The sequence below is a fragment of the Ochotona princeps genome, chromosome 30 (assembly GCF_030435755.1).
Source record: "Ochotona princeps isolate mOchPri1 chromosome 30, mOchPri1.hap1, whole genome shotgun sequence".
NCBI classification, from domain to species: domain Eukaryota; kingdom Metazoa; phylum Chordata; class Mammalia; order Lagomorpha; family Ochotonidae; genus Ochotona; species Ochotona princeps.
Genome location: NC_080861.1, coordinates 17,583,268 through 17,655,356, shown reverse-complemented (window position 1 = coordinate 17,655,356; position 72,089 = coordinate 17,583,268).

The following is a 72,089-nucleotide window of genomic DNA, read 5'->3' as shown; positions in this document are numbered from 1 at the left end:
CAACCTCTATTGTTCTCTAGTTTATTTCTGATTTTCTTCTGACCAGGTATCAGCACATGGTCTGTTACACGGTTCTCTTAGTCCTGTATCATCTGTCACCTCCTCTCATTTTGCAGCATGAGCTCCGATGAGGGAGATGAAGTTTGTCTCCTTGTCCTTCCATTGCTATACGCTGCAAACAACTAGGAAATTCTCAGGCTTGAAGGAGATATTCCAGGATCAGTTTCTGAAAGGATTCGTTCACTTCCGTCAATGGATGGGAGGAGCAAGGAGTCTGTCTTGGATTTCCCCAAGCTGCATACATCCAAGGCTTAGAGCTCCCTGTAAAATGAAGCAAAAATGTGGAAGGAGCATCCGGATTAAAGGGCTTGTGTATCTCCCACTTTTCAGAAAGACTATCTACTGTTGATGCTTTTATTTTTTATGTTGTTTTCCAATTTTGCTGACAAGCAGGTATGATTCAAACCCATATTTAATTTTCATAATGAGTCATATATTATGAAAGCATTGCCACAATATATGTAATGTAGCCCAACATTCACTACACATAATTACCAGCCTTGCGTATCAGATTGAGAACACTTAAACCCTTCTGTGAATCACATTCAACATCAGTTTTTTAATTCCATGTCAACAAATACCTCACAAAAGCTATGGATTTACCAGACATATATATATTAAGATTTAAGTATTTATTGAAAAGTCAGATATACAGAGAAGAAAAGAGATGCAGAGAAAAATCTTCCGTCTGATGATTCACTCTCCAAGTGACCACAATGGCTGGAGCTGAGCCGATCCTAAACCAGGATCCAGGAGCTTCTTCCTGGTCTCCCATGCAGGTGCAGAGTCCCAAGGCTTTGGGCCATCCTCAACTGCCTTCCCAGGACACAAGCAGGGAGTTAGATGGAACGCAGGGCCCCTGGGACACGAACTGGAGCCCATATAGGATCCTAGTATGCTGGGGTCCGTGCAGTGGGTGTGAATAATGCGAAGGTGTGAAGAGAACAGCTCCCCTGCTTGGCAGGGCCCGGGGAAGCTTCCAGCTTTTTGGCAGGGCCTGGCAGATTTCTCTCTGACCACCTTGACACAGTTTCAGCCCTTTTCACATGGACACTCAACCACCCCACTAAGAATTTTTTAATCTATTGAGGCATTGTTTGCCCCTGTGAGATGACTTTTGCAACCAACATGAACTTGAGAGTTAATGTTACTGATAATGCCTTGGTGAGTGGGCCTTTAACTGCACACAGGAGTACAATCAAGCCCATGCTGTTTCCAGACACCTTATTGTGTACCTACCCATTGCCATAAAATCTGGCCCGGACATTTAGCATGCTTTCTGGGAAATGGCTTGATAAGAATTTTACAAACTAATGGAAATGATGGGAGTATGGGTTAAAACTGCCACGACAAAAAATATAGCTACTGGGACCCTAAAAGCTATCCTGTTCCTGGGACCCTAAAGGCTATCCTGCTAAGGCAAAAAAATTATAGTTACTGTGACCTTAAGGGTTAGCCTGTCCTTGCAACTCTTTAGAGCATAGAAAATGTAGTTGCTTTAGCTGCTTTCATAATTTCTAATTAGAGGAAATATAGGCTGATTTCACTAACATCATAAAGATATACTTTTGATTATTGTTTGATCACTCACGAGGTTGTAGAACCTGCAGTTGTAGAGGAACTTAATGTTTGAAACCTTTTGTCTCAGATCTTTGTTTTTTTCTCTTTTGATGTATTTCTCCCATTAAGTGATGGATAAGTTGTAGAATAAGAATTGTAGCAAGAGTGTATTACTGAATAATATGTGTTGCCTACTGAGAAATTCTTGGATACAATGTTGGAATGGATAATGCCCTGTCTTAAGGTGAAACGATTTGTAGAATTATCTTTGGAAACACTCACTTGTCCACTGTAGAATTGAAACTAAATGGAGTAAACTTGGCTCATTGCTAATTACAATTCTTTCCGCCGTTATAACTCTTGCTTTACTTGTTCAGTTAACAAACTGTGTGAGCTTGCTGACCTAATGTCCTTTAGTGCCAATGGCCCGTAATCACCATAGACCAAGACTCCAGACTTACTAACCCATACATAATTCAAGGTAGGGGTCTGGTTGTCACAGGTGGTGCCAAGGTTAGAGCCCAGACCTGAGGAGAGCGGATGAAGACTGGCAAACCAAGATAAGCAAGGAATGTGGAATCCTTCCTCAATCATTTCTCAAGAAGTTGTAAATTGTGCCCCCCTGAAGCTATGTTAAAATGCCCCAAAAGAAAACTGTGTACTGCTTCTGTATAAATAAAGTGGACAGCTTTCTCGCGGGGTCCACAATGATCAAGGAATCCTAGTGGTCCGTCTCTCCTTTCTTTCTCTCTTCGCGCCTCATCCACACACCCTTCTCGAGCTCCGGACTCAGCTGGAGCTGGTCTCCAGCACTAGTACCTGGAAGACAAAGACTTTAGCTGCTAGGCTACTGCACCAGGGTCCAATCATATATATATATTATGTATGTATATATGTACATATAGTGTGTGTAGGAATATTAACACATATAATTACTCAATCGAACTTTCTAAACCAGATAATAATCCACGACAACTTTGGATCCCAGTATACCTTAATAGCTGATCTGCACAATTACAACAAACTCGGATTTCATATCCATTCATTGAGAATCATATTATCCGATTACCTATATCACACAGAGTACTCCAAATGTGAATTTCCTAATGCAGATATAAATGAAAGTCATCCTGGAGAGTAAGGTGATGTTAGATTTCTCTTTCAGGCCTGAAATAATACATGGGAGCACAGATGTGGAGCCAGACGTTGAGATTCTTTGCTCACCTTGTGCATGAAATGAGCAAATGAATCATCTTTTGCATCTAGGTGATCTCCTTGGTAGAAGATCTTGTAATGCCATCCTGTCTGAATCATTGTATAGTTCAGGTTTTCAATCACTCATAGATATAGACATGAAATAAAACAAGCTCTACAAATTTAGCTTTTAATTTAAGAAACGTTGAAGTTTGAAGGATCAGAACCTATCTATGAAGGAGAGGATGGAAACAAGACAGTAGCAGCTCATTTCTCCAACCATCTAGACTTCCACAACACTAGATCCACTTTGGGGGGTTGGGAGTAGCTAGTACTCTCAGGCATCGTCCAATCTGACAGCTATCATCATGCCAACTGCAAATTATGAACTAGAAAGCACTGGATGAGATAGATTCTGGGAAATGAAAAAAAAAAGGCTTTTCATAAAGATACTGCTCCATATCTGTGCCTGGAAAGAAATTATTAATGCTGACTAAGGCAATCCTGTTCATGTTTTGTCTTTTCAAAACGTGAGTGATAGAACTGGCAAAATGGACACAATAAGAATGATCTTTCTGGATATTTGTTTTTGCTCTCTGTATGAATCCATACAGCAACACAGAAATCTCTGAGCCACCGCATTACATAAGCAGCTCAAGATATTTTATGTAAAGAACACAGTGCAACAAGGGCAGCAGAATGCAGTCTCTTTCTTATACAGAGACCATTTGTAAATTGTCAAATCAGCAAAACTTGAACGCAAAATACCACATTTCCAAAAGCACAGGTAGTAGAGAAAAATGATTAATCATGTCCCTTTACTTTATTTTTTGTAGGAGTGGCTTGATTTTTCCAATTTAATCTTAAGTTGCAGGAAAATTTGACAACTACATGAGAACACTTGTTTTCAAAGTCCAGTGAATGTTCTATCCACTTTGCAAAATACTCTTCTATTGTAAACCCCACAATATTCATCTAGCAAAATGAGTTTGGAGACATCAAATCACAGTTAAGTAGCTAAAATCAAGACAATATTTTTTTAAAGATTTATCCATTTTATTACAAAGTCAGATATACAGAGAGGAGGAGAGACAGATAGGAAGATCTTCCGTCCGATGGTTCACTCCCCAAGTGAGCCGCAACGGGCCGGTGCGCGCCGATCCGAAGCCGGGAACCTAGAACCTCTTCCGGGTCTCCCACGTGGGTGCAGTGTCCCAAAGCATTGGGCCATCCTCGACTGCTTTCCCAGGCCACAAGCAGGGAGCTGGATGGGAAGTGGAGCTGCCGGGATTAGAACCAGCACCCATATGGGATCCCAGGGCTTTCAAGGCGAGGACTTTAGCCGCTAGGCCACGCCGCCGGGCCCAAGACAATATTTAAGAAAAAACAAATTGGCATATACATGAGGTTGCTTGAAGCATCAGAAAAAATAATTTTCTTTCCAGGGGCTTCTTATATTTGTGAGTCAATTATCCATTTTTGAAAGATTAATGAAGAAAGAGTCTTCTGTGGAAGAGGCTGTGAGTCTGTATTTAAAAGGAAAATTCAAATAGCCTTTCTTTTGCTTATGTTGCCTAATACACCCCAGACTGGTTAGAGGCATTGTTGTGGAGCCCCAAATTAAGTCCACTTGATTACCACACAGTAAGTCCATCACTGATATTGGGGTGACAAAAGAAACTAAGCATTTATTGCAAAGCTCAGAACAAGGAACCAGGCAGCTATTGCTTAATTCCTGGGCTTCCTGGGGATTAAGGGATGAAGGTTCTTACAGATGCGATTGAAGCTGAGAGGTCCATGATCCGCTCATGTACACGTTCCTGGTTGGTCAATGAAGATCTTGACATTCTTTGACTGCTTAGGGGAGCTGTGCTGTTCAGGGAATTGATGAAGGACAGGTAGGCTCCATTTGGTTTGTAGGTTCCAAGAAGATGGCAATTGCTTTATGCCCAGACCTTGAATTTGCCCACACAAATCACCCTAGGACAACACTAGCTATCTATTGAAAAAAACAAAGGACTCCATGAATCTTGACAATCTTGTGGAGCCATCAGGATCACTCCCTTCAATAATGAATTATTTTCAACAAAGGGCAGGTGAGCACACCTTGTGCTGATGGGGTCAGACAGAAGGCTAGGTCCTGCTCATACATTACAGTGGTTCAGATTCACTTAGTCTTATTTCATGGCTCTCCCTTTCTATAGAGTGGAATCTCTGTCCTTGGACAAATAGCCCAGTGTTCCCACAGGTGTCCCATCTTGCTTCCCCAGAGCCTCTGTCACAAGGATTTACTGACAATCTCTGCTTTCTGCAACAGGGTCTTTCTTCTTGGCTTATTTTGCAGACCTTTTCCAAAGTAATTTTATGTGCTGGTTCCTTCTGCCTGAAAGATTTTAGAATCCATGTCATTCACCACCCTGAAATGGCTAGCATAGCCACCATCCATGCTTTTGCCTGATGGACTGCTACATACCTTTCAACGCTGAGTCCAGTTACTGCTCTCTGTGGAGAAACTTGCTGTACCTCTAGTTCTAACCTGTGTAGATTCTCTGATCTTTGGCAAGACCATGTGCTTATTTGTAATACAATGCTTATTCACCATCACTGAAATTTTTTTTCTTCCAAAAAAAATCATTGTTTGAGTTTTCTGTAATTTTTAGCTGTACAGTGAGTATTTGCTTGGCATATAGTAAGTACTCAATATAGTACTGTCAATACTGAGAGTGTGTTTGAAAGTGCAAAGAAAAGAGTTTGTATGTGAAAGCCATATTGTTTGTTTGGAATTGTTTCTTCCTGCAACAGACAGAGGAATATTTTCATTACGGTCCCTCCTTCAATGATTTTCATAATCAAGCACTAGGGTATAATTTTGTGGAAGCACCAATGAGTCCACTGAATTACTTAATTGTAATATAATAGTTTATCCTACAGGAGGCACCTTGCTTTTCGCTGATGCCATAATGACAGTCTATTATGAGTCCATTAGGGTATTCCTCGTGGAACCGACACAGGAAATAAATGCTGTAATTTGCAGATTAATGCTTGGTTATGAAACAAAACACTTACTCTTGCTTCCAAATGATCCTATGCTATTTGGTATCTGTCATGGAGAATGGGACAATAGGGGAAGGCCGACTATTACAGGCAAAGTCTGTAAGTGCAGTGGCAAGCAAATCTGAATACTCATTCTTCTGGGAGCCCAGTTCACCCTGATTCTCTCTACTGCCTTGTGCCATGTTCTTTTCTGGGTTATGTTTCTAAAGGGTTTCTGTGACTTCATACATGAGATGGACAATCCCAGAAGTAGCATGTGGAACTCATATTTCAATGAATGTTTACATTTGGTCACAGAAAATTAGTACTGTTTCATATCTGAGCCAACCTGGCCCTCATAAAATTAAACCACAAATAGGAAAGATGATTATTTGTTTACCACTAAAATTGAAGCTAGTTTGCATTGAATTTTATAATACTTACAGCTATCCCTAAGAAAATCTTTGACATGTAGTCATGTTAAAAGCAAAACAACGGTGTAGGGCTAAGGCAAAGAGGGTAAAGCCTTAGATGCTCCTATGACATCATACGTGGGTGCCTGTGAGTTTTAGCTGCTCCATACATGACTTTGGACTGACTAGCTATGGCCAATGCAGCCATTTGGGGAGTGAGCCAAAGGAAGAAAGATTCTATCTCTTTCTCTCCTCTGCCTTTCAAATAAATCAACAACATATCCCTGAATATAGGTTCTGAGTATTTGACTAATAATGAACCTCAATCCTTTAAGAGTTTCAAATGTATCTTGAGAATTAAGTTTCATGACATTCAGTTTTGTGAAAAGATGGTGAAGAATACTCACATATTTTACAACACCCTCCAGTGCCATTGGCTCTAGAAAATTTTCTCGCAAATATGGGGAACAGCTGCTCCTCAGCAGGAGTAGGGTACATTCATCTCTATGGTTCAATGCTGGGTAAAGGTTGATAAACCGATGTAGAATGCATAAAACAAAATAGAAAACAATCCATCAAGACTGCTATGTAATTAGGAAAATATTCCAGTAAGGGAAAGAGAAAATGAAGATAGAAATTATCTTTACCTCAAATGATCCAAATCTTCCAGTAAGTAAACATTTTTTAATTGAAATTAAGGCTGCATAAAATGTACAAGTAGGACAAATGAGTGTAAGATTTAAAGGTTTGGTTTTTTTTTAATTTTTAGCCCATAGTGGAAATTCTGTTTTTAATCCTTTTGGTAACTTTCTTTTTTTTAAGATTTATTTATTTTCATTGGAAAGGCAGATTTATAGACAGAAGGAGAGACACAGAGAAAGATCTATTCATTGTTTCACTCCCCAAGTGGCTGCAACTGCCAGAGCTGAGCTGATCCAAAGCCAGAAGCCAGGATGCTCTTCCAGGTCTCCCTCACAGGGACAGAATCCCAAGGATTTGGGCCATTCCCTACCGCTTTTCCAGGCCACAAGCAGGGACCTGAATGGCAAGCGGAACAGCTGGGACACAGAATGGTGTCCATATGGTATCTCTGTGTGTGCAAGGTGAGGATTTAACCACTGAGCCATCGTACCAGGCCCTGGTTTTCTACATATATGTATCATTGTATGCTTTTTAAAAACACTTATTATTTGTTGATTGACTGATTGATTGATTGATTTGATTTGAAAGGTAGAGCTACAGAGAGTGGAAGATGCAGCAAGAAAATCCACTAACGACTGGTTCACTCCCCAAATGACTCCAGTGACCAGGGTCTGGTCTCAGCTGACTCTAGGAACTAGAAACTCCATCCGGATCGCCAGGAAACCAAGTACTGCTTGGAAAGCACCAAGGAGCTAGATCAGCAGCAGGGCAGATGGGAATTGAAGCTGAATCCAAGGTAAGGTTGCAGCTTACCTTGCTGCGTAACAACCCCAACCCTCCTTCTCAACTTAAAGTTATCAAATGTGTTTGCATATTTCCTGTGATGAAAATTTTGATGTTTATGGTCTTGATTATTTCTCCTCAACCATCTCACAGATTCGTCACAATCTGTTGGTCACATTGTTTAATCCAATAACTTCTATGAGAGTGACATCATTAGCCCCTTGACAAGTGGTTTGTCATTTAATATTCCTTAACCCCTTCATTTCTCATGCTCCAGCTCACTCTACGTTGCTTCCTTTAAATGTTTCCACCTGTTTAGAGTGATTTTAAGAATTTTAAGTCAATAAATCATGTTTCTGTCACTATGATTACATGACCATTATTCTCTGTAACCCACTGGTTTCCTAGGAAAGAAGCAATTCTTTCATGGCAATATTATTCACTACAATACATTTCCCAAATGTTACGGTGAAGAGTATTTTTTTCCTTCTCTTCTTTGCTCACTCAAAAGTGTCACCGCTTGCTTTTTGAGCCTTAACCCTCTCACATGGCATTTTTTTTTTTTTGGTTTCTAATTGCAGATATTTCTGCTGAGAGGTGAAGAATGTATATTCTTTATCTTTTTCCTAGCACCCTCTTTTCCTCTTAAACCTATAATTTGTTGAAGGGCAGAGCAGCAGAAAACCTGACACATAGTTTCAGATTCTCATCATCTGGGTGTCTTGAGTCATCGCTTTGCTAACTTTTCTCTCTTTTACAAATACAACTACACAGCTATGGAGACAGTTCTCCACTGAGAATGGGGCTGAACTCTAGCAGCAATTGCTCCCTTTGTCCTAAAGCAACGATCCCTGCTGTGGAACAAAAGGTTGCCATGCACAAGATGTGGTTATTATTCAGTTCTATCATTCCTTGGCCTTTTACTTTCTCCCTGACATCCTCCAACTGGCCGCTTCTGCATATCTTAATCTTATACCTCAATATAAGAAGTGCGTGCTTTCAGTAATCTTTGAGGCCTCATGGAGCTTCCTTCAGAATCTAATTAGAATAGCACTCAGCTGCCTAATAATTGCACTTAATGAAGTAACTTTTTTAACATCGTACCCTCTAGCCTTAGAAAATCTTACAAAGCAATTGCCCTTATCTTCAGTTTTCAGACGAAGAAACAAAAGTGAATTGAGATTTCCTCAAGGTCCTGAAGCATTACCAGAAATGGAATCTAATATCTGGATCCACATCTGATGTACTTTGTATCTTAACATGGTCTCTCTACTTAATAATGTGCTTTGGAAATTGAGGCTGTGAGAGGGATACACTTCAGCCATGCCCTCCTCTCCCTGAAATGTGTTGATTGTCAAGTAGATGGTGCAAAAGCAGGTATTTATAGGAACAAGCTGCGGATCGGTCCGTTAAGTCTCCGCTTGACACAATGGCATTCCCTATTAGAGTGTGGGTTGAAGTCCTAGTAGCCCCGCTTCTGCTAAGGTGCTTGCAAAGGCACTGGAAACTGATCCACACCCTGGGGACCCCTGCTTCCTATGTAGGAGACCAGGAAGCAGTGGCTGTTTTCTGGCTTTAGCAAGGCCAAGACCTGGCTTTCGCAGTCTAGAGAATGAACTAGCAGATGGAAAATCTGTGACTCTCTGCCTTTCAAATAAATGCATAACTGAATATTTAAAAGATAAATGTTATCAAACAAGGTGTAACATGAGAATTTGGGAGAATGGAAATGTATAATAAGCTATCTGGTTCCTTGCTATGGGACAGATTTGCTAGATCAAAGTTTCATATGACATTTGTTTAAAACCCTGATTGGGATATCTTTAATGCAGCACTTTCCAAACTGTGTTCCAACAATAGCATAAACATGTATTAACTCAATGCACATTGCATTTCAATGAAAATGTTTAAAAAGAAAATGATATCAAAAGAAAAAACCAAACAAAATTATATTAATCGAAGAGGAGTCTCTATTTGAATGGCTTTGGGAAATGTGAAAACAAAATGAATGCCACAGGTTTGTTATTTCCAATTCTTGAATGTACACATACCTGACAGGGCATAAGTAGAATAAAATAAAATGCTCCCCAAACGATGTCATTCTGGAATAGGTCTTCTTTACAGCACGATGCTAGAAGAGTTCACCCTAAAACCCACTTGGGTACCATGCATCATAACCCACACAGAACCAAGATGAATTCAATGCAAGAGTAAAATGTTTCATGAAATACTCAGGATTACAAAACTAGAATGTTCTCTGGTCCCACACATTAAAATACCAGAAAGTGCGATATCCTATATCCCATTGTTAATCTCAATGAGTTTAGTGTTGATTGGAAACCTTGCCCCATGACAATTTCTGTTTACAGATATTGGCTATGTCTGGGTTATATAAAATTTCCCATATATGTAACAGTAATTTTGTTTTATGTTGCTATGATTATTACTCAGTATTGACTCCCTGGTAAATGGAATAAAGATTTCCTAATCTTTTTCAGCATACAAAATTGTCTGACTTTAGTATAAACAACTTTGAACTTAAAAAGGAAACAAGCAGTTGCAGTGGAGATTGGAGTTTTGCACAGAAGGCAAACTATTTATCTTCCAGGTACATTAAACACTGTATTGATGAGCCAGGTCACAGTGGGGATAATGTCTACTGACACAGCATCATCATTTGCCAAGTCAATGACTTTTGTGTATAATTTATGGAAAGGTTTTGTGGTATTAATTTTTAGGGTCATTTGCTCTTTTAAACACACTCCCCTGAAGATGGTTAAGCAGGCCTTTGGTAGTTTAAAATCTCTGCAAAGAGATGCCAAATTGGTTTATCAAGCCGAGAACAGTTATTTTGTTGCAGTCTTAATAAGCTTTCCATTCTTCTTGAAGGACATCAGAATTGAAGGAAAAAGCAAGAGATACACTGCTTTTAGAAGAAAATAAATAGGGAAAGAAAAGAAAGGAAGAAGAGAAGAGGAGGGGAAAGAGGAGAGGAGAGGAGAGGAGAGGAGAGGAGAGGAGAGGAGAGGAGAGGAGAGGAGAGGAGAGGAGAGGAGAGGAGAGGAGAGGAGAGGAGAGGAGAGGAGAGATCTTTCACAGTAAAGCCTTCCAACAACTATATTGATGGCAGGTCAGCTAAAGAGATGTTCACAGACGACACATGAGAATGCTTCCAACATAAAGAATTTAGAAAGTTAAAATTCTTTGCCTGTGAATGATTAAGTATTCAAATTTCACGGCTTGTCAAGTCAAGGAGGACAGCGCTCCTCCAGTTTTGAAATGCTCATATGAGAACAGCATATTCGGCAAGTGCATATGACACATCGTGTGTCACTTAGATGGAGGATTAGCTTGCTATGACAACCATGCCAGTCCCAGAAAGTTAAAATCTTGTACATGTAAGATGCTGTGGGCTTTTGTTTTGTTTTTTCATTAAATTTTTCTTCTTTATTTGAGAGGCAGTGAGGTAGAGGTATGTGAGGGGAGGAGGTGGAGTTGGGACAGAGTAATGGGCAGCAAAGACACAGGTAGAAACAGAGTTTCTATTTGATCATCCACTCTCCAGATACCTGTTACAGCCGGAACCGACTTTAGCTGGAGCTAGAAATCAGAACAACAATCCCAATCCCCTGAGCAGAGGACAGAAAACTAATTCTTTGATCTATTGCATGCTGCCTTCCAGAGCACACAATACCAGTAAGCTGGAAACACGGGCCAAGGTGGAAGACAAATGCGGGCCCTCTAATGTACAATGCTAGTATGGCAATTCATACTCTAATCACCAGCTACAGCATACGCCCCATGTTGTCTTTCTATTTTCATGGACAGAATGACAGAATGACAGAAAAGAGAGGCAGAAATAGATCTTCTATCCGCTTTTCACTGCCCAAATGCCCACAACAGCCAGGGCTAGGCCAGCTCTAAGCAGCAAGGGGGTATCTAGATCTCCCCTGTTGGCCGCTGGAGCAGCACAGCTAGTTGAACCATCATCTGTTCCCAGACACATTAACAGGAAGCTGAGTCCCTCAAGCCAGCCAATAGTATGGGATGTGGGTTTCTGAAGCCCTGGCTTAGCCCACCGAGCTCTGATACCTCCCTTACTTCTGAGTTTTGAAGAAAAATTATTCATTTATTTCTTGACAGGTAGAGTGCAAGGGAAGGAGAAAGACAAAGAGATGAAGTATCCCACCCCAGCTGTGGGCGACAGCCTGGGTTGCACTGTATCTTGACAAGTGTTACAATGCTGGGGGAAAAGCAGTGAACAATTGGTGGACATCCTGGACCTGGTTACCGCGAAATCTGTTAACTATGCCGGTGTGTCAGCATAGTCGCCTATTCTATTCTTTCATTTTTTTTTAAAGATGTGTCGGGGCAGATCCCAGCGTGCCAACAAACAGGGTCTATAAGTCTTAATAAAATCGGGGTCCATTCTATAATCACACACAGTTGTGAGATCTCAACCATTCTTTACGCTGTTACCCACTGGCCATGTCTTGTAAATCTGTAGTGTGATATTACAGCTCTGGTAGCCAAGCTACTTACGGTTCAAAAAAATTCCCTGAAGATTCTGCTTTGCCACTGGATAGCGAGCGCATCCCCCTGGGACCTTCTCCACTCCCTGCTTAACCCTTGACAACCACCACAGATCTCTCTATAATGCTCACACCTGATAGTGTTGTCTAATGGAATACTACAGTTAGTAACCATGGCATCATTTGAAAGGATCTTGATCAGCCATACCTTTCTGAAGAACATTTTCATCCAATACACAACTCCAGTTTGGCAACTAACTTAATTTAAAATATCAATTAAAAAAACAATTGTATGCATTTGAGATCTATGATTTCATGATGGAACATATGTATGCACTGTATAATTATTACCACAATCCAATTAATACATCCATGACTACCCATAGCTACCATTTATGAGTCTCCCTTTGTATATGTGTATGTGACAGGAGGTTTTATGTGCATTATGGTACCAGTTCTTTTCTATCAGCAGTTAAGAAATAGTGCTTCACTTCCTCTCAGTATCCTTGGTGTTGGATTAGGAAGACGGTATCCTCAACTCAGGCAGCAGACAGGGTTGTGTTTATTTACTGTCAGCTGTGAGTGGAAGCCTGGGATGTACTCTCAGCCTCTACCGACACTAGGAATTGATGGGGGTTTTCTCTTTTAAGACAGCAGCAAGTGGAAACAAGATTCATTCCCTACTTTGGGTGGAGGACTTCTGCTGCCACCACAGGGTCTTCATTATTGCTGTATGGGCAGATGGTGAAGATCTTGGAACCTGTACTCGACTGTCTCTGCTCTCTCGGGAACTTGTTTCATTACCGCTCTGTGGAGATGAAACCCAAGCCCCTGGGATGGTCTGCATTGACACTTGTGGGGAAAATGAAAAGCCTCTGCACCCCCATTCTTCCTCCGTGTCTCCCCATCTGGCAGGGGTGAATGTGGAAGTCTGATCCTTCACTTGGCAGGAGTGTGATGATTGTTTCCTACAGTGCTTGACTAAAGTAGAACAGTCATTGTGTAAAAGTTTCTGAGTTTAATCATTTGTTTTTTTTCCTTGTGAGGCTATTCCTCTCCTACTTCCTATACTGGAGATAGTCAAATGCATGTTGAGATGTGGTGGTCCTCAGTGGCCGGCCACTGTGTTAGATCACATAAAACCAAGGCAATTCAGGGAACATATTATCATGCCGATCCCAGTCCTTAGACTCCACATTCTTATGTTTGTTGTATGTGGAAGGTTTGGGCATTTATCTGCACAAAAGTAGGAGGAAGAGAAGAAGGACTCCATCTTCTGGAATAGAACTTGCTCAAGTTCAAGACACTCACATCTCAGCATAGACTTTCTCAACCCAGGGACTGAGGTAGGAGCTTGAAATCTGTTTTTATCAGGGAGACCACCATTCTTTACAAAAATCCCCTACAACTTCAGACAATGTTGGGCACTGAAGCAGTTACCTAGTGAAACAGAAAACTGCATTAGTGTATATTGGAGTGCGGGTCTGCTTTATTAAAAAAGCTGATGGTTGATTCTGTTACTTCTTCATCTGGGAACTTGTATAGGTATCAGCTTCAATGTGAAGAAATGACCTGCTGGCTATTATCTCTCAAGATGTGCTCCTAAGATTTCTGAAGTATTTAGTTTTTAAAAGCTCAGTCATTTGCCTTGAGTTTGCAAAGTTTTTCAAACCCTTTAAAAATCAGCTATGGTAATTTTCAAATCCCCATTTCCTCTGTCCAAAATAATTTTATGACTCAGCATGGCACTCTTATGTGTTTGTTACTTAATAGCTCTGCTAATGTAATTTGCCATAAAGCAGGCACAACCGGAAGTGAAGCAATAGAAGGTTTGTTATAATGAGCTTATTTTATCACTAGTTTCTCCTAATGGGATTATAGTCTGTGAATGATCACGTTACCATAGAAACCGCTTTAAAAGCCACACTGGGCTGTAACCGCAATAACAACACCTGTGCACCATCGTTTTGTTGGATATTTTATGACAGTTTTTGGCACAACAAAAGAACACCCAAAAAATAACCTGTTCTTTCAATTCTGATTTCTCATCACAATTGTTCTTTGTATGAGTAGTTCCATGAAGTAAACCTAAGGAAAACTGTTGGGCTAAGTTGGCTGAGTCTGTATTGAAGAGCACCACATCACTGGTTCATCAGCAGGAGAAAGGCTTAACTTATGAAACATTTAAGTTTCTTAGTTTAATAAAACAGCATAGTTTTCCTCAGTACACCTGGGAATGTCATGACTTTTGAAAAATCACCCATTGTCACCGATTTCTGATTAACATTCATGTGAGAATGGTATAATAGTGGGAAAGTATTTTGCTATCATAAAAACAATTTCTGTCTAATGTGCCTTAGATTTTAATTCACGCACACACACACTCTGACTTCAGTATTTGCCCTCTGAATATACTTTAGACATTTCAAAGGTTACCCTCAAATCTCTCATGTTCAAGATTAGGACAGTGATGAAATAGAAGGGATGTTTCTAGAAGAAGCAATGTCCCCTCTGGTTCACAAGCTTTATCATTTGAATTTTCCCATTTGTTAAGTCAGTCTAGTTTGGGTTGTCATTATGGGAAACTCCCATCTTTCATTTGCTCAACCAATAAGGACGTATTAAATGCTTGCTGCATTGGAATGGCAGCGGACCCCTTCTCCGGGATTTGGCTGTTACAGGCTCCATGTTTTTAAATGGAGGAGACGAAAGAGAATAGGAGAATTAAGAACCAGTTTTTTTTATGGTTATCTGAAAACCATAGTTACAATGACTGGGGCTGAACCAGAACAAAGCCAGTATCCAGGACCTTCTGAGTCTACCATTTGTGTGGGAAGGGTACAGGCACGTGGGCCTTCTTCCACCACCTTGTCTCAAGTGCATTGACAAGGAACTGGATCAGAAGTGGAGCAGTCAGTTCCCAAACTGGTGTCCATGTAAGATGTCAATGTCACAGCAGAAGTTTTACTCATTATGCCAAAGTACTGACCTTTAGGACCAGCTTTCAAATGTGTCTTCCTAGTAGTCACACCTGTTACTAAAACTGCATTAAGCAGTGTAGGTCACACATCCGTTCCTAACTCGAGGAAGGAGGAAGAATGCATGATGATGCCATCATACAGATGAAAGAAAGAGTCCAGGCAGTGGTAAACAGATCCCAAGCTTATCAAGCACAACAGAATATTTACATGACAAGATGTTAAGTGAATAAATCGGGATAATTTGAAGTAATAGTTTGAATGTCAACTACATTTGAGGCACTGTTAACATTTGTCACAAATTATCTAAGTTAAATTATCATGATCATCATGACTTCTTTGAAGTTTCCCAATGCACACTACGTTGATCAAAATATAGTGTTTTTCTGTTCTTCAAAGACATCTAAATTTGACACTGGTTTAGGCAACATACAAGTCTATTTCTTTCATATTTGATAATGCAGGTGAATGGTTCAGGGCTGGGATAATGACTCTGTAACTTTTAGGAAGCCAAGGTTGCTCTGTTTTCATAAATATAGTGATTCTAATTCATGGTCCAGCATGGTAGGAAGAAACATATACATAGAGAGGAACGATTTATCCTTTTCTTTGAAGGAGGCAGTAAAAAGTTATCTTAGGTTTATCCACTCTCATCCTATTGCTGAAAATTAGCCCAAGACCATCACTAAATGCAACCTTCCGTTGGTCAACCTGCCTGCAATTCACAATCTTATTACTATAGAAAAAAAGAGTATATATATAGAAGTATATATATCTATATAGTGTATACATGTATTTAGAGAGTATATATATGTAGAGTATATATAATATATAGAGATGAAGAGTATATATGCATATTCTTTATACGAATTACAAAAAATATGTACATATACGAATTATCCTGCATTCTAGGGAAACAGAAAGACCTGGAGGTGGGACACATCTCATGTTTGCCAGCGACTCTCCCCTTTATCCTTGTTGTGTAACCTTCTCTGTTTCTTGCTGGTGACTCTCCCCTTTATCCTTGTTGCATTCTGACCAATGCTGGGTTCAGATGAACAAAAAGTTTCCCACCGTGAGAACTGCGCAGCTAGCTGTTGACCAAAGTTAACCCTGAGAAGTTTTCACAGACATATTGTAACAACTCACAAAGAAGTTGCAAGGCGTGAACTATTTCTTTTCAGCGCACATATCTCTGAACAAGATGGTGTTGACTTTAAGCTAAATGTGCCACCATTGTTGAGGTGGCCGCTTATGAATTCTCAAGTACACATAACTTCACCTTGTAGAATGACTTGCCTTGACTTTACTGAAACAAAAATAGCTTTCGAGCTTGGTGTCTCTTAAATTCCTTCCAGATTTTCCTTTGCATGCTTTTAATGCCACAGCTGAAGCAGCTGCATTAAAATCATGAATTTGTAGCCTTTTGTCAGGAAATGTTTAACCACTAAATTCTTTAGCATTTGTTAAAATGTGATCTTTTATCCCTGAATCCTGCCCTAGTAGAAATTAAGCACCTTGAGGGCAGGAACTTTTAATTTTTAATTTGTGTGTTTTCTATTTCTCTTTCCTTCTCACTACTAACGTCTTCTGTTCTGTACTTCATCATACTGTTTTTTTAGGTTTCTTTTTGTTTTGAGCACTGAGTTAATAAGAAGTTGGGGGTTTCCCTGAAAGAGAACCTCTGCGTAAATTTAAGTTGATGATTATAATGGTAAGTTTGTGGGCTCAATTGAATTTTTGATTTTATTATTTTTTAGTTTTTTTTTTTAATTTTGAATTTTATGGTACAATTCCATAAGGTCTGGGATTTCCCTACCCCATTTCCAAATTCCCAACAGCACCCCCCCACCCAGCTCAATTGAATCTTAACAAAGCTGATTATTTGTTAAGTCTCTTTATGATAGTTGCTTACAATCTTGGCGGGCCTATTAGGTGTTGCATACTACAGGATATATTTAGTATGTAGATAACTGGCACCTTACTTAGAGTATCCCTGCTGTGTCTTTCTGCGTATACTACATTGTAATGGAGTTCTGTGCCAATGCTTCTAAAACCTCTTTGTCATTTTCCTAGAAAAATTCTGAAGGCATCTTTAGGGTAAAATATAAATAACTGAACTCTGCATTTTATACACATTTGCACCTTTGTGTGTGTGTGTGTGTCTAACTCCAAAGACTTATACTTTTGAACGTGCAGAATAATACAGGATTTTTTTTTATTACTTTCTGTCATGGTTGCTCTCAGAAGCTATTTAAAAGTTTCCTTGTTGGATATTGTACTCAGGTTTTGAAAAGATTCCCAGCAATGGAAGCCAAAAATAAATCAGACTATTAAATTCCTCAGAGACTTCGGTAGAGAAATGAGACACAGCAAGGAGCAACATGGGAGTTTGCAATACTTGACATTCTAAGACCATTAAGTTTGCATTGGAGAATTGAAAATTAACCAATCAACCTGAAGGTAAACTTTGAAGAATGGAGGAAGCCACCATTTCTCTTCCGTTTTAATAGAATTCTGTAACAAGACGTTAGGATTTAAAATGCTTTAATTTAGATGGTCTTGTTAGTCACTGGAGACATCAAATACCAAATGCTAATTAGATCATGAGGAATAATAACTAGCTGAGTGGAAATGTCAAAATATTAAAAGCTATTTAGTAACCCAGAAATGAGAATTTTGTCACCCAAAGGTATATATGCATATATATAGCACATAATATATCTTACACTGTATATAAATGTGATATATTATCTATAGAATGTATGTATCTCATATATATATATATATATATTATATACTAGTTTATCCCTAGAAGAAAAGTAGAACTAAGAATGGTTTCCAATGAAAAACTATTTATATCTATAGTGGGGAAAATGTTATATATTCATATAATCATGAATATCTAATCCTGCAAATGATTTGGGCACTGACAGGTATCTCAGTATAGGTTGTCACTATTAATGTATATTTGCTTATGTATCATTTTCAGTATAAAACTCACCAAATTAAGACAGACAGGTAAGTAATTTCACTGAAAGCAGTGTTTTGGAAATACTGCTTGTTAAATCCAAACGACTATCATAATACAAACTAACTACAAACAGGTGTTTCAACAGCACTTCTTCATGCTAGCAGTCAGGAATAACTAGATGTCATAATAATAAAACTTATAAGAATAGATGCATTTAAGTTATTCTTTAGGTTATCCTGTGCTCTAAAGGCATAAAATTCTCATCTTTTTTTTAGCGAAAAGTTTTTTTTAACAAGTTTGTAGATTTCCATGCTAGTTAGCAAAACTTGGCATATAGCTAATTTCTTTGCCCGTCTCAATAATAATTCGTGTTGGAATGTGTGCTATGAGTGTTTGTGGTAACATTATTTAAGCAATGCGGCTTATTACAAGTGAAACCTAAAATAAGATAATTACACTTCTATAAGATCCTTCTGTAAACTTCATTTGTTGAAAAAATACCATTTTACTACTATATCGAGTATAATGACAATGTATGTTAAGAAAACATGCTAAAACATACTAAGGATTCATTAATAGCTCTTATTTTAATTTTATTGATATGGTTTTGGTCAAATACTGCAGTAATATTTATAAACTATAAAAAGATGAATCTAGTGCCTACAGTGATGGCTCAATAGCTAAATCCTCACCTTGCGAGCATGGAAATCCCATATGGGTGTCAGTTCATGTCCATGCTGCTCCATTCTGGTCCCTCCTTATGGCCTAGGAAAAGGGACCACAAGCAGGTGCCTTAGTCAAATCTCAAAACAATGTTTCTGGGTTGTGTCTTGAAAGTATCCACATAGTCTGGTTTATGACAGTTGGAATGTTTGTGTCAATACACACACATACAAGCGCTTTACCTAGGTGGAAAAAGTCACGCCTATCCGATCCTATCCATTTTGCCAAAATGTAGGACAGCTAAGCCTGTGCGAGTGCAGTAGGGTTTGGTAATACAAACAACTTAATTGAAATGGCTGGTCCCAAGAAGCGCATCTAGGAAAGATGATGCCTCCTTGAGGAGTTCGAGATGGCATAAAATGTATCGGTATTAAATCCTTGACATATACAACTCCTTTTCCTCTGGTTTACAGCTGTCCCACGAGATGCAATACCCATTTGCTTTGATCATTCCTTGTGTTAGAGAAATGACAGAGTATTATCAGGATAAGAGAATTATTGCATTTTAATTTGACATGGAAGTTTCTTCCGAGAATAAAAGTAGAAATTGGATCAAAAGAACAGACTGAGAACACATGCGTACTTGCCTCCCACGTAAAATCTTGAGAAATGAGATAAAAAAATATTCCTGAAAGGTTTACATCTGTTGTTAAGACTGGTCAACAGAAAATGCATTCTTTCTGCTTGGCTTGTTATGATTCATTTTGTTTACTTGAAAGTCACAGTGAAAGGGACAGGGGGAGAAACAGATCTTCCATCATCTAGTTTACTTCTGCCAAATGACGACAACAGCCAGGACTGGGTTAGGCCAAAGTCAAGAGCCAAGAACTCCAGCCAAGGCTCTTGCTAAGCTGAAGAGGCCCAAGCTCATAAGCCATCTTTTTTTTTTTTTTAGATTTATTTATTTTTATTTCAAAGACAGATTACACAGAGAAGACAGAGAAGGAGATCCGGAGATCAAGATCTTCCATCTACCGGCTCACTCCCTAAGTGGCCGAAATGGCCCAGAGCAGAGCAGATCTGAAGCTAGGAGCCTTTTCCAACTGACATGTATATGGCGAGCCTGGCTTGCAAGGTAAGGAGTTAGCCGCTAGGCCATCGTTTGCTGCCTTCTGGATTGCTGATATGGATCAGAACCATAGCAACCAAGACCTGAACTAGCACTGCCATGTGGAATGTTGAAGCTGCAGGCAGAGGCTTAACCTGCTCAATCTAAATAACAGAGTGATGGGAGCCTGGGAAGGATGGGAAGAGACGGAGAGACGTGGGCGGGCATTCTGAAAAATTCCAAAAGGACTAAAAAACACTGTTATACTTCTGTAGAAACACAATTAAAGGCTCTAATCTGAATTGGTGTGCAAGGGACTTCTATGCAAGATATGTTTGATTGAAGACCTCTCCAAGCTCAAAGTTGAGTGACTTCAGAGAGCATCCTCTGAAGGCCTCTGAGTCCTGTCCACGAACAACATCCTTCAACAGACAGAATTCCTAAATACCCCTATTTCCTACCGCCAAAGAAGGAAGGGTTTGTCTGACCAGTGAGAGGTTGGTATGGTATCTTCCACCTCCCAAACGGAGTGTCAATCCAGGCCTCAGCTACTCTGTTCCTGATGCAGCTTTCTGCTAACTTAATTGACATGCAGCAACTAATCTTCCAAACCTTTGGGAGGCCAAATGGAGTCTGTAGAACGTGGCTTCGGACTGACCCAGATACAGTAGACTTTAGAAGAGGGAACAGGTGGATAGAATATTCTATGTCTCTGTCTCTTTCTCTCCCTCCATCTTTGTCACACTGTATCTTTCAAATAAATAAATAAGACATTGGAGAAGTAGAGTAGGGCACTTCCTGCCTCCCACTCACTCTTAAACGCAACACATCACTTGTAATCAAAGTTGACATCCAAAGAATGAATAAGGAATTCTAACATGTAAATATGAACATACAGGTGGTAACTATCAAACTCAGAATGATATCAACACGAAAAAGCAGGGCGTGTAAGACAGGGAATTAACACCACAAGCGACAGCTAAGACAGAAAACAGAATCATTAAAAGTGAGCTTACCATGTCCTGCAGCACAGTAATACAGTTCAGGAATATCACATATATAAGCAATATTAGTTACTTATAATATAAAAATAGAACCTTTAAAATAAAAAAAAAAAGATGGTTTTAATGGTCAATTTTTTTTTTAAAAAATCTGGAAGACAGATTAATTAACCAACTCTGAGCCCAGCGATCATTCCTGAATTAAGCATACAAGGAATATTTAGATGGAAAACATGCCAGAGAAAGTACGGACTGTACAAACACAGAAGTTGTATCAGAAATTTCTGACACCTGAGGATGGTAAATTTCCAAGGGTTTATGAAGAAAGAATGCCTACCGAAGAATATAAGGAATACAAGTTTCTCTGTTATTAAGAGTGTAATACTCTTAAAAGTGATCCTGGAGTATGGCTACTTGGAAACACTCGAGAAAGAATTAAACTGCAGCATGATTCAAGAAAAACAGACTGCAATATTTTCAAAGTGCTGAGTAAAATTTTTAAAGTGGAAATAAAGCAGTGATTTTTTTAAAAAGCTACAAATCAAGTGTGAAGTTAAGGGGAAAACAGCCTTATAAATTCCATATCTCATACGCACGATCACCCAGTTTTTTGCTTGAAAAAAATCTTAAATGGTTTATGAATACATAACATTTATATTCATCATATAATAGTTTTATGGTTAAAGAGCTAATATTTGTAAATATAGAGAAAATATAAACCTGAAACTGCATGTGCTGTGCTTGGGACACCTGAATCCCATTTTAGAGTGTAGGTGACAGTACTGGCTGATCCACTTCTGATCCAGCTTCCTACTCATGTGCTTTGGAATACAGCTTGCACGTTGGCCCACATGCATGGGTCCCTGTCACCCACCTGGAAGACTGAATGAAACCTAGGCTCCTGGCTTTAACCTGGCTCAGACTTGACTATTCTAGCCATTTGAAAAGGATATTGGCCGATAGAAAATATCTCTCTTTGCAAAAGCACAATGGGTTTCATCCAAAGTATCTATGTTAGAAACTAAAATGGAGAGAAAGTAGTAACTACTAATCTAGAATAGTCTCAGAACAGTTCACATAAAACAGTCTAGAAGTTGTTATTCAATAGAATAATGAAAATTAAAGAAGTTAAACTCTTTTCAACAGTTGCCAGGAAGCTGACACACCATCCCCATTTGGACCCCAATAAACTTGCAGCAGTGTTTTTGTGATTATTGCATGCAGGGGCATAGAGCTCCAGGAAAATACAAACCAGTACTCTAGTGCTCCACTGCCTGTCCCTCCACTTCCCCAGCCACTTTGACATGTGGGATTGGCACTGTTTATGACCATAGGATGTGACACTGACTAAACTCTCATCATTCTTACATAACTCTTGCTAACAGCAGCATCCCTCTTGGTGCAACACAGATGAGGAAATCTCCAGTAGTACATGGAAAAAATGAAATGAAATGGCAAGAATGAAAAATATCAACATTGTTGCTCAACATAAACGACGTCAAACTGAGAATATTTAGTGTGCTGTCAGGCATTCAGTTCATCCCTAAAGCCCCAAGAGCTCCAGAAATTCAGCCATGTCAATGCACTCTACTGTCCCCCTATGAGTGAAAAAAACCAGATGCCCTTTAGAGATTTCTTAGATTAGGGAGCATAAAACTGAATTGAAATTGACATGCGTCATGGTTTTCCATCGAAACAACAAACATTGCCCTTATTTGGCGAGATGCATAAACAGAGATATTGCTAAGTGGAGAAGGACCGTCTTGTGAAAATTTCCTGCCTCTCAAAACACTCTCATAAGATGATTTTATCACTCTTGGGCCTTTCAGAAAGTCAACAAGCAGAATGCTTTAAGCATCCAAAACACACACAACAAAAACAACGACTTTGACGTGACATTGGCTGCTGACTGCTCCACTTTGGCCGTTGTAGTCATTGCTCTGATTCCCTTTGCTTTCAGGGTCCTGTAAAGCCATGTTTCGGATCCTGTCATAGATTTTAGAAGAAATGTTTCAACCTCATGCCCCTTTCCATTTCGTTTTGTTGAAAATGGAAATTGAAACCTCGCTTCTTGGCAGAATTCGATCTGCCTTCACCAGTTTTTACTCCCCAAATTCACTTCAGTATAACGCAGTGAAACACATAGGCTGATCCTGTGGTGTTTCCTAGTGTGTCTGCTCTTAATAATCATTTGTAAAAGTAGTGTACTACAAAGATATATCTGCTATCAAAAATTGATGTGCACGGCCTATCATGGCAGTATTCTGATTGAACATCATGTGTCCTTCCTTCAAAGCAACTATCCATCCACAAGCTACCGCCCTCTTGGCAGCTTTGCCCCTGTGGACTTGGTGAAGCACACGTGATTTCACCGTTCTTTATTATAAGCCTCATGTTTGTTCCTCCTTCAGTTTTAATAGGATTCACATTGTCTCGTCAGAACTCTTTCCAAAATGCTAGTTTATCTTTTTTAGCTTGCTAATGCCTCCAGCTACATCTGATTAGCATGAGTTTATTTTGGTACAAGAAATAACTGAAATCCATGCATAATTTTTTCAAACAATATGTGTAAAGATACCTTAAGCTTGTATTAATACAGGCAAGCATAGTCATCGAAACTGTATTTTCCGAAAGAATCATGGACTTCATGTTTCTCTTTGACTAAAAATCTCACAAGGGCAGAAGGAGTCTTATTTCAATTACCTTGTCTTGAATTGATCAACCTGAATTTTAAATTATGAAATCATATAGTGTTAACAAGTTCTTCTGAATTTAACCTATATATTGCAACCAATCCCAAAGTTCAAGCAAGGTAACTCTTTGCATATCAGGTTTTTATCTTGAAAGTGATAATTCACTAATATAATACTGAATAGCAAATCTGCAAAACTGACAGTATCCAACTGTAAGCTTCATTTATAAAGTAACCAAGCAATGTGGGTACAGCATAATAGGTAAATGCAAAAGTGAAACCCAAAAGAGAACTTATAAACAGATTCACATGAGTCTAACTAACTAACGGTTAACAAAGGAGCAAAGCTGATTCAATGGGGAAAATAGACTTTTCAACAAATGGTCTGAATAAGCAATAAAACATAGGATCTAGATACAGATCTAACAACTTGCAAAGGAAATTCAAACTGTACCATTGATGAGATATAAAATTCAAAACTGGAAAACGGAAGTAAATGCTTGCTGTAGTGGTTAGGATATCACTTGGGATGCCAGCCTACCACATGGAAGTGCTTGCTCTTAGTCCTAGCTATGTTCCTTATTCTGATAGTATTACCACTACATACCCTGAGCTATAGTAGATAATGGTAGGTACATGGGTCTCTGCAAACCACTTGAGAGACTCTAGTTCATGTTTTCTTCAACTTGTCCTGGCCCAGCTCAGATACTGCAGGCATTTGGAGAATGACCCAGTGAATTGGAGTTCTCCCGGTACGATTCTCTCTCTTCTTTCTCTCTTTCTTTGTGTGCGTGTCTCTTTCTCTTTCTTAATAAAAAATTAATTATTAAAAATTTTTAAAATATTCTAAAACTGAGCCCCGCGGCGTAGCCTAGCAGCCAAAGTCCTCGCCTTGAACGCGCCAGGATCCCATATGGGCGCCAGTTCTAATCCCGGTAGCTCCACTTCCCATCCAGCTCCCTGCTTGTGGCCTGGGAAAGCAGTTGAGGACAGCCCAGAGCACTGGGACCCTGCACCCACATGGGAGACCTGGAAGAAGTTCCTGGTTCCCAGCTTCGGGTCGGCTCAGCACCGGCCATTGCTGTCACTTGGGGAGTGAATCACTGGACGGAAGATCTTCCTGTCTCTCCTCTTCTCTGTACATCTGACTTTGTAATAAAACAAATACATAAATCTTTAAAATATATATATTCAAAAACTTCCAGAAGCTAACATCTAAAAGAAATTGCCAACTCTATCTGAGTAAAATTTCTTGGATAAAATATAGATACATAGTCTACAAAAGAAAGAAAAGTGATAAATTGAACTTCATCAAAATAACAAAAAATTATTGCACAAATGACATTTAAGAAAATGAAAAAAGATACAGATAAAAAGAAAATACTTATAAGACAAATATTTCCATCCCAAATATGCAAAGGAGTCCTAGAATTCAACAATACGAAAGCAAGCATCACAATTAACGGATGTGCAAAATGTCAAGAGACGACTCCTCAAGGGAGATATTTAGAAATATACAGGGGAATATGCATGTGTGATGCTGGTCAATGCCATATGCCATTCATGAGTTGCAAGCTAAAAGAACCAGGAGAAATCATTGCCCACCCACTAGAATGGTTAAAATGTGAAACAATGACAAATTGCTGATAAAAATGTACAGTAGCAGAAGTGGTAAGTACTCTTGGAACAGCAATATTTGTTGGATTAGCCTCTGCTGCCCTCCCAGGCCCATTCACAGGAAGTTTCATCAGAATCGGAGCAGCAGAGACAAATACTGGTGGTTGAAATCTGAAATGCTGGCATCATAATCACGGACTTAACTCGCTGTGCCACAATAGTGCTCAGCTATGTAATGTTATTAATAGAGGAAACGCTACCAGATGGCGATAGAAGGTTTACGAGAACTCTATTTTCTGCTCAATTTCTAACCCAACCTGGAACTGCTTTGAAGGATTCTCCATTAGCTACTCATTTTTGTTAGAACATCTGAGCTTCCATCCAGAATAATCCATTCCATTGACATTACAACAACTTCAAGCTCACTGGAGGGGCAGGGGTCAATGTGAGTTCAGGAGAATCCAGACAAAGTAAATGATACTTACTAATCATCATCTTTTTTCCACTGTAGGAACGTATGTTAGAAAGTTCTGAGATATTCTGAAAGTTTGCTGCTTGGGATTTGATGTCTTAGTAAGGTCCTGTGAATTGAATTGTTTTTAACAATAGAATGTCTAAGTGTACTCACTGTTTCTTAAGTAATCCTATGATGCTTTCATATTTTTTCTTTTAAACTCTTCATACTAAATGTGGTCTAAAATATATACTAAAATATGTACATTTAAGTTGTATGTTTCTGTATAGAACAATTACATGCTTTGAATATCTAGTATGTTCTAAGCTGAATAATTATATGCATAGGATATACATCCACGTATTATATTAGCATATATCCTTGGGATTATATATATATAGAGAGAGAGTTCATATATACACACAAAGAGAAAGACAAAATTGAAATCACTTTTTAACAAGGTTCTAATCATTTAACTTTTCAGATTAAGACTTCAAGGTGATTATAAACAAATCAGGAATTTTTCTAAAGAACATTCGAAGGATATTGGAAATGTTTGGTCAACTGATTTCACAAGTAGAGGTAACCATAATCCACTCCTTTCCAGTTGCTCCTTGAGATGAAAACAAATTAACTAAGCAGTTCTATGAGACTTCACGTTCCCATATTTCTTTTTCACAAATATTTACAAAGCAATTCACCTCTAAATATGTAGGGAGGAAACAGGGAACTTAATAACTTATGTGGCTCAGAGGTACTTTTGTTCCCCAATGACAGGTCAGTTCTTTCTCCATTTCTAGTGTCATGAAACAGGCATTACAAAACTTTTGAAAGTGCTTAATATTGAACATCTCAGTGCAGGTGCTTTATGGAAATGAAGGCTGATGTAAACATCGCCCCACTTTTCCCATTATTCTGCAACACATCACAGGATGATATAAGCAGCATCGTATCAGACTGTTAGAAGAGAGCATATTTCATCAGCATGCAAAAGAACCTGTTCTATTCAACTTACGGCTGTGCTTAACACATGCTCATTGTTAGAGATGGTGCTGTTGGCAATTGCATAGGATTCTTTCCGTAATGACCAACAAAAACTTTATGGCTGAAGAGTAGGTTAAAATTATGCTCACGACCTTAGGATCCTGTGCCCTGTGTTGGAGACTGGGAAGAAGTTCCTGTCACCTGACTTTGGACCAGCTCCGCTCCAGCCATAACAACTATCTGGAGAGTGAACCAGGGGATGAAAGAACTTTCTCTCTATCTCTCCTCTCTGTAAATCAGTCTTCCAAATTAAAAAATCTCTCTCTCTCTCTCTCATATATATATACATGTTTTTGCAGAACTTAAAAAAAAACAGAAAAGAAGAAAGCAATAAAATTGGTGGAGGAAGCCAGGAAGGAAGGAAATTACAATTATCTTCTGAAAATTGTTCTAATGAAATAAATACATGAAATCTGTTTTCCTTACATTAATTTAAAAATTTTTAAAGGTCAATTATAATTAGTAATTGACTAAATTTAAATAAAGATGTCTGCTTTTTATATGTCACCATAAAGAAATGCAGGTGCAATTAATAGAGCTATTTCAGAGATTTAAGAAACAATTTCAAAATATAAGTTTTTGAAAGACAAATTTTCCAAGTTAAGAAAAAAAAAGGCTGTGGACCCTGGTGCGGTAGCCTAGCTGCTAAAATCCCCTCTTTGAGCATGTCAGGATCCCATATGGTCACTGGTTCTAATCCTAAGCTCCCTGTTTGTGGCCTGGGAAAGCAGTCAAGAAAAGCCCAAAGCCTTGGGACCCTGCACCCATGTGGGCGGCCAGGAAGAGGCTTCTGGCTCCTGGCTTCGGATCAGGTCAGCTCTAGCCATTGTGGCTGCTGGGGGAGTGAACCAGTGGATGGAAGATCTTCCTCTCCATCTCTCCTCCTCTTTGCATATTTCACTTTCCAATAAAAATTTAAAAAAAATTAAGGCTCTGGAGTAGAAGGCAATGTAGCAGAATATTAACAGTAACAAACGTGACAGAGGTAAAAGAACATCACTGTCCTCCACAAATTGTACAGTCAAATGTGTGGTACTGTTAAGCACTGGCATGGTTACTTGTGTTCTGCCTCACTTTGTATATTATGCCTCTTGTTTCCTTTTTTATTTTTTTTTTTAAGATTTATTCATTTTTATTGGAAAGGCAGATATACAGAGAGGAGGAGAGACAGAAAGAAAGATTTTCCGTCTGATAATTCACTCCTTAAGTGACCACAACGGCCGGTGCTAGCCAATCCAAAGCCAGGAGCCAGGAGCTCTTCCAGATCTCCCACGTGGTGCAGGGTCCTAAGGATTTGGGCCGTCCTCGACTGCTCTCCCAGGCCACAAGCAAGGAGCTGGATGGAAAGAGGGGCCACCGGGATTAAAACCGGCACCCATATAGGATATCAGTGCATGCAAGGCGAGGACTTTAACCACTACGCTATCATGCTGGGCCCATATGCCTTTTATTTCAATTATTTTTTTCATTTTTATTTTCTGTGTTTTTCAGTCTGTCAAAAATATGCCTCTCGCTCAAGTGTCTTGAAATGTTTTTTGAGCAGTTCAGACGAGGAATAAATAAATTCCTAAAAATAGCCAAGTAAATAGATTAAAATTGAATTGATTATAATGGAAGATTTTATATGCCTGAGGTCTCTTTTGAATCATTTGAGAGGGTTTACATTTATGAAAATCTGAGAGACTCCGGGCAGCTTTCAAAGCACCAATAACCAAGAGATTAATGTTCCATTCATCCAGAGCCGTGTGAGTTTCTTCTCCAACATCGTATGTTAAGGCATGGAATCTATGATTGCTATCTTTTTTTTTTTAAAGATTTATTTTATTTTTATTACAAAGTCAGATATACTGAGAGGAGGAGAGATAGGGAGGAAGTGGAGCTGCCGGGATTAGAACCAACGGCCATATGGGATCAAGGCGAGGACCTTAGCCACTAGGCCACGCCACCGAGCCCCTATGATTGCTATCTTGATAATCATTTAGGTGTTTAAAATAATTCACCAAGGAGTAAGCCATATTTTGGGTTTCTACCTCAGGGTCCATGCTGCAGGATAGTTTCCTTTCCTAAAACATCGTGTTTAAAGAGCCCACTGGTCCAGTGTCTTTGTAAATCTGCCGCCTCACACAAACTCCCTGTGGGTCTCCATCTAGGCTTCCTAGCTGAGCTTGGAAAACTGCTCCTTAGTAAAGGATATTTGAAAAACTGATTTTTATTAGGGCTATGAGACCTGATGCAAATTTTCCTGTGGATGAGAGAAAAAAATTTTCAAAGGACTTGATGACTTAGCATTACCGAGTTATCCTGCTCTTTAAATAATTTGCCTTGACTTTTTGGAGTTAATACGCTTAGATTTTTCTGTAAGCAAACCAGCTTCCAGATTCTGAGACAACTCTTGTCATCAAAAGACCTTTTTTAAGAAAAGTTACCTACTTTGAGAAAAGAACTGTCCATCCATCCTCCTCCAAAGGCAAGAAGTCACACATGGGCGAAAATGCTCTGATCCTGGGTACCAGGGAAATCGGGTTTAGTACGTCTTACCTTTTCATTACTTGGATAATTAGATGAAATACAGATGATTGTATCCTTTCATAATTTCATACGCTCCAGATATGAGCACACATATACAGGTTCTGCATGTGTAAATTTTGTACGTACTATCTCATTTAATAACCTCCTAAAATACCTGTGTGTAATCTCATTTAATTCTCACCTTACGATGAGGTGCCGTTATGCTCATTTTCGGATAAAACAATGTGGTCCCCAAATGAGTGAATAGCTATACTAGGAAAATCCATTTATCTTGCTAAATTTTCTTTTGTGTGCTGCCACCTCCGTGTCTACAGAGACCACGTTATCTTTCCCCAACTTCTATAGCCACGTGCATTTCAACTCTTTCTCTGGAAAACTCAATAGCTCTCTGCTGCATTCACAATTGCTATCTTTCACTAAGTGCAGATTTCATCCCACCAAACCTGTAACAAAGTCAGTAGCTTCCGACCGTAAATGATAAAGTCTTTGTCCTACATCTTGTCATTTGCAATCACTCCTCCTGGGCACTGTTCTGCTACCAAGTCAGCATTCCTCTGTACGTCCAGAACCTGCCATAGACATCCTGCCCACATGTTCTCTAACTTTATAACTCTTCCTAAAAAAAAAAAGATGACCAGAAATGCATCAGTGTAGAACATATACTCATTAACTGATATGTCTGAGTTGGAAGACCAGGTAGGCTCAGTCTGGTATACCAGTTAGTGCTTAAAAGATAAAAGCCAGCAGCTGATGGAATTGAACTCCCTTCTGCAGGCTCACAGGAAGTAAGCACTTCCATACTATTCGAGCTGCCAGTAGTTCAGGTCCTTGTGGTTGCAGCATCCTTGGCCCCTCTAGCTGGAATGTGCTAGTATCATGTTGCAGTCCCTCTGCATGCCAAATCTGTGTCTCCCTCCCCTCCCCTACATTTTGCTGAATTCAGCCAGGAAAAACCATTGGAGAACTTGGGAGAACTCCACTATTGAGAACTTGGGAGAATGGGTAATTCAAGACAATGCAGGATAATAAGATACGTAAGGTTTACATTGCGTACCAAGACTCCTTTAATAGAGCATATCCAAGGGTTCCAAGGCGCAGTCATCCAAACATGTAAGGGTAGGGGTTACCCTTCCGCCCATAATGTTCATGAAGTTATAGGGATGGGGTTGGCTGCTTTTTTTAATGATTTGTATTTGAAAGAGATTTTATAGAGAGAGAGAGAAGAGACGATGAAAGACATCTTCTAGTGGCTCACTCCCTGAATGTCTGCAAAGGCCAGAGCTGCATTGACCCAAAGCCAGGAGCCAGGAGCTTCTTCTGGTCCCTTGTGTTTATGTGTGGGTCAAAGGATTGAGCCATCCTCCACTGCTTTATCATAAGCAGAAAGTTGGATTGAAAGTGGAGCATCCAGGACACAAACTGGCGCACATACGGGATATCTGTCACAGGTGAAGAATGAACCTGCTATGTCACCACGCTGGGCCCACCCATTCTCTTTTTCTGTGAACTAGAAAACTTCCCTTCCTAAAATAATCTCAAAAGATAAATGCTTCTTTTCCAAATCTCAATGATAATATCTGTTATGCAAGCAAAAGAGTACATTCAACTTTTCCAGTTATTTCTTAAGTTAAAAAAAAAGTTTATGTATATTTTGGACCATGGTTAAGAACCAAACTTATATGTCAAAGCTCATCTGACTGTAAAACCTCAATATCATATGATCTTTCTACATTTCCTTTGTTTCCTGGTAATTTATGTGTTGTAAAATATGTATTATATAACATGCTATATGTAATATATAATTTGTTGCTATGGCAGTTTATTACATAAGTATCGTTTTTCTCATTTGATGGATATGGAAGTAGAAACTCAGAGAGATTAAGTAACTTTTTAAAGTCAAATAGTAAATACAAGAAAATTTCAAGTATGAACATACATCTGAGGTTGTTGCCTTTCAGGGTCTGTTTTCACACACATTTCTTGCACAGAATGCAAATCTTACAATTTCTGACTAAATAGTAACCATGTATTTGTACAAAAATAATGTAGTAATATTAAAAAATAAAAATATATATATTGGGCCTGGTGCAGTGGTCTAGCAGCTGAAGTCCTTGCCTTGCACCTACTGGGATCCCATATGTGTGCCGGTTCTAATCACGACAGCCCCACTTCCCATCCAGCTCCCTGCTTGTGACTGGGAAAGCAGTCAAGGATGGTCCAAAGCCTTGCACCAGTGTGGGAGACCTGGAAGAGGCTCCTGACTCCTGGCTTCAGAACACCTCAGCTCTGGTCATTGCGGCCACTTGGGGAGTGAATCAGCGAATGGAAGATGTTCCTCTCTGTCTCTCCTCCTCTCTGTATATCTGACTTTGCAATAGAATAAATAAATCTTTAAAAATAAATAAATAAATAAAAGAAGATATCATCAAACCCATTTTATTCAATGAATAAGACATTGAACAAAAGTCAATGACAATCTTAATTTGTAAGATTATTTAAAGAAAAAGATTAGGGTGTCAAATAGAGCATGGAGTACAGATACGTGGACCTTTTCTGCACAGTAGGATTCAAGTTATAAACCTTTAGTGTTATCAAAGAATAATCCCAAAGTCATAAAAAACGATTAGAATGAGCAATGGATGTGAAAGTTTAAGAATGAAATGGATAAAAGAGGGATGAGAGAGCTGCCTATGGATCAAAAATATACATGTTCATTTAGGACCCAAGAGAGGCTTTGGGCTTACAACATGGGAGGCATGCTGACAAGGCAGAAACAAACAAGAAGATGATTTAATCTGAAGGGAATATATAAACCAGTATTTGACCTCTTCTCTACTACCACTGGCCTGGGAGGCATAGCTTTGACTACCAAATGCAAAACCAAATGGTCGCCTCCACAGTATCTTCTGAACAGAGCTAACATTGCAATGCGCCAGTTTGTGGGTGAATCCAGATTCTGTGAATTCACCCGAGCTCTGGAACTTCTGCACCCCTGTTGACAGAAAACCTGACAAGAACCTCACTTGGCAAGGAGGAATATGATCTAGAAAATCCTAAACACTATGTCAGTAAACAGTATACAAGGTGGGTTTATGGCTTAAAGAAATCAGTGCAACAGTTAGCATATCTCAAGAGGATACATCCTCCTGGGTAAGGTTGTATTGAAGAAACACGGTATTATCGCACAATAACTACAAATATTGCTTGTGTGTGAAAGTGCCCTGACACTCTCTCGGGCTAGGCCTGTGTTGTACTCATCCCAAAGCCCAAGGTAATGAGAAGTCTCTAGGCCACACTTCTAACCTAGTGGCCACATACTTCACGCCAAGCCTACAAGCAGGTTCCTATCTCAACTCAAGGCTATTGTACCAGAGCTTCCTTGCTTTGCTTATTACCAATAATTAGCATGTACATAACACACAGCCCATGTAAACAGCATTTTGTGGCCCTAAGGGCATAAAAAAGCTATATTTAAAAGTCTGGGAAGTCACATTGATTAACCAGAAAAATATCTTTTATTATATTCAGACAAGCCTGTCATCACTCAGTTAAAACACTTTCCTTGCCTACTGCCAAGAGTGATCATTTCCGAAAGTTTCTGAAAAGCAATTCTTCCCTTTACAAAAGTATTCCCTCTTAGGATTTTTCTTTCATTTTTACCCATGTTGAAGGACTTTCAATTATAAGACTAGAAAACTAAATTGAATGGAATAATATAAAGAGAAGAAACAAAGGATGCTGACAGTTGGTCGCATTACTCATTTGTAAGAGGGATTCATTAAACACGTTCGCTCCTCCTGGCTACAAAACCAAGGGCTCTCTCTATTGTCGCAGCCTTTTGTGGACATCAGCTCCTTCTCAGAGCCATCCATCATGCCAACTGGCAAAGGCCATGCATCACAATCCACTCATTTCATCTTGAAAGTGTTTTCCTTTTCAAACTTAGAAAATCGCAACATGATGAGCGGTGGCAGAAAAGTCTAGATAATTTTTCTTAATCACATTAAGGATTTGGGTCCCAATTATATTAAAAACTAACCATCAGCATCTTTTTCCCAGGAAACTTTTTCCTTGTGAAAATCACTTTTTAATTCAGTTTAGAGATTATATATGAACAAGATGTAACTAGTGTGAAGTATTACTAATAAAGTATCTTGGAAGGCCAAGAAGAAATCATTCATTATTTCTACAGCATTATTGATTGTGTTTTGATCATGTAAAAATTAGCCATCTATACTGGTTAGTATGATTGTCTCCACTGAGCAAATATTAGAAGAATGTGTGTTTTTAAATGAATGATCTAAATAATATCTGTTGAACTATTCTGTAAGTCTATTATCCTACTGTATAGATGAACAAACTAGACCCCAAATATGAGTGATTTGTCCAGGTCCAGATAATCCTGTGTTTAAAAACAACCTCTTATTCCCGTTAAATCATCCAGGGCTTTGTTATGTTGTGTTTTGTTTTGTTTTTCACGATTTAGCACACTAAAGAACACTTCATTTCCAGATCACCTTAGCAGCAATGTTCACTCATCCTCCAGGATAGCTTGTTGCCTTTTAGCTTATCTCCCTAGTGGATATTTGCCGAGGTACGCCTTATCTGAACCCCTGAAGCAACGAAAAAGTCCCAAGGGAGTGAATCATCAAAAGTCACATATTTTGATGGTCTGATATGAATAGGTTTTCAAAACATCTTCGTAGATGTTGGTTCACAATTTCTAACATATCTTAGACCAAACCAGACTATGGCCACATAATAATAAAGAAGAAAATAGGAATTAATTATGTTTATTTCATGTATTGTATGCTTGATGTCTACTATCTTTCTTATTTTTAAGTAACCCTTGAAGAGCCTTCATTTCTTAATAACCCTCTTTCACAGACTACACAATACCCTCAGCAGTTCAAGACAAATTTCCTTATTTCTATCTAATTTAAATGGCTCAAATGTTTATTGAGTATCCATTATATACTAGGATTATAGGATGTTGGCCTTAGAACAGACTAATAAATAAACACAATTCAGGGCCCGGTGCGGTGCAAGAGCCTAGTGGCTAAATCCTTGCCTTGCAGGTCCAGGATCCCACATGGGTGCCTGTTTGTGTCCCAGCTGCTCCACTTGCCATCCAACTCCCTGCTTGTGACCTGGGAAAGCAGTCAGGATGGCCCAAAGCCTTGGGACCCTGCACCCACTTGGGAGACCTGGAAGAGGCTCCTGGCTCCTGGCTCCTGGCTTTGGATTGGCTCAGCTTTAACCATTGCAGCCACTTGGGGAGTGAACTAAGATATGGAAGATCTTTCTCTCTGTCTCTCTTTCTCTGCCTTTACAAGAAAAATAAATAAATCTTCAACAATAAATAAACACAACTCAAAAAATTTCCCTCAATGAGGTTACAATCTAGTAAGAAAAAAGCAATGTGAATAATAAAAATGACCTGAAAAGGCTGTCCCTATGTATGGACATACAAGAAATTCAAAGTAGAAACTAACACAAAAATGAATCAAGAATTGAAATTACGGGTGATTTGTTAACCTTCCTCTGTGTTTGCCCCAAAGCAGAAACTGGCTCCAGAATTTGGAAACAGGTAGTATATTAGTGAGACTCTGAGAAGGCAAACTGATGAGGTGGAAGAATAAACCAGGAAAGCCCCAAACTTGGTTTACTAGCACTACCAAAGCTGCCACTCTGGGCAAATGGCAGTTTGGAAATTGACGGGTCCCCTGAAGTGCCTATGGGAATGTTCTTATAAAGCATCAGAGTGTACTCATTTACTCCCCAGTTCCTAACTCCCACTGATGGAGAATTGCCCCAGCATTAGTACACCATTTTTATTCATCTGCACACATATTTAAGAGCAAAAGAAGCAGCTTTCCAGGACACCACAAATGTCCCTGCCTCACGAAATACAAGGAAATGTGACATGGGACACTGCTGCTTGGGGGGAGATCTGAGTCTGCAGGCATTATTCACAATGGTATTTCAAATCATGGGTAATGAAAAATTCAGTCATTATATACATTCCAGGGACTAAGTCTCTCCCCTTGGAGGACTTTTCTCGTTTGAGACTCTGTCTTGCTGACTTTTGCTTGTTTTTGTTCTGAGATGAAGCAGTCTGGGCGGTGACTAGGACTGCATCCCAGGATGCTCCCTCTTGAGGTCAATTCAGTTCTAAGCTGGTGACAGCATCCGCTTGGTCTCCTGTCCTGTGAGGTGTCAGGTCTCCCAGCACTCCTGGGCGTCCCAGTGCTGGCTCCTCAGTGGGACAGGTGCTACTGCTTTCAGACGTCTATCTCTGCTTCTTCACTCCGAGTGCCCACACCTATAGTCTGATCTGCCTGTGTTATCCTAATGGTTGATTGTAGTATGAATTCTCTTGATGGACTGACTTGAGGATTCCTTTATACTTTTCAATTGGATAGAAAGAAAATCTTTTTCTCCCGTTCTTTTTTTTTAAGATTTATTTATATTTATTGGAAAGATAGATATACAGAGGAGGAGAGACAGAGAGGAAGATCTTCCATCCGATGGTTCAGTCCCCAAGCGGCTGCAATGGCTGGTGCTGCGCCAATCTGAAGCCAGGAGCTCTTTCAGGTCTCCCACATGGGTGCAGGATCCCAAGGCTTTGGGCCATCCTTGACTGCTTTTCCAGGCCACAAGCAGGGAGCTGGATGGGAAGCAGGACCTTCAGGATTAGAACCAGAACCCATATGGGATCCCAGCGTATGCAAGGTGAAGACTTTAACCACTACACTATTGCGCCAGGTCCAATTTTCCCCGGTTTTTAAGAGGAAATAAAACATGGATAAGTTTGGGGAAAGGGTACCAGCCACTGAAAAGTTTATTATAGATTCCAAAAATAGGGTTTCTAGAAAAATAATGCTATCAGAAAGCCAGGCAAAAAAGCATATGTGAGGGCATTATTATATGCTGCCATACTATGTTTGGAAAATTGTCTTAAATATGTGACTGTGAAAGAAAAGGCTCTGGATATAATGGAAGCAAAAAAATCATGAAATAGCATGCAAGGGATTTGATGTTTAATGTTGAGAAGGGAAAGAACAAAATAAACTTTTCTGCTGCAATGCACTAGACGGTCCTGATGGAAATAATTTTCTGAAGAACAGAGACCATTAAGAAATTATTCAATTAATCCATGTTATGGAGGAGTAAGAAGCAGTAAACCAAGGTTAAGTAGATGTTGAGAAACCATTTCCAGGAGCTGATAATGCATTGGTTATTAGAGCCAAAATACGAATTGGAACAAATGGAAAAAAACAACTTCTCTACTAAGATGTAAGAACCAGGGTGGACATGGGAGTAGATGTATTTCCCAAGTAAGACATAAGCCAGTCCCAAAAGACAAATATCACACATTGTCTCCGATGCGTAATAGTTAGCACAGAATATGAAAAAATAGATAAGAATAGTATCTTATCATTATGATTTGGTTGCTATTTTTAGCTCTCGTCTATACTAATATGAAAAAACAGTCTTTCCATTTTTTACTTAGTTGTTGAATGCTATGATTAGTGTATGAAGCCTGTCATTATAGAATGGACTAAAATTATGTTTTCAAAAAGTTAAGGGAAAAGAAAAAGAAAGGAAGGAGGGGAGTGGAATGGAGGGAAGTATAATCTTCCTAGAATAGCACATATGAAATGCTGTAATTTGCTCTCATCATGTTAATAAAAACTAAATATCTTAATGAAGACATTACAAAGATGAAATATTACCTTTTCAAAGAAATGAATGCAGCTAGAGTTCATAATGATTGGTAAAATAATGGTACCAAAAAGACAAATATTACACATTCTCTCTGAATTATTATATAACTAACACACAAAGCTAAAAATATCAAGCATATGACCAAAACTCATGTTTTGAGATTTGATTACTTGTTATAGCACTTTTCTATACTCTCAAGGAACAATGAACTTTCTAGTTGCTAGAATTAGAAAAAAAATCTTACTTATCTTACTTTCCTGTGTGGTACATACATTTTTTGCATATTCTTGCTATACCATCTGATCTTTTGATAAACGTGTATACTTAGCAATGTCCGAATCTGTGTGAACATTATCCATCTGAGCAAACATTTACCATTTATTAATGCTGAAGGCATTCAAACTTTCATGATAACCATTTTTTAGGAAGATGTGTAGTACATTTTTCCTTAGACACATTCCCAGTGATTTCATGAGTTCACCTTGGAAAAGTCTTTATGAGCACATTGGAGTTATAATCATGGAGACTCTCATCTACATTAAGAAAAACTCTTCCTAGAAATCAAAGCAGTTATAATGAATTTCCTTACTACCATTTGTGAGGTGTGTTTTGGTTGTTCAAGGTCACACTCTATAAACTTATCTTGGCTATTAGTAAAATACCTTTTCTGAACGTCAAAAGCTGATCTTCAAGTATGAAAGCTTTCTTGGGTAGAGGTAGTGGTTAGACCATTTTTTCAGCTATTCAATGAACAATATCATTCAGAATGAGGGATTGGTTTTCTTAAGGTCTGTTAAAGTTTTACCAATGAACTCAAAAAGTCATTTTCTGAGGCTAATGTTGAAAATGTTGGAAAAGAAAACAATGGCAAAAATTGAATTCAAAACAAAACTTCTTAGCATTCAACTCAACCTCTAAAAGTAAAATTAATACCTGTGGGAAACATATCAAAAACAAACAAAAAACACAAAAGGAAGAAGATAGTGTCTTTTTAGCGCAAGTACAAGGAACAGATGAATTTGGAGATACCTAAAAAACCACCATCCGACTGAACAGAACATACTGCATGTGAGAAGGTCAGAAGAACATGAGTTGGAGGCGTTAACGGAATCCTCCTGGCTGACTTGGCACACCACGAGAGTCAAGGCAGGCTCCACAGAACAAGCCTTACCAGAACCTGTCAATTCAGTAACTCCTTCCCCTCAACTGTTTCCTGTTGCGGACAATTCGACTCAAAAGACAACACACCCTCCTTTCCTGTCTCACATGGAAGAAGAATTTTCATGCAGACAACTTTAGCATGCAAAGGAAGATTCATTTAAGAGCACGAAACAGAAGACTACTGTCATAGTGACAGGAGGGGACTCCAAGGGAAGAAAGTCCCATGGAAACAGTGGAAATGGTGTGTTCTATGCACCCTCTCAGAGAGGGGGCTCACAAGAGTCACCCGCAGGGCAGACAATGTCACCTTGTCCAGAACTAAAGATCTCAGAGGCTGCGACTGGGAACTTCCTCCTCCCACTCTGACGTGAAGCTGAACACTCAGGCACATTCTCTTTGACAGTAACCCCGAGATGGAATGAGTGTGGGTTATGTCTCCTTGCTTTTGTTATGATCACAACTCTAAGCAATGGGAAACGGGCATGTTGATTCTGTCTCTCTTTCTTCCCTCAATGGAAGAACTTGCTCTAGGAAGGGTAAGAACGGGGGAGAAGCAAGATTTTACTTTTTACAAAAATAACTTTATCAGAACCAGAGACCCTAACTGCCTCTTAGCCCATCTGACTCCTCACACTATAATAGTACGGTAAGTGGATGGTGGCCTTAACACCTAATGAAGTGTGACCAATAAGCATTTTAAGAAGCAAAACCAATATGTGAACGATTCAAAGCAACAACTGTAATGTAGACTTTGGTGAAAGAACAATGGGAGAAATTGAGCCAGTCTCTCTCTAAGGAAGCCAGTGCTCAGAATCTGCCATCAGTTGGGAAGCAAATAGAAGTTACCATCAAAAGATAGTAGGCCTTGGCAGAGACACAGCTGATCAATGCGCCACCTGCTTGTCCAATCAATGCTACCCAGCAGCGCTAAATCGACTACACAAGATGGGGTTTCTTCCCTGCAGATACCGCCTTACTGCTCAGTGGAAATGTATTTTACAAATATTATGATCTAAAGCCAGAAACTCCATCTCCACAATTTCTACACCCATCTGAAGAGTCTCTTAGGATCAAGCAAAGGCTCTCTGTTCCTTTTGACAAACTCAGTATGGGGAAAATTGAAAGTTTACCCACACCCCAGGAAAATCAAATGCTGGCTTAGTTACTGTTTCCTTACAGGATGAAGTGGCTACTTAAGGAACGATAATGACGGTTAATTGCTTAATTGGTATCTCAATAGCTCTGTTTAGAAAGAATTGGGGGTGAGGGAGTGGGGAAGGATGTTAAGTTAGAAAATCAGTGGGATATCATTACATCAACCCTAGACAAAATTCACACTTGTGCTTGAATAATGTTTATATTCATATTCACTCGAGTGGATTTTTCATTGGCATCTGCGAATCCATTTGCTCGTTATGCCACTCACCACAATGGAGTCCCTGTGGATTAAGTATGCAAATTTCCATCTATTCTTAACTCCCGAATTTCTAAATGGAAAGATATTTCTGTCATATTTTTGTATCATCTAGGCTAAAGAAGGGCATGAGTAGGGAGTTGATCACCATTAAGTTTCTAGTTTGGGATTGAAGGATTCCTTTCCCTATATTTGTGTAATAAGAAAGGTCGCTAGGCTCAGTACTATGAAGGAAAATTTCCACCTAACGCATGTGGCACCTCACACACATTAGAGACCGCTCCTATCCTTGATCAGATATTCTGTGTCTCAGGAATGCAGTGCCTGACCCTAAAGAAGATACTTAGCCATGAACTGCTGAATTAGCATCTGTGCCCCATTTGTCATCTTTTACATCCTTTGCGCTAGTAGATCTTCTGGAATTGTCTGCATGAAAATTCTTCCGTCTAAGATAAGAAATGAGGTTGCTGCCATGTTTTGCTTCAAAAACCCTACAACACTTTTAACTGTCCTCAGTTTGTGATCAGAGGAAAGCCTCTACAACGTACCAACAAGAAAAATCAATGGGGGCTCCTCGCTATATTAAGACAGTGGTTTACATAAACAGAGTATTGTGGTTTACTTGCATTTTGGGTCCTGGGTGTTAGCTTTGCCGACCACCCGAGAAAGAAAATACCAGCCAAGTACAAACAGGCCTTTACCAAGCAAAGGGAGGTCCGTTCCTGGGCCTTTCCCCATGCAGCAAAGGAACGGACAGAAGAGATGGCTACAAGTGGGAAAGATAAGCTGAATAGTGGAGACAAAAGTTTTTTTTATTATTATTATTTTTAATTCATTAATTACATTGTATTGTGTGACAGAGTTTCATAGGTACTTGGATTCTCCCCACCCCTCCCCAAACCCTCCCACCATGGTGGATTCCTCCACCTTGTTGCATAACCACAGTTCAAGTTCAGTTGAGATTCCCCCATTGCAAGCCTTCTGACTTGGGTGCTGGCATTGGCCCTGCTTGGGCCCTGATAGGGCAAGAACTGTTGGCCTTTGTCCAACACTGGCCCATACGTGGCCTTGGCTGCCTTCTAGGCGTGCCAGATCTCTGGCTGAGTTCATTGTGATGTCCATTTTCTAAAACCCACACTAACCATCACTGGGGGTTTGAGAAGAAAAAAGACAACAATTAGCCAATGTATCATCTCATCAATGTGGCTTAGTGTTTGGGACCATATCAATATGTTTTCTTAATATTTTCTGGACAATTAAGGCTGATTCTGGCTGTTAGGTCCAATGCAAAGCAAAAATTTAACGGTTGCCATGGTGACCAGAGGGGTGCAGAGCTTGCTTCCAGCCCAGTGAGTCACTCTGACTCCGAACTGCAACCCAGAAGGCATGGCAGAATCCTGGGACGCCCCTGAGGCAACAGACCAATATTGCCCACCAACTAAGGACCAAAGTACCCCAGCTTCAGCTTCCATGTCAAGAGGGGTTTAAAACTCCCATGCATGTTTCTTCCTAGCCTTTTCTTCTGTGCTTTTGGAACTCCCGCTCCATGGCTGTCTTTCCTACTGCAAGGGAGAAAGACCCATGAACTAGGGTTTCTTTGAATAAATATCATCTATATTTTTTCTATGCTCGGTTGATTAGTTCCTACAAAGGTGATCGATGAATTTAGCAGAACTTATATAATGTTACCGGTTAAGGGAGGCATATAAATCTTTTTAGGAATGCTTTATTCTTCCAAAATATTGAGATATGAAGGACAGTTTTTAAATAAAGACATGTAAATAGCACCACACCATCGTATGTATAAGAAATACAGAAAGAAATATAACACACATGTTTGTAAGTACAAAACAACTTAAATGGAATACAGGTCCTGTTCTTACAGGAACCGTTTATTTGTATTTATTTTTTTTAATGTATTTATCCAAAAGGCAGAATGACAAAACAAAGAATGAAAGAGAAAGAGAATGTCTGTTGTCCAATGGTTCGTTTCCCAAATACCTGAAAACTTGGGAATGAATCCAGCCAAAGCCAAGAGCCAGAAACCATTCCCTGTCCTGGACGTAAGAGGAAGGGACCCAAGGCCTTGGGTTGTCACAGAATCCCATCTCTTCCAACAAAATGTGTGCAAGAAACCGTTATGCGAAATGAAATAGATACCAAAAGACAAATTTTGCATTTTGTTTCCTATGTGAAAGCTGTATAGATGTTGTATTACCTATTCTATAGAGACAAAAATGTCCTTTGCTGAATTATACCACCTCCACGGCATTTATCCCTTTTTGATCACTTTATAATCATTGACATCAATCCCACATTATATACATAATGTGTGTATTCTATAATATCTCCATGTGAAGACAAAATTTTTTAAAAATAAAATATTAAAATACTTTTTAAAAAATGCTCCTATGAGCACAGAAAAATAAACAGTTGCCACATCACATCCTATAAATACATATAAATGAATGTTAAGAACCATTTTTAAAGGAATAAAAGTATCTTTACAGAAAATAAGCAAATGAATCAGGCAGAAGAATTCAGATATCAAACTTATTTAACTGAAAGATAAAAATCATATCAGTCACACATCATATCATTTCAAATTTAAGTCCCCTTTGCTACTCATATTATCTCCACCTAAAGCCTTTGAAAATTTCAGTGACTTGGGCCCGGCATAATGGCCTAGTGGCTAAAGTCCTCGCCTTGGATGCACCGGGATCCCCTATGGGCACCGGTTCTAATCCCGGCAACCCCACTTCCCATCCAGCTCCCTGCTTGTGGCCTGGGAAAACAGTCGAGGACGGCCCAAAGCTTTGGGACCCTGCACCTGTGTGGGAGACCTGGAATAAATTTCTGGTTCCTGGCTTTGGATTGGCGCAGCACCAGCCATTGCGGCCCCTTGGGGAGTGAATCAGTGAATGGAAGATTTTCCTCTCTGTCTCTTCACCTCTCTGTATATCTGACTTTGCAATAAAAACAAGTAAATCTTTAAAAAAGAAAGAAAGAAAGAAAGAAAATACCAGTGACTATTTCAAAAGCCTCGGGAGTATGATTTTGAGGGATGCATATCCAGGAATCACATGGCTGAAAATGAAAAATGATTTTGATACGTGCCTAGCACAATTATTCCCTAAATATCTAACCACAGTTCCAAAGAGAGGAGAAGGATTTGGAGATCTCTCACCATGGATTTGCTTGATTTTGTGTACCGTGGTAAGACCCCCTTACAATCTACAGGACCAGCAAAGGCTTAAATCTTGCTTTTGTGACACATTGAGGTCCTCATTTACTGACAGTGTTATAGAAGATAAGGAATGTTAGTACAAAGAAGAGAAGAAGGCTTGAGTTGCCGAAGTGCCACCTAAGGCTGCCTCCAACCACCAGCATTTTCCTTGGAGTTCTAAAGCAAACAGCGCGCTCTGTCTGCAGCTGTACAACATGTGTGAAATACCAGAGTAAACCAATCCCTATTGGGTTTTTTTCTCTTTTAGGAAAGGCCCAGGAGCAGTGCATTCTACGGAGGAAGGGAATCATAATTGGTTCACCATGTGTTTGTTTACTAAAATATCTTCTATGAAGAGCTATTCGCCCTATGGAGCCAGCTCCTAAGATAACCTGCTGATCCACTCCTGTGGATAAAACTGTCTCATTTGATTTTCTCCAAGAGCTATAGCTTTAAAAAGAGCTCCACGGTTTATGACTAATTTGCAATTGTTTGATTTGATGTCTGCTGAGCTCTGCAGTTCCCCCCCACCCCATCAACCTTTCTTCCTTTTTACATCTGTCCAATTGAAGCTGATCAAGAAGCTGTACATAATTACTGCTTGTTATATTTATTTAAGCTGAATTTTCATTAGTGGTGAGATCACATATCTGGAATTTCACACATTTGTCACTGTCACAAATGAACTTTCAGAGAAGCTGTTTTTTTAAAAAAAAACCTTTTATTTGAATTATAATTAATGGTTAACGGATTCAATGTGGTTTGTAGTTACAACTTTTTCAAAAATTTATTTCTATTGGAAAGGCTAATTTACAGAGAGAAGGACGTACAGAAAGATCTGTCTAGTGGTTCACTCCCCAAGTGACCACAATGGCCAGAACTGAGCTAATCCAAAGCCAAAAGTTTCTTCCGGGTCTCCCACTTGGGTGCAGTGTCCCAAGGCTTTGGGCTGTCCTCCACTGCTTTCCCAGGCCACAAGCAGGGAGCTGGAAGGGAAGTAGAGCAGCTGGGATGTGAACAAGCACCCATGTGGAATCGCAGAGCACACAAGGTGAGGATTTAGCCACTGAGCCATCACATTGGGCCCTGCAAATACAATTCCAAGAACATAATATTTACTTCTTTCCTCTGTCTCCTTCCCTCCCCATTTCTAACTCAAAGCTGATTTTTAAAATATTTATTTTGAAAGTCAAAGAGAGAGAGCGAAATAGACAGGAATATCCCATCCACTACTTAAATTCTCATAGTGTTAGCAACAGACAGGGCAGGGCCACGTTGAATGCAAGCGCAGGAAACTCATCTTAGGTCTTTTCCATGGGTGGCAGGGACCCAAGTACCAGCCATCACCTTTGGTGTCCCAGGGGTGCATTATCAAGCAGGTGACACAGATATTATCCAAGATGGTGTCTAGATAAGCTTTGTGATCACAGATCAAGAAGTTTTGGGCCAGTCTCCATCACCCACATGCCGTGATGGGTTGGGAGCAGAGACCTTAGGCTGAAACAAGAGTACCAGTTGCCAAAATCTCAGAGCTTCCACAGGATGGGATGCTGTTAATGCTGGGCTTAGGCAGAGAATAGGAGTTCAGCTGAAGATTCCAATAAGCAACGTGATGTGCTATGTTAGACGGAACATACAGTCTTTGGTGCCAAGTCCCAAGAAGCATGGGACACTGGAGAAACCACAAGAGCCCAGGGCATGCGCTGTGTGAAGCTAGGAGCTCTGGCAACTGTAGGTGGGAATGGCAAGATTTCAGGGTGAGAACCTGTGGACTCATGTCTTCCTTGCTAGGATGCAGGCATGTCCTTGGAGACGCCAGGGAGAAGATAGGCAAAGCCCTCTGTCTCCAAGCACAAAGTGATCGCCTTCTCAAGACGGCCCCATCACCTCAGACCTTATTGTAAGAGGTGGAAGACGGGCCATGAGAGTTCCTTCTCTGGAGCAAAGAAGCTGTAAGTTTCCTGAGGAGCGTTCCTTCCTGAGAGGTCAATCTGTAGTGGCTGGGATCCCTGTGGGAGGTGGTCTGGATAAGAGATTTGTGCAGATGGGGTTCCAAGGATGCTTATACTCTAGAAATTTACTACCCTTCTGAACTAGAATTCCCTCAAAAATGATTTATATAATTATATGATTATTAAACAATTAGCAAAGGGAAGAAAAAAACCTGTCTAAAGTCTCATCGATTTTGCAAATTGTCTTATAGATTCCGTACTTTTCTATTTGCTGGTTCCATCTGTTGCTGTTCTTCCCGTGTTACCAATGTCTGCACCAATGTACTGGATTGTATCAGCATTTAAGACATGTAGGCATTTTAGATACGTTCAAACTTTGTTAGTTTTGCCTCTAATAGCATTTCAAGGGCATATTCTTGTTTTTTTTTTTTTTTCCTATTAGGTCAAACGTTCACCTAAGATAAATGCTAAAATTTTCAGCCTTGCTAGTATCTGTCTTCAATAAATTGAGTATTAGTTATTCATATGAACATTTAAAACTGGATTATGGGATATATTCAGTGAAGCAGAACTGACTACTGCCAACATTGCATTTAATGAGAATATATAGCTGTATACTTGAAATCTGGAAATGACTTCTTGCTGAGTTTTCATAATTACGCTGCCTCATTCAAAGTTTCTCTTCTTGGATGAACAACTCTGAAACAACACCCATATCACCTGTAACAGTGAGTCTGTAGAAAACACGCATTGTTCAAGGAATAAAGAGTTGTTTCGATAACAAACAAACATAAATGAGAGTCGTGGGTTCTTGTTTATGCTTTGTTCCCTTTTTTCACTGATGACGGCTCTAGAATACTTTCTAGCCTTTAATTGTGGAGGATCCATTGTTGACCATATGACTGAGGCGAAAGAGAGGAAGTTTCCTGATCAAGGTTGTTTCCAACAATCAATATTCATTTTCTAGAATCTTCATGATGTGATCTTAGTATGACGAGGAGATCATTATAGCTGAGCTTGACAGTCATTGTCACTTTGAAGGATTGATTTGTTGATTTGAGAAGCAGAGTGATAGACTGAGACAGGGCGTCAGGGACAGAAAGATCTTCCATCTGCTGGTTAACTCTTCGAACAACCACAAAATGCACAGTGGGCCCAAGCCAAACTCTAGAGCCCTGAATTCATCTAGATTTCCCACATAAGTCGTAGGGACATACGGTCTTGATCTTTTATCCTCTGTCTCTCCTGGAACAGCAGGGAGCTGCATCAGAAGCAGTATAGACAGGATTCCAGTAAGCACTGCAGTATGGGAAATGAGATGTGGACATCGCATTAAGGGACTGCTTAACACACTGTGCTGCGGCAGCAGCCCCGTCTATTGTTTCTGATGAAAATAACTAAAATTGATCAGTGTTTACTATGTAGAAGGCGTTGGCTTGGTGTTTGGAATGCAAATGCAAAATAGATGCAGTGCTGTTTGCTTTTTTTTAATCAAAAAATCAGCAATGTAGTGAAGGAAACTCTCTCTCACACACACACAAATAGCAGGACAAAATTACTGCAACCCCAATAATAGGGCTCTGTAAGAGTCCTCAAATACTCATTATATGCCAGATGTCCTGTTAAGCCTTCACAGTAAAATCATCGTCATGCTAGTTGCTTCTTGCTGCTCTGTACTATGTGCGACTGAACTCTGAGACCTAGGAGTAAGCAGCTGCTGACACTGTAACTTAGAATATTGGATCAAACAGAATGCTTAAGCGAACTGCTCCAGCCTTCATGGAGCAAACAACGTGATGGGGATTCCATCATGGGCTATGACGTAAAGCCTCTGAGATATGGCGTTCTGCTTCTGCGCCAGGTGAACCACAATGGCCATAATTAACCCAAAATCATTTTCTACGGAAGCCCTATCGGAAACTTACAATGAATATTTTTCAGAGTGAACATTGTAGCACAATGGGCTAAACGTCCACTTTGAAAGCCCGCATTTCATATTGACCTTCCTACGATTAATTTCCTCCACCTGTTCCATTCCATCTTCCAATTAAAGCACTGGTATGCAGCAGAGGATGCCCATGCACTTGAGATCCAAGACTAAGAAGGAATTTCTGCTTTCTGGTTTCAACCTGGCACAGCTCCCGCTGTTGAGGGAATTACGAGGGGAAACAGTCCACGAAAGGCCTCTCTCTGCTTCTTTTTCTATTGCATTCCTTTGCAAATAAATAAATACATTTTACTTCAAAAGCCACTCATTTTCAATTTTTAGTTTAATGTAGGGATATAGAAAGATAGAAGGGTACTGTTCCCACCTGTACATCAATAACAACAAAAACTGAATAAATTATAAATACATGACTTTCAAAAGAATGACCAGGGAATTAGGTCAACCAAATCCCAGGAAAGAGTGACTGTCTACAACAGAGCATTATGCGAAACACAGGCATAACTTTATCTACATTCCAAAAAACCAGACACAGGTAAGAAGAATTTAACTAAGAATTTTGAAAATTATTAGTACCCGAATAAGCAAAGATCAAGGAAATCTTTGGTGACTACCAAAATCATAGCATCTGCGCCTTGATGAAGTCTTCATGAATCCCAGGGACATCAGGCACTCAGAGAAAATACTGCGAAAGATCTTAGAAATTCTCCTATTCTGTGCTACCTGGGATGTGGTCACCTTCACGCAAATGCTTTTCCCCCATTTTTTCTCCTAGGAAAGGAAGTCTCTCATCTGTACCATGTCATTTAGAATACTGCTGGAACTTGACTGGTGCCAGGGGAGAAATATACAATCATATCTCCGTAAGATCAGAAGCAAGAATTGGATCCAGAATCACACGTGAAGCAGAATCAAAAATACAAAGAAGGTCACTCTTCTGCCCAAGGGACATGGTGTCCACCATCACAACAAGAGAAAACACCCTCCCATCATTGTCCCCTCCTGCTCAGCTCACAAAACCTTGACGCACAACACCACAATACCCATGGGACAAGGTGGGCCGAGACGGAAGCTGGGCACGGAGGTGGCAAATGTCAAACCATTTCAACACTCAACGAAATGATTAACATGAAGATTGGAAACTGAGGGCGGATGATACGCAAGCATTGCAACAACCTGATCCAAATTAGCTCCACTCCTAACTAAATTGACTTAAAACAGCACACAAAGAACCTTCCAGAAAGAAATACCATGCTTATTTGCAGACTTGAAATTGCTTTTTTTTTTCTGTCTCTGATCTCTTTTAGAAAGTTTAATTTCCACTAATCAATAAAATGTACAAGGCATGCAAAAAAAAAATGAAAGCAGTGAAAGCCAAGTCTCAGATGTGGATTAGAGTTAGATAGGAAACAAAGTGGAACTATTCCACAAGGAATTGAAACTTGCGATGATGAATATGCTTAGTGTTCTAATAAAAGGTTGACAAACTGTGACCCTCAGGACAAATTTGGCTGTCAGTGTGTTTTTTTTTTGTATGCTCCATGAGCTAAGAACAGATTTTAGATCTTCAACTGTCTGGCAGAGAAACGGAAAAGAAGAACAAGGTTTCAAAGCATGTGAAATCTACATGAAAGTACAAGTTCAATGATCTACCCACAATATGCCACACAGACATGCTTTTTCTTTCTGTGTTTCAGACGGCAGGTTTGTGTTACAACAGGAGCGTAGAATAATTTAACAGACAGCATCTATACAGGAGAGCCTGCAACATTTTCTATCACGTCATTCACAAAAAGATGTGCCAAACCCCGATCATGTAGTAGATGTGGAACATACAAGATCAGATGGATAATTCCAGCAGAAATGCATGGATGATAAGAACTAATCAGAGGCCAGTGTGATGACTCAAGGGGGTGAAGAAGCTTCTTTCAATACCAGTGTCTCTTATGGGCACCAGTTCAAATTCTGGCAGTTCTACTTGCAATCCAGTTTCCAGGTAGTGAGCCCGAGAAGGAAACAGAAGATGACCCAAATGCTTGAGCCTCTGCCACCTATGGCACAGAACTGAATAGGGTTCCAGGCTCGGGTCTTAGGCTTGGCACAACCGCAGCCATTACGGCTATTTGGGGAATGATGAACACACATACCCACAAATTTTCTTCTCTTGTTCTCTCTCTCATCTCAAATAAATAAACGAATCTTCTTTAAAAGGAAAGAAATAATCAAATGGACGCATTAACAATGAAAAGAGTAACACAGATGTTGAATGCCTTCAATTAACTTATCATTCATACCTAAGGAAAAAATCTGAGTTCGAGATCATTATTGGATGTTACCGAAAGGGGCCTGGTGCTGTAGCCTAGTGACTAAACATCTTGCCTTGTGTGTGCCATGCCAGTTCATGTCCTGATTGCTCCACTTCCCATCCAGCTCCCTGCTTATGGCCTGGGAAAGCAGTTAAGGATGGCCCAAAGCCTTGGAACCCTGCATCTGCATGGGAGACCTGGAAGAAGGGCTGGTTTTTCAGTCAGGGCTAAGAAACAGAAATTGTGGGGAAATCTTTCAGCTCTTTTATCCACCTCCCTGCCTATTAACCCTTTTGTCATGAAGTCTTTATATTAAAAAGTAAGCAGAACATGCTATTTGAGGATAGGTTATTGTTAATTAAAACATATTGCAAATCCTATGAGAAACCACTGAAAACATAGAAAGACATATAATCTAGATAAAGCAGGACTAATAAAACTGACTCATTAATGTTCAATGAATCCAGAAGGTATGGGAAGGCAGACAGGACCAAGAATAAATGTTCAAGCAGAAAATAGCTAGTGAGATGGTACACTTTATTCCAAACATATCGACAATTGTATTGCATTTCAATAATTTGACATTTCAGTTCTATCACAAACACAGTCATATTAGATTTCTAAGAAGAACTAACGATATATAATTTATAAGAAATAAATTTAACAGTAATACACAGAATGTTTAACAGCAAGTAGTTGGAAAAGTTATTCAATGCAACATTAACTGAAAAGATCTATAGGAACCATAAAATCAGATTAAAAAAAGTAAACTTATTATTTAAAACCAGAGTTATGTGACAGAAGACAAAAATAAACCTTAGTTTTATGCCAAAGAATATTTCTTTAAAAAATGCAAAAGTAAAAGCAGACTTAAGAAAGAGAAACAGCAGTAAAAATGGGACCATAATAACAAAGGACAGTAAGACAGAAATTCTAGAACGTGACCTGTGATTCAGGAAGAAAATAGAGCAAACAAATGCATTGAAGCTCAGAGGCCTATGAGGCTGTGCAAAAGATCCAAGGGCTATGTCTTTAAAAATACTGCTGGATTTGCTAATTTACATGACTGAGGTGATCAAGTTTTACAAGGATGGACAGAACAGATGTGACTCCAGCATTCGCCAACGTCAAGCTGACACTCCCTTCCAGGAATACGTGGGATGTAGACTCTCCCTGACCTTGCCTCACTGCACAAAAGATCAAAACCACCCTACTCCTGCTACATGTCACAGGCGTGTGCAACCCAAGGAGCTGCTGGCTTCTCCCAGTGCCCCACACCTAAAATGTCTAGAAACCCAGTGCTGTATCCCCAGGGTGACTGTTTCCCTCACATGCTCACCCCGCCATGGAGAAGTGGTCCTAGGTCATCTCTCCCCAGGGGCAGTCCATCAGATTCTCTCCTGACTAATAAAATCCTTCACCTTAACTCAAGACCTCTTTCTTTCACTGTCAATCAGCTCTGAGCCTAATACAAGGTATAATTCATAATGCATGAATGTTCCTAAACATCACAGCAGGGGCCTGAAAATAGATCATTTTTATTTAATTATACATCAATAAACATTGCTGCATTTTTTTTTCCTATTTGGCAAAAGACGAAAACTTACAGACTTCAGAATCTGAATAAATGCTAGATGTGAAAAAACCAAACACCAAATGTGGATGATGCCACAACATGGTCAAAGCTCTCAAAATAAATTACAGGGTAAAAATCTTGAAACCAGGAAGAAAGAAATGGCTGTTTAAGACAAACACAATTTTAGGACAGTGTGTTTTCTATCAGAAACCATGCAGCCCTGAACAAAGTAAGACAACATTTTGCAAGTGCTGAGAAAAAGAAATAACTGTCCATCAGAAGTTGTATGTCTGTAAGAGTATATTTCAAGAGTTAAGGACTAATTAAGAGAATCTCCAATGTGTGCGTGTGTGTGGAGGGGGCACACACACAACCACATTCATACCTACACACATACACACACACACAGAGCAAACGAGAGGGAGAAAGAAACAAAGAGACAGAGAGAATTTCATCCCAGCAGACAGATCCTTAAAGAATGACTAAAGTTCTCTGAAAAGAAAACAAATAATAAAAGAAGAAAACTAAAGGTTGCTGCCGTGTTGGCCCAGCAACTTCATCCTCAGCCTGTGGTGCCAGTATCTTTTGTGAGAACAGGTTCAAGTCCTGGCTGCTATACTTCTGCTAATGGCCCTGGAAGAGCAACAGAGACCCAAGGTCTTACGCCCTTGCACCCACACTGGAGACTTGGAGTAGCTCCTGGCTCCTGGATTCAGACTGGCCCAACTTTGGCCATTGTGACCATTGGGGAGTGAGCTAAAATCTCTCTTTCTCTGTGTCTCCCTCTTTCTCTAACTCTGATTTTCAAGCAAATAAATCTTTTTTTAAAGACAAAGTTAAATAGACAAAACTAGGCACAAAAGTAAAAAAGACTGACAAAATTAATATATTTAAATACAATACATCTTCATCCTCCTCAGACTTCTAAATTATCTGACAAATAATACACACAAGGGTATTTCATTAAGTTTGTTAAAAGTTTTTGTTTTGTGGCTTTTTGAGGAAATGTGTAGTAACTGTGTAATAGAGACTATCTTGTCCAGATGTAAAGATACAATGGAGCATGAATCCTACTTCCCAAGCAAACATGGACTCCTAATGAAACTGTTGGATATATGTTGACAGTAGGATGCTGGACTGTCTGCCATTGTCCATATGCACAGTGTCAGGATGCAATTAAATAGCAGAATGATGGATTTACAACTGCTTATGAAGGACCATACTACTATAATATGGGGGGAAATCAGTTGGGAGGAGGGAATTTGGGGAGGAAGTAAAGGAAATCCCAGAGCCTATGAATTATATCATCAAATTAAAATAGAATGGGCAAAAAAAAAGCCTCTTAAAATTGAATTAAAGGATGATTTCATTTTGGCACAATTTTGAGATCCCTATATGGCTTTTTGCTTCATAATGCACATTTTCCATGAGCTTTATTGAAGATCTCGTTGTGTAGTCTTGTTGCAAGCGAAAGAATGAAAAAAAGATAAACAGTGAAACAATTAGTCGAATGAAAACAGGTATAGTGTTTTTAATATCACTGTTTCAGACTACAAAACAGACACGGAGCAAACAACCCCATGGAGCAGGGAAATGGACAGTGCCAAGGGGACGGCCTGGCGAGCCTTGGTGGTTATGAAAGCGTTCTGCATATTTTTTCATTTCAGTGGTAGTAGGTGGGTATGAGCATTGTGGTCTAACCCAACTGTGAGCTGTTGCTCTGGAAGAAATAAAGGAGGAGCACCTGGAATCTATCATTTCTTATAACTATCTTGTGTGAGCGTCTCAAACAGCATCATTTTAAAATAACGGGCAACAGATGCTTCATGGATGTAAAATAGGAACATGAAAAGATCAGAGAAAAAGGAAGGCAAGACAGTGAAAAGGATGGTGAAGAAAATAAATATGGCTGCGTGTGTACAGGCACAGGGATCCCACACATTGCTGAATATGATGCATAATGGTATTGTTATTTTTGGAAAGTCTTTCTGTCATTTCTTTTATATTCAAATATGTGCCTATTGTGGGATGTAACAATCTCACGCTTAGGTACCTTTTTTTCAAAAATGAAAATTTATGCTCTCAAAATTTGTACACAAATGCTATAGAATGATTCACAATTCTAAAAACATAAAGACGACTCAGTTAAGCCCAGTGATTGAGATGTCTGCCTGTCGCATCAGAAGTAGAGTCAACCATGTCGCTTCTGATTCCACTTGCTTCTAATGAGGACCCTGACAGTCAGCAGCGATGATAAACTCGGTTGACTGGATGCCTGCCACCCATGTGGGAGAACTGCATCATTAAGCTCTCGGCCGCTGGTTGTAGACCAGGCCCAATCCTGACCATTCAACAATAGGATTCAAAGTTAATTCTGCCTTTTTGTAAGTCTTGAAATGTTTTATTTGCATCGTTTATCTATTTGAAAGGCAGAGGGAGAGACAAAGAGACAGAGAGACAGCAAGCTCTCCTTTGCTGATTCGTTTCCTAAAAGGCTGAGTTGGAATGGTGAAATTTGCCCAGATTATTACAAGTATGTTTGCTTCATTGAGCTTTATTGTTGTCTAACATTCCAGTGGATAGGTATTGCACAATTTATCTGTGACATCATTGATGGATATCTGGGTAGTTGCCAATTCTTATCCACTCTTTTTCAGGTGTGTCTCCTGATGAATAGAGAAATTCCCGTTTTTCTCAATGCACCACCGGCTCTTCATGTTGGGTAAGCGTTTTCATTCACTGTAATGCTGTCATTACACACATCAAATGAGGTAATAGAAGCTGTTGATTTCTAGGTTCTGTGGAAGAATACAAGCTGAATTTGGAGAAAGAGATCATTATCATATTTTCAGTTCTTCCCTTCCCATGAAAGGCATCTCAAGGAGTTTTACATCTTTTACATATTTCTCTTGCAATGAAGCTCATTTTTACTCTAGTCCAGAAACCCATAAATTTCTTTGCAAACCTAGAAGCTAGGTAAACAGAAGCTATTATTATCAAAAACTTCAAATTAAAGCAGATTTTTATGCTGTGACCTTGCTTTTCTTCAGGAGTCATGTTTGAGGCCCTCATAAAGAAGTAGCCTAAAACAGTTAAAAGCCTGTAAGTGTACCAATAAAATCATAACTGTAAGCTAAACATTTTTAAAAATTACAGTGTTATTGATGCTTCTTAGATTCTGTTACTTAATATTGCACTGAAAGTAGCAGTAATAACGGGAGAAAGGCATTGACAGGTGAGAACTCAAAGCTCTTATCCATGAATTGTACTTAACATAAAATAACCCTATATTCTACAGAGTGAATAGTATACTTCCGTAAGAGCTAATTGAGCAAATCAACAGTGAATCGCCTATGATCAAATAGTATTGATTCCCAATTTTTCATATGGCAGAATCAATCTCTTCTGCTGTATCTGGGATAACAGGAAGAAATACTAATTTCGTCAGCAAAAACGTTCAATGTAGAAAAGACACCAGCAGAAAATAACCATTCTCCACACTTGAATGAATCCTGGGGAATCAAATCATTTCTCAGGTACTCAGTTTCTGAGTTAGAATTAGCCAAGCAGTAATATCTCATGGGAAAAAGGCATTTCCTGATTTTGAATTTCTTGACCTTGAGTTTCCTAAACAGCATTTTATAACTTGCTCCAAATAAAGGACAAATACATTTTCAAGTTTTCACATGTAGGTTTTTTTGAAACTTGACACATTTTCTTTAACATGCTCCACGCTGCAAGACACGGTGGAGTGAGGAAGCCTGTGGTGCACCTGTGCTTGATCAATCCACAAAGATGCTACTGTGCGCAAAATTCCAGCAGCTAAGAGGCACCCCATCTCATGGCGATGGCCTCTCCCTGGTTACCACTCTCCTGTTCTCTGCTGAAAGGAGGGTCGGGCTACTTTGTTCTCCAGATGAGGTTCTTGACAATCCAGAGGATCATTCTCCTGTTTATCTGGGACCAAACCAGAAGGGATGCTTTGGAGGTTGGGTAGGGAGGGTAGAGAGAAGGCCTTCCATCTATTTGGAGCGTAAAGCACTAAGTCCATGCAGAGGCAGCTGCTGGTAATGGCCAGTTGAAATAGTACCGATGAGAGCAAGACTTTCTAAACATCCATGCACCCTTCCCAGAGAAGAAATGGTACCAACAAAGGTTAAAGTGGAGCTCTCGACAAAGGGATGGTAGCCTGAAAAATTGCAAAGATGATGGCATGCTAAGAAAGGAAACCAAAAATTTTCTTGAGTCACGGAAGTATATGAAGTTTTGACAAAATCAATAAGAATAAGAGTGATATAAAAAAATGACTGGAATTAGATTTTTTGCCCATTGTAGCAAGCAAAGGTCAACCTCGCTTTATTTGATCTGGGATGGCTATGACTCAAGGCAGACATAGTGTCAATGACCTTCCCTGTGCACGTATTAGGCTCTCTTTCATCTTAATAGAGGTTTACTGGTTTTGCCACATTACCTTTCTTATTGTACTGGATTTTTCTCGCCAGCACAGTGCTCTTCTTATTCTTTTGTATAGGTATTTGGTGTAAATGCTTAGCTATGGATGTGTCTTTGGAAATAGAAATATGCTTTAAATATGTCTATGTTTAAAGTCTACATGTATTGGGTCCAATGTGGTAGCCTAGCAGCTAAAATTGGATCCTTTAAGCGCCAGGATCCAATATGCGCTCCAGTTCATGTCTCTACGACCCTGCTTCCCATCTAGGGCCCTGCTTGTGGCCTGGGAAGGCAGTCGAGGATGGCTCAAAGCGTTGGGACCTTGCACACATGTGGGAGACCTAGAGGAACCTACTGGATCCTGGCTTTGGATTGGTTCAACTCAGGCTGTTGCAGTCACTTGGGGAGTGAATCAGCGGATGGAAAATCTTCCTCTCTGTTTATCTAATTTTCCAACAACAATAAAATCTTTAAAAACTCTTTAAAGTCTGCATACATATTGTTATGCTAAAATTGTGCTTTCACTCATTTATAAGGTTTTATTTAAAAATATTTTTAAAACCCATTCTTATTTTGAAGTGTTTCTGCAGCTTTGGTTTCGATTTCTACACTGCATTCTAGAAACATGCCTACCACCATCTATACTTCTGAACTATGACAAGTAACACGATAAGGAACCTCTTCATACCTCTTCATACTTTTGCAAAGGACAAACGTCAGGGGTTGCATGGAATGAGATCTCAGGTCATACAAATATTTCATGTGACTTAGTGCTCATAGTGACATGAAAGTGTTAACTTCAGAAGTCTGCTGAAAGTCCTGTATTTGTCTTCTTTATTATTATTTGCAGTATGGAGTCTTTTAAATTTACCAACCTGATAGTCTTTTATAGTAGCTGTTCTGTTCTTCATTATACTGGGACTCAGCATGTTCCATAATTACTGGCTAGCCAGGTTTCCATCTTTCGCAGCATCTAGTACCAGAGCAGGTGTTGAGTCTATCCATTAAAATGTCCCTACTCCACGTCAGGGTCTGACTTCAAGTCCCAATCATGACTCTTAATCAGAGATTCTGGTGTGAACTCTGCGTAGCCCTGGAGGTCCCTCACACAACCTGCTTTCTGAAACCTTCGTGCGATCCTGCATTGAATTGCTTTATCTTTATGAATACTTTTTATTTCATTTTTACTTTTATTTTTAATGTTGTTGACATGGTTGAGAGGGATGCACGCCCATGTGGGTCTCTAGCAATTGCTTTGACTCCCCACTCCCACCATGGCAAGCATTGGGGACATTCCTTCTCTTTCTCTCTCTAGCTTTATCTGTCTCTTCTCTCTTGTAAAGCATATTTACTTGCAAGGCAAAATTACAGGAAGCGTTACAAAGAGAAGGACAAAGACAGAGATTTGTCTCTGCTGGTTCATGCCTCCAAAGGACTGCCAACAATCTGGCCTGGGACAGTTTGAAACCAGAAACTAGACATTCCATTCAGGTCTCTCCTATGGATGGCTAACTATTTGAGCCATTTTCTATTGTTTTCCCAAGTGTGTGAGCAGGGAGTTGAATTAAAAGTGAAGCAACTGGGAGTTTTAAATTAGCATCCTTATGGGATTGAGTGTTACACGTGGCTACTTAGTTCATGAGGCCACAATTTTGGCACTGTCTCTACTTCTTGCTGCTTTGCAATCAAATGATCATAAATTCTCTGCTGTAATTTGTGCATAGGAGAGAGTTTGCAGTATGATGTGTATTGTGTTTAATCTATACTTCTCAAAATAATTTCAGCATTTTCTGGAATACATGTATATTTGTATATATGTTTATCAGTGATTTTTCTGTTTTTATTTTGTGTACTCTCCACCCCAAGTCATAAAATACTTATTAACCTATGAAAGTTATAGCTCTTCATTTATGTTATGTGAAGAAAGGCTATTTTCATCAGCCTGGGATGTCAATTTTCCCAATGTCCTCTACTGATGCGCCTGTTGTTTACTCACTGATTTGTGCTGTTACTTGTTCCATATACTTAAATGATCATCTGTTATTTTAGGGGTTTCTGTGATAGTTTCCATTGACCCAATGTTTCTATTATTATCTCATGTTAAGTAGTTTGAGCCATACAATGACTTTAACTTTGAGACTTTTCAGCTTCATTTTTTTTAATTAAAAATTTCCCTTTCTTGCTATAAGAACATATCCTTTAATATAAATTTAGGAAGGAATAGGTCCATCAAAAAAGTTTTTGAAATATATGTTTATATTGAGTTTTTAGATCTACTTAAGAAAAATAAATGGCTTTATAATAAATCTTGTCATTTGAATAGGCATTAATTATTGATTTACTTATCGATGCATTTGAAAGGGAGAGAGACAGAGGCAGAGAGAAAGAGAACTCTTCCATCTGCTTTCTTACTTCTCAAGTATCCGGAATGGCTGGAGCTGTGCTGATCTGAAACCAGGAGCGAGGAGCTTGTTGCAAAACTCCCACATGACAGCAAGGGTCTGAGGCTTGGATGATCTTTTGCCGTTTTCCCAGGCACATTAGCAAGGAACCGGATTGAAAGTGGAGCAGCTGAGACTTGAACCTGTGCCCAGGTGGGAGGCAGGAGCCACAGCCAACAGCTTTAGCCACTAAACCACAGTGCCGGTTACAAGGATTTTTTTTCTATATTGAAGATTCTATATGAATTTAGTATGCATTTTCCACATTTTCCTTGCACAGATCCAGGAAGATTCCTATAGGATAATTTTAATTAATCCATAGCATTTATTTAGTGTAAAATACATTTCCAACGGAATTGTTCATTCTTTGTGAGCAGAAACTGCCATGACTTTTGTAATTGATGTTGCACTTTCTTACAGCTTATGTGACTTTGTTGTTTCTGCTGAGTTTTTCATATAAATTTAGCATAGTTGTCACTACAAAAGAAATATTATTTTTTACTTTCTCTTGCTACTCTTCACTTTTTTTTCTTCCTATCCTATGACATTTATTGCTGTCTGTAAAGCTATTTGAACTACAATAGGGATCAAAGAAAAACTTACCAACTTTATGGTGTTAAAATGAATAGACTCAAAGGTTTGTATGGAGTGGGATGCTACTATAGGTTTTGATTCATAACTTGTCAAATTTATGGACTTTTCTTCTAGTTACATTTCCTTAGAAAACATCAAGCTGTAGTAAATCATCTTTCTGAGTTTATTCAGGCAATCATACACACTAATATATTCTCTGTGATTAAATTATTCCTTGCCCCCCCGCATAAACTATCTTCTCTGTTTGAAATATTACTGTTCAATGTTTTAAATTTTATTTATAAATTTTGTCATTGCTCATATATGAAATTCTCTCAGCTTATGGGTCCCTTTGCCATTTTTGAAATCCAGTTTGCACCTGCATTACAAAGGAACAAGTGATAATTTTTCTCGTTTCTATTTCTAAAACAGTTTATGCATGATATGAACTTATTATTTATTGAATGTTTGTTAGAGCACCATTTTGTACTGCCCGTAGAATGTTTATATGACGTCTGTGAAGAGAAGATTGATAACACCCCAGCTTTTTAAAGAATGAATCTACAATAGATCAGAAGTGGAATAGAACACCAGCCAAGCCAGCATTGCAACATGGGATGGAAGTATTGAGTGACATTTCAATTCCATTGCACCACAATGTCCACCCTGTCTTACCTTAAAAAAAGCCATGTTGTTCATCTGCTTTATACTCTTCATTTTTAACACACTGTAAAGATTTATGCACTTCCTATACTCTTGGTAAACATGTAATTATTATATACATACTGATGATATTCAAGGAGATATTTAAAGAGATATGTTGTCTACTAATCAAATCACAAACGTTCTGTCTCCTTACTATTTCTTTGCTTGGAGTCTTGAAACGCCTGTCTTCTGATACTTTATAAAATATATAAGAGGTTAAATTGCAAACCGTAGTCATCTCTCTGCGCTATGAAAACTGGCATACATTGCTTCTATGTAGAATTTGAAACCTGAAGCAATTCTTTAATTTTTTTGTTATGTCACACCCATTTGGATATATTATTAGTACTCTGGGGTGCCAATGTATAAATTGTATGCATAAGGCCATTCTTAGGTAACATGAACATCCTTTCATCTAGCTAACTATCAATGTGTTAAGGATACAGAACTTGGCAACCCATGTTAAATGTTTAAATAGGTGATGTATACATATATGATTCCCCAAAGTATTTTTATAAGATACTTTATTTGTTTTAAAATTTATATTATTTGAGAAGCAGAGAGATATAGGCAGAAGGAGAAACAAAGATCTTCTAGCCACTGGGCCACTCCCCAAATGACCTGAATAGCCAGATGTGGGTCTGGGTGCCGAGGGGAGCCTGGAAATTCCTCTAGGTCACCCACAAGGGTGGTAGAAATGCAAACACTTGGACCGTTTTTTCACTGCTTTCCCTGGCGCATCAGCAGTGGATGGACTGGGAACAGCAGCTGGGATTCGAACCAACCTAACAGTCCTTTCTGGAATGCTAGAATTGCAGCTGGAACTTTAAACCACTTAGTTGACTTTTTCTTTCTTTTTTTAATATTAAATTTATTTGTTTTATGACACAGTTTATAGGCTCTGGGATTTCTCTTCTCCCCTCCCCAAATTGCCACCCTCCCCGCCACTCACATTGATTTCTTCTGTATCATTACAATAGTATAGTTCTTCACAGTCATAAGCCTATAACAGTGCTATATAAGTGTATCCTGACATTGTAGGTATGGACAATGGCAGAGAGTTCATCACCCTAATATCAAGAAATATTTAACAGGGGTTAGATTACACAAGTGGACTAATGTCCAGGATTTATAAAGAACCGCAGAAATGTAAGAGCAAATGAAGCAATCCAGTTAAGAAATAAGCAAAGGATATGAACTGATATTTTTCAAAAGAAGAAATTCAAAAGGGTAATAGATACATTAAAAAAAATACTCAGGTTTTTTAGCTATTAGGGAAACGTAAATAAAACTCACAACGAGGTTTCACCTAACCCCAGTGAGAAAGGTCTACTTAGAGCCATCAACAAACAACAGCTCCTAGAGTGGGTATGGATCACCAGGTACCTTAATCCACTGCTGGTAGGACTATAAACCAGTACAACCAGTATAAAAGTCAGTATGGAGAGTGCTGAGACAATGAGAAGTGTAGCTACCTTGTGATCCATCCGTTCTACTCCTTGAAATAGACTTAAATGAACTGAAATCCGCATGTGAGAAAGCAACTATTTATTTATCTACTTACTTCTCTATTTATGTATTAACTATTGGAAAGGCAGATTTATCGAGAAAGAAGGAGATACTGAGTGGAAGAGCCATCCAGGGATTCACTCCCCAGGTGGCTGTAACAGCTCAAGCTGAGCAGATCTAAAACCAGGAGCCAGGAGCTCCGTCCACATCTTAGGGCTTTGGACTGTCCTCGACTGCTTTCCAAGGCCACAAGTAGGCAGCTGGATGGGAAGTGGAGCTGCCGGGATTAGAACCGGTGCCCTATTAGATGATGATGTGTATAGTGCAAGGACATTAGCCAATAGGCTACTGCACCAGGCCCTTTATATTCTTTGAGTACGTATATTGGAGCTCACTAGATTAAATAGATCTCCCAATTAGAGAAACCAAAAAGGAAGTTAGAATATCTTAATATGCATTGTTTAAAGATTGATTTATTTATCTATTTATTGGAAGACAGAACAGCAAAGAGAAAATGAGAGTGAGAAGAAGACGAAGAAAAAGATGAGGTCTTCTATCTTGTGGTTACCCTCTGAATGCCTAAAACAGCCATGACTGGGTTAGGCTGAAGCCAGGAGGCAGAACCCCATTCAGTCTGCTCTGTGAGAGGCAGAGACCCGCCACCTGCTAGCTTCCAAGGTGGACTTTCATAGGAAGCTGGACTGAAAGCAAGGCGGGGATTCAGCCAAGCACCCCAACATAGAGTAAGAACTTGCCAAGTACATCTTCACCCAGGTACCAAACACCAGTCTCCCAACCCTATGATCTAAAATGCAGGCTCACCTGATGAAACCACCACCAACTGACAGCCCGAGGTCCTTTATATGAAAGCACTTGTGTAATGAACAGAACCCCAGGCCTGGATCGCAACCCTGGGGCTTGTATCCAACTTTGACCACCAATAATGGTATCAATGTATGTATTTAAAGCCATGGAACATTACTTTTCTCATTTGTAGAAAAGATGCGATTGGTGACTCCCAATGTAGTGAATCTAAACAAGCTATAGATGAAAACATTCCTCCATCCAGAAGGCAACGCATCACTATCCTTAGAAAATAGTGAAGCTGTGATTACCTGGACTGTCTAAGGCCCGGTTATCAGTTTCAAATTCTTGACAGCATTTCAGATGGAATTTCTTCATATTTAGCTCTTATCGCCAACACATTGCAACCATGGGACACTTGTCTGAAAAGTGTACAAACAAGGAAGAGAAGAAGAAAGCAAGGATGGAGAATGGGAAAGGAAGGTTGTGAAGGAAGTAAACATCTTTCAGCAGTTTTCTGGCTAGCGTGCTTACGTCAACTTTTAATACAGGGACACTGGGAGACTGTTTAGATGAGTAGATGACATGCATGAAGTATTCCGTGTGATTTAATCTGTGATGAATAATTACGAAGAAGCTCAGATGCTGCCATTTGACTACTGAAAACCCTCCTTTGGCCTGACATTAATCAGCCTGATCATGCTGTAATTACACAAAAGTCTAGCCTCAGAACCAAGGTCAGCAAAGTGAGCTGGGTCTATGGTTCGTTCATGGTTTACGTGTTGCAGCTGCGAATAACAGATGAGGGGGACTGATTGCAAGGTACTGGGTCTCTGATTAGAACAGATAATTAGGTGTTAACTCCATCAAGAAAGCAGTTCCTGATAAACAGCACAGTCTTGCCAAAAGAAAGATGTTTTCTTTCACAGAGACGAAGGGGAACAGAGCAACAAAGGTGTCAGGGAAGCGGCTGCCAAGTAGAGTTTTGCCACCTCTCTCTCCTGTCTCTAACCTGGCACAGAACCATTCTTTCAGGCAGGATAACAGGTTTGATGTTCTATGTTAAAAACGAATTTAGTCCATTCAATATATTTAGTTGGAAGTCATATCAAGCACATGAAATACAAAAAATAATAAACATCCATGTATGCATATTTAGTCAATGAAAATGTTTTACTTCCATACTTATTATTTTGCTATTGGGCTTCGTAACGAATGGAGAAGGTGGTTAATGTACTCTCTGGGGTCATGAACCCTGATGACTCACAGGACATCAAACTGCTACTTTGCAGGGGAACTAAAGCGGAGCATGCCGGAAGGCAGGAGAGATCCTGCGTGGCTGTGAGTATTATCATATCCACCGATGAAGATGAGCAACAGAGCAAAACAACAGAAGCCAAACCGGGCTGTTAGTGACATGTAATCTTCAGAGATAAAGGTAGGAGTCGCCCCACAAGGCTAGAAACCAAGCCCACAGACAGGGCTGTTGGAAGGCAAAGAGAAAGTAAAATCTGGAGTAGAACAAGCATCATATATTCCAGCTATGGCCCAGTGAACAGTGACAGAAATAAAGGCTCCCATAGTTCTATTTCTTTCCTTTTTATATCCTAATTAATTAGCCTAAAATGTATTCATCATAGCTAATGTTACTATTATAAAATATCAAGACGGAAAGTTGAACATCACCTAGGAATGGCATTTCCCAAGAGAACAGGTGAATATGCTTTTTTTTTTTTTTTTTTTTTTTTTTTTTTTTTTTGCCTAAAAGAAACCTGTGATGTTGGGTGGGAATATAACTTGGATATTGTCTTCATTTGGAGATCATACATGATTTGTAGTTTGTGGATGCAAAGTTGACACAGGATACATGATAGTGATTTGTTCTAAGATTCTATAGATTCATCTGTAGCTTCCAATTACTCTGAAAAAAAAATGTTGTTTTTGTGCAGGTGTTTTTAAATGGAATTTAAATCCATAATCAACTGAATTTAAAGAAGACAGATTATTCCAGATAATCTGGGTCTGGCTCAGTCAACTGGGTATCCTTAAGTGAGACCTGAGGCTCTGTGCAGAAGACACCCACCTTGTGAACATTTTCCAGCCAGGCCCTAGCTCTCTATCCTGCCCAGTGGCCGAAAGATATCCTACTTTCCTGACCATCTCAAAATCCATTCCTTACAGCAAATATATTTTTATTAAAGATGAATGAATTTAGTTGTTATTGGAAAGTGAGATATACAGAGAGGAAGATCTTCTGTTGGCTGATACACTCCCCAAGTGGCCACAATGGCCAGAGCTGTACTGATACAAAGCCAGGAACCTGGAGCCTCTTCTGGGTCTCCCACACGGGTGCAGAGTCCCAAGGCCACAAGCAGGGAGCTGTGGCCTTCCCAGGCTACAAGGAGGAAGCTGGGTGGGAAGCGGGGCCATGGGACATGACCCGGTGCCCATATGGGATACCGGCATGTGCAAGGCGAAGACTTTAACCTCTAGGCTACCGTGCTGGGTCATACTTTCCATGGGTATTTTAAAGTTCTCCCATGTTTGTAATTTTGATTATGTTATTCTTAATTTTTGCATTAAATTTATTTTCAAAAGACTGTATTAAGTATTATTTGTGTTGACAACTGAGTTTTTTCTGAATTCACATTGAGGGTGTTAAGGACCAAAACTTACCCCCAAGCTCAATGTCATGAACTGAATTTAACCCCCTAAGATCATATGTGAAAGCCATCATCCCAAGGTATTTGGAGACATGTTGCCTTTAAGGAGGTCGTCATTCAGATTAAATGAGATCCTAAGCCCTTAGATGGATATTCTTGGCAGAAAAAGAAGAAACACCAAGATGTGTGAAAACCCAGAAAGGCCATATGAGGACCTAGGAAAACACGACCAGGAAAAGCCAAGTCTTTCAGTAAATTGATATTGGAAATATCGACTTTGAGAGATGTGAACAACACATTTCTGATACTTATGGCATTCAGTTTATATTATTTCTTGTAATAGTCACAGCTGAAAAGCTCAGGCTAGAAAGAAGGATAAGAAGAGATTTCATGAACAATGGGTCACGGTAATTTCGTGCTAAGCTCAGAAAGATGTGCATAGTCAGATTGGAAGGAGAATCTGAGCATCTGAAGCAAGGACCAGAAATTGAGAAGGTGATCTTAAGACAGAGGCAATGTCTTTGAGGAAAACATGGAGTGCCAAATTTCAGCATATGGGACAAGCCATACATCAAAGCTTGAACTGGCCTTGGGCCAGAGACATCGATGCCTGTTTTTGTACTGTCTGGGAAGAAAATCCAAAATCAAGAGGAGACTATTTCTTGACGTGGGAAATGTGTGTGAAATTCAAATTTCAGTGCCAGAAAGAAGAACTTATTGGAATACAGCTGCACTTATTCATTCAAGTATTATCTGTGGTCCATCCAACAGAAGTGTCGTTGGGTGATGAGATCATTGGGGCTGCCAAACCTGAATTATTTTCCAACATCTCATAGTAAAAGCGCCGAGTCCTACACAACATGATGTCCTTCCCATAGCCGCTTCCAATAGAAATATACTGAAAGAAGAAAGAAAATAAGAAAGGGAGGAAGGAGGCCAAAAGTTAGAGCAGTACAGAGGGAGAGAGAAAGAAAAAGAGCGTGAGAAAACACAAGGAAAGTTTGGAGGTTGGTGGAGGAATTAAAGGAAGAAAGGGTGGAGAAATGAGGACAGGAAGAGAATGAGCTATGTACCTTTCTTATTGTTCCAATATATTTTCTTATTAAAGCGATAAAAAAGAACCCTTAAATTATTGACAAAAATGAGCTTCAAGCCAGGGTATTCTGAAATCATAATATACATTGCACCTTAAATAGCTATGGTGGTCAGCCAGCCTTTCTTTTATAGTGCTTTCCTAAACCAACTAGGACACACTTGTGCTGTGTGTTACAAGGCAGGGCTCATTATACTGAGAAAATGTGGTAAACTACCTTAGACCAAGTGCCTCATTTGCCTGCTGAAATGGAAGACTTGGCATACCAGTGTTCATTAAATCTCAGTTGATGCCTCATAGCTGAAATCGCCCGTACACAAATTTATGGGAGAATCATTAGGAGTGAGTGAGCTACTACTTTGTGGAATGTTGTGGATAAAGGAAAGCTCTGCTAGGTCCCAATTTGAAGTGGTAACAAACCTTGTACGTAAACACATCCATTTGGCTCAGAGAAGAAACATGACTTAAATAAGAGTGACATGATTCTCTTAAATTAATCATTTACATAAACTCAAGGGTCTTTAGTCAGAGAGGGAAATCATTGTGTTCCAGATGTTTAAGGCAATTGCCTCTGTTTATGATGTCCCGACTCCTCACACTCTGTAGTTCAAGATGGCTTATACTCACCAGTATCTTCTGGGAAACCATAACATAACCACTCAATTCTCTACCAGTTTTATTTCCATGAAGCATGTAAGCTTACACATGTTCTCACATGTGATTAAAAAATTTAATTTGTTTATTTGAAAGACAGAGTGGGCACTCCAACTTGCTGATTTCCTTCCCCAAATATCTGTAATGGACAGGGATGCATGTTGGCTAATGTTGAAGCCAGAAATGCAATATACAAGAACTCTGGTACTTGAACCGCCACCTGCTATCTCTCAGGGTGCACATGAGCAAGAAGCTTGAATCAGAAACTTAAGTCAGGACTTAAACCCAGGCATTCCGTAGTGGAATATGTGAATGCCTTAACCAGCATCTTAACCACTAAACCAAGTGTCTATCCTGGGCATATAACCTTAAAAGCATCTTCGGTCTAATAACGTGACAATGGGATCATTGCTTTGAGTATCAGTTCTCTCATCATTATCACTGAAGATTTTGCATTCAGCTGTTGAAATCACAATCCCTAAATGGACAGCAACGGAAAGTAAAACTTTGAAGTCACAAGGTTATGACCTCATATATAGGTTTACTGCTTTTGCAAAAAGAGATCCCAGGGAGTTCTCCCCCATCTTTCCCAAGAAGAGGCCCTCACTGTGTGAGGACAGAGCAAGAAGTTGTTGTCCACGAAGATCTGAAAGACACTGACACAGCTACTGCCTTCATTATTGGCTTCTCAGCCTTTTCGGCTTTAAGAAATAAATAGTTGTTGTTCAGGTTACCTTGTCTGTAGCATTTCTATTATAACAACTCAAAAGGATTAGTATTAGTTTTGTGGTTTCTGATAAGTTTCCTAAGATCCTTGCAGGAAGGAAGAAACAGAGAATAAACAGGGTGAAAATAGCAACTTGTTCAAATTGCTGTGAAGATAACATTAAATAAGTGAAGTGATGCTCTTAACTCGGTCCCTGCACCTTCTTGGCACGTATGCTAACTTCCTTATACACAATTTTTTGAAACTCGAGGCCTAAAAATAGGAGATTTCAAGACCTGATAGAATATTCCTGGAAAACAGTACAACTTTACTGACTTCTTTTTAGAAAGACTTATTTATTTTTATTGCAAAGTCAGATATACAGAGAGGAGGAGAGACAGAAGAAGATCTTCCACCTGATGATTCACTCCGCAAGCAGCCGCAACGGCCGGTACTGCGCCAATTCAAAACCAGGAGCCAGGAAATCCCTCCAGGTCTCCCACACATGGGTGCAGGGTCCCAAGGTTTTGGGCTGTCCTCGACTCCCTTTCCAGGCCACAAGCCGGGAGCTGGATGCGAAGTGAAGCTGCCGGGATTAGAACCAGTGCCTGTATGGGATTTCGGCACGTTCAAGGCGAGGACTTTAGCTGCTAGGTCATCGCACCAGGCCCTTCACTGACTTTTGAAAACATCTTTCTTTAGCTATCACAGAAATTTTAACCTTTTTTACAGTTACCAAATTAGAGTGATACATCAGAAGTCAGAAGATGTGTAAGCATGAATACACTGAAAACAGGCTAAAACAAATTTGGTGTATTCTTGCTTAATGAGTGTGTGCCTAGTTCCCTAGGTAGTACAGCTTTTGAAAACCTTTTCTTAGATGAACAAAAAAAAATGGAATACCCAGCCACTTGCCTTGCCTGTTCACTGCCTATGTGCCTCTGTGACAAAGATCATCCATTACAGAATGGAGAAGGGGCTGGGGAACCGTCTATGACCTGGACATTACGCCAGCAGAGTAGAATTGATTTTGTTGTTGCTCTCTGTGTTTATTTGTAACAACCCACTCCCAACTTCTCCAGGTTATTTCCTCACAGTGACAAGGGGAGCTCACCAGCTGCAATTTCCTAAAACCCAGTCAATGTTAAGCTATTTTAGAGGGATGTGAAACATGTAATATTACTCCACATAGCACCTGCAGACCACCAATGAGCACATCTCTGTAGCAGTTGGAAGGAATATTATAGACCAAGTCCAACACAAGACACCATGAGGAAAGCAAACCCCTCCCCAAGAGCCCTGCCTACAGTATGAAATCTATACGTTCAGCATAGAATTTTAAGCAATCCAGAGAACTTGCAGTACTCATGCATAAAACTTCAAAAATTTTTACAGGAAGAATTCTTTCAATGGATGATATTAACAAGAATGGGAGATCAGCATAGAAAACTCTTTGATCAACATATTTTTCAAAATTGTTTATCAGGTGCAATAAAATCTGCTGTAAAACTTACCGGGTTTGCAGCAACTATTTTTGCTTGGTTTCCATTTTCAGAGATTTGAGCAGATGAGTAATTTACTCACAGATAAAATGTATCATTTCCACATACAATGCATTTGTGAGTATATTGAGGGAGGGCTAAGTGATCTTTTGGTATATTGCATTTATTCTAGCTAAAAATATTTCATACATAGTACATCTTCAATGCTACATCATGTAATAATTACTTTATGTGAAAAGATAAATTTAAAAAGCTATAGGGAAGGGATATGGTATAATAGCACTGATAAATGGCGTAAAACAGTAAGTCCATTTTTAATATATGTACAGGGCTAATTGTTGCTGAGGCATTTGTTCCAAACAAATGCTTGACATTTCAAAAATAAGTCAATTTTCAAAAGTTAAATACATTTTAGAATAAGAGTGTTCTGTCAGCACTAAAATTTCATTGTTATGCAAAGTAGTTCTTAAAAGGATTGTATCATGTGTTGGTGCAGAATGACTGCCAAGTCCAAGGGAAGCACCGTAAGATTGAAAAATGAAAAGGTTGGAAAAAATACTCCAAATTACAATGTTATGGAAGACATCAGCAAGAGCTAGGTTTGTATTAGTCTCAATTTACCACTTTTCTGGTCACAAGAATTTCTCACTTTTACAATGCAACAATGATACTTTAAAGAGTAACTGTTGGATAGTCATCCCGGTTTTTCCCCCCCTCTGGACATGATGCCAAACAGCAGCTTCTAGAGTCATGCAATGCCAGGCGTTCCATGAAACTTTACAGAAGAACAAATTCTATGGTAGTGACCTAGCCAAAAACGCATGCTTGTTGTCTTAAGTTGCTACTTTCCAAGTTTTTAAAAACACTTTCTGTACCACTTGGCAGTTACCACCAGTGTGTTTTCCTAGTTTTAGCCGTAAAACAACATTGATCTGTACAATATGCAAAGGTGGAGAACAGTAGCAGAAACCCTTGAACACTTCCTCCTTGATACTCTCTCATCTCTTATGCATTCAAGCCTGACATTGAGACCAACTTTCTAAACAAATCATGCAATATTGAAATAATAATAACTCTTGCCTCTCTGCAACCTTTTTGTGGTTTTTGCTTTCTATTAGCTGAAATCAGAGGAGAGAAAAATGTTAAGAAAGTCAACGGTGTTGAGGACTTCCATACATCATGCCACTTAAGGGTTACGGTGTTCAAATAAAATTGCAAAGGGACAAGATAGTTAAAAAAGTGTAGGATGACTTTTACAGCAGCATTTTGGAAATTCCTGCCAGAAGGATTGTAAGTGCGATATCAAAACCGCATTTACATAAAGTCATATAAAACACATAACGGTAATCATAAATCAACACATTTACAGTGCAAGTGTGAAGAAGTAACTCACCGAGCTTCCTCCCAACTCATTTCTTTCAAAGCAAAAGTGCATTTTCAAGGGACAGAGGACATGAGAGTAGCTACCCTTAGAACAAGGAAAAAAATCAACAGGAAAAAACCACCATTCACTTTTATTTGTCCCAAGGGTTTCGGTTTTGCCTTAACATTTGCTATACGAGTATTTTTAGGAGTGGTACTGGAGGATTCTGAAGCACCTTTGTGCTGAAAGCAGCAGATGCCATATTGCAAAATATTGTCCTTCACTCATTATTCTTTGTAGGAAAAGAAAGGAGTAGATAAAACTTGAAACAGCTGATCCTAGCATGGTAGACTAGTGGCTGGAGTCCTTGTCCTGCAAATTCCTGGATCCCATATGGGCGCCGGTTCTAATCCTGGCAGCCCTGCTTCCCATCCAGCTCCCTGCTTGTGGCCTGGAGAAGCAGTCGAGGATGGCCCAAGGCTCTGAGACCCTGCACCCATGTGGGAGACCTGGAAGAGGCTCAGAGCCGCAGATAAGCTTAGATCCAGCTCTGGTAGCCGCTTGGGGACTGAATCAGCGGACAGAAGATCTTCCTCTCTGTCTCTCCTCCTCTCTGTATATCTGCTTTTGCAATGAAAATAAATAAATTAAAAAAAAAAACCTTGAAACATGTTATGTTCTTCAGAAATGCTGCCTAGATCTGCTCTTCATTTCCCAAGGGAGAAAGAAGAGTCCAGTAAGAGCACCAGTGAGCATTTTACCACAGATAACTAAATTATTGAAAACTATAGCCCACTTGGGGGTGACTCATGGGTATGTGACATACCTTGCTCGAAGCCCTGGTGTCTTCCAGGAGCGACAAACGGAGGCATCATCGACTGGCTGGAATCTACTTACCTGTCATGGCGTCTCAGATGTAAATACTGAAAGGCTCAAGCTGAGAGGATTTCCAAAGGATCCGAAAGACTTTTCTGATCACTTCCATCTTTTCAGTGACCTTCTTCAGGCATATTTCGAAGACTAAAGTGGCAAGGATTATAGAATCTTTTTATATATGTATTTAGTTTTAGCTTGTTTTGTGGATCTAGCAAGATGAATGTGACTTTAACTCGCTTTCCTACAAGAAGACCGATGACTCAATTGGAGAGGAAACTCTTTGCATAGGTTTATCAAAGTCTGACACTCGGTCCGAATTTAACTCCTCGTTCTTGGCTATAGCAGGGTATGGCAAAACCATTGATGAAATGAATAACCAGAAAGTGATTTGCATTTGCTTGGGCAAGTGCTTCAGGACTTTGTTTAATTGAAGAAGAGCCTGAGCACTGGATGTCATGACCCTCATGTGATGAACTTCTGTCTGTATCCACACAAGCACATCACGTTCCAAAGATGTTGCCATGCAATGCGTGTTCATCGAGAGGTTCTACCTAAAGAACAAACAAAATCAGATAATCAATTTTGCTAAATATGTAGAATATTGTATTTCTTTTGGAGATTAATAAGAACTTAATCATGGTAGTGATTTATATAATCATGTGTAACATTAACAGCAAAGGTAGGTTGTGAGAAATTCACCAGTAGGTAATTTTTAAAAAGATTTTTTTGGGGGAGGGATGTCAGATTTATACAGAGAAGGATAGACAGAGAGGAAGATTTTTCATCCACTGGTTCACTCCCCAAGTAACTATAGTGGCCAGAGTTGAGCCGATCCAAAGCTAGGAGCCAAGTGCCTCCTCCAATAAAAGTAACAAGTAAGTTTTGTTTTTTTTAAAAAAAAAACATATTTTCCAGTAATCTTAATCTTCTATCATTGTCTTCTAGAACTATTTAGGAGTCTGTAGACCTGGGATATACTCTTATTTGCAAAACAGTGAGCAATAGTGGACATATTTCCATTAATTCTTTCATGAGTTGGAACTTCATTGTATTGGCCAATGGTTTAATTTGAGAATGAAAAATGAAAACAGAGCTCAGAATCTCCCAATTGTTTCGAGCAGAACACCTGAAGATGTGATAAATGCATTGGTGTTTTAAGGAAATAGTTGAATTTTATATATTTAAAAATGTGTAGATGTTTGATGCACTCGTTGTTATCACATGAGATGCTGACTTCCCGTATAGAAATCCGTGGGTACCAGTTCTGCCTCTGCTTCTGATCCAGATTCCTCCTAATGTACATCCTCAGAGAGAGCAGGTGGTAGATCAAATATTAGAGTTCTTGCTATCCATATGGGAAAAGCAGTTTGAGTTTCAATCTCCTGGATTTGGCCTCACCCAGACTTAATTGATGTCAATAGCTGTGAAGTGACCCAGTGGATAGAAGATTATCTGTGGCTCTCTCTCTCGTCCTTCCAAAATAAATAGTAACATGTAAAAATATAGACTTCATGATGAAATAGCTATCAAATTACTCTAATATGAAATTTCCTAAAATTTGTACTACGATTATATATATAAAGGAACATAACTTTTCTGAGGCTAGACTGTTTTGTCAGGCATTTAACAAAAAATTAAGCAGAGCACTTTGTAGACTGCTGTGTTCTCCAATTATTTCATCATTCAAATAGTTAACAGCTTGAGCCTTAAACAGGAAGCTTTGAATATGTGGGCATAATATGATAGAAATTGTTTGTCAAAGTATGGGGGTCACCACTTCTGTTAGTCATGACCAGAGGTGAACTATACATTAACAAGCACTTCAGAAAACAGGAGGGGTTTATATCATTGTATATTTGGTTCATTGTCCCTGCTACAAATGCTCACAGCAACATGAATCCAGCTTTGACTGAGCAGGCAATCTAAGAAGAAGCAACAGGAAATACATTAGTTACCCCACTGCAGCATGAGTGTGAGCTGAGTCAGGTTTGTGTGTATGCTTCTTAATTTTATTTCAACATTAGCCTCATCATCCAGCTAGAAATGCACCTCTTTTTTTTTTAATCTGAAACCAGTGAAGTTGAGGGTCCCTCTGTGTACGCTGGATTGAAATGTTTCTTTCTCTTTTCGAGCTCAGCGCCATTTATCATAATCCTAAAT